At 46.8% G+C, this 70,977-nt stretch overlaps 1 protein-coding gene and 1 pseudogene across 3 annotated transcripts; one reads left to right on the top strand and one right to left on the bottom strand.

Moving 5' to 3' along the window:
* Positions 1-11,822: 11,822 nt before the first annotated feature.
* On the top strand, positions 11,823-69,747 carry ZNF618 (zinc finger protein 618). Of its 3 annotated transcripts, XM_063082467.1 has the most exons (13): positions 11,823-12,075; positions 20,771-20,866; positions 23,702-23,779; positions 24,294-24,332; positions 29,382-29,471; positions 30,385-30,420; positions 30,515-30,592; positions 38,138-38,227; positions 50,815-51,054; positions 54,650-54,733; positions 57,824-57,901; positions 67,472-67,573; positions 68,231-69,747. In XM_063082467.1, the coding sequence occupies exons 1-13, from the start codon at positions 11,907-11,909 to the stop codon at positions 69,745-69,747; spliced, it is 2,697 nt and encodes an 898-aa protein (XP_062938537.1). In that variant the 5' UTR covers positions 11,823-11,906. The 3 variants fall into 3 exon arrangements, with proteins under 3 accessions (XP_062938537.1, XP_062938539.1, XP_062938538.1); XM_063082469.1 differs by lacking the exon at positions 20,771-20,866 and having other exon boundaries at positions 54,653-54,733; XM_063082468.1 differs by lacking the exon at positions 20,771-20,866.
* Positions 64,085-64,696, bottom strand: LOC134366108 (sperm-associated antigen 7-like; annotated as a pseudogene).
* Positions 69,748-70,977: the final 1,230 nt, after the last annotated feature.

Here is a 70,977-nt window from a genome sequence, read left to right as displayed (position 1 = left end):
GGAACCTCTGCTCAGTCCACCCATCCAGCATGAGTCTCCCACTTGTGTTCCTTGAGCAAATTAAGAAAGTTCTTCTTGTGAACCTGTGCTTATTAGTTTAGAGAATTCAGAATCTTGCCTTGTCCTGAAGAAGCACAGTCTTGACAATGGTAACTAGGAGGACCTGACCTGGTTGCTTCTTGAGGCCCTTCATGACAAAAGCCCTTGATCTGAGAAGGCAACTCTGGAAATCCCACAGCTTCACTGTCTGTCTGGCTGTGCTTGCAGGAGAGAAAATCCTCACACTCAGCTTGAGCCTTCTCCAGACTCCATGCAGAGCGTGATGGTTAAAAATGTCAGTCCACCAGAAACCCACCTTTTTGATCATTCCTGCCTGCCTTTCTGCAGTGAACTTGACTGCAGTGTGTGTCGCTCAGAGTTGACCACACTTTTCACATTTTGTCTGATGAGTGTTTAGTAAGGCCATGAGAAGAGATCGAGCATTTATTGAGTTCCCACTGTGTGTGTGGCTCCATGCTGGCCATGATACATACATCTATCCTTTAATCTTCTACGCCACCTTAGTGGTTAGTATTAACATCCCAGATTACACATGATGAAAGGGAGTGTGGTCCCTGCATCTACATTATCATCCTCAAACACCTTGTGAAGAGTGGAGTGTGCGGTCAGTGTGTCCAAGGGCAGCATGCCTCCAGGCAGTGAGGAACCAGGCCTGTGCTGTCACCGTAGGGTGTTGTGGACAGAGCTGGCCATGCATTACAAACCTCAGTCTGTCACCCGCTGGTCTTAAGGACTGGTGGGTGGAGGGGAGGATGCCAGTTGTAATGGCAGGAGAGAGAGGGATAGCAAAGCTTTATTGGCAGCTGGGTGGCACGGGGCATCAGCCAGCGACATGGGAAGGACAGTGGAGAAGTTGTAGTCCTGTTGGGGAGCTTCTTTACCCTTTCATTCCTAGGAGAAAGTGGCCAGAGGAGTTGGGCCTCAGAACGAGAGAAAGGAATAGTTGCCAGGTCTCAGCCTTAGCAGAAAATCACATGGATGGATGGAAGGAGCATGGTTGTCCTGTTAACACATCCAGCTTGAGGGCTTAGGGATGGCCTCGCTGTTTACTGGTTGAGCTGCCCTCTGGCGTCTACATGGGGCTCCATGTGTGCCCTGGAGGGTCTCTGCAGGACAGTGGGCAGGGGCCCTTCTGTGGCCTCCATTCCCCACCTGCCTGTCAAGGGGATTTTGTCTGGATGAGAGTTCCTGGGCCTGCAGTGTGAGGGGAGACCAGTGAGGTGGCTCTTAAGAGCACAGTGGACCTTGCTAATGGATAAGAATTATGGCATTGACAGACCCATTGGGAAATGAAGGCCGTGTGTTGGTTTCAAATGTTGTTAGCAGGACTTCTTTTTAATGACCTGTGCCAAACTTCCAGGTGCCGCAACACCTGTGAAGGGAGTTCCCAGCTTTAACTGGAGAGCCCCACTCTGCTAAATTTTGGAATTTGTGACTTGACGGGGTTGCCCAAGACTCTTGCTTTCCCCTGTTTTAGGTTTAAATTAACCAGGGAATTTACTCTTACTGTTTAAATCTTAACGCTGTCTTTCTGAACTGCAATATTACCCAGCATTGTGGCTGACTGACACCGTACATTGAAGAAAATTAAGTGTCTAAGAATTATTTCAAACTAATGACATATTTATGCATTGTAGGTTATTTTGAATTTCTAGACTGTTAAGAGTTGTTTAATAGGTTAATAGTTTTAATCTATTAACCTCATCTTTTTACTTGACTATTTATTAAAATACATCAGTGATACATGACAGAAATGGAAGCGCACATAATTTTGAGGATTGTTAAGGAACAGGTGATGGTGTGAGGATTTGAACTTAGGTGGCATAGTTACGTGCAGACACAGCCTCGTTCCCAGTGTGCTCTTACTCCACATTCTCTCACTTGGCTCTCCCAGGCTGGTGGTGAAGCTGCAACCTTTTCCTCCCACTATGATTTCTGTCATTGTCACTAAAATCGGGGGACTCTTCATATGAAGAGGACCTGTCTGACCACAGCAGTCATTTGAGAACACCTGTAGAAGTTAACAGTGAGTGAAAAGCACAAGCACTTTTCTCCGTGGAAGAGCTGGAAGCCTTCATTCCTTTCTTTTCTTTTCTTTCTGTGTGTTAAGCATTGAGCATGTGTCCAGTTCTGTATCGATACTAAGGAGACAGCAGGAGACAAGGGACTACATCCCTGTCTCTTTGGAACTTCTGGCATTTGGTTATTTATTTATTCATTCAACAGGTATTTGTTATTATTTTTCTCTTTTTTTTTTTGAGTAGAAAAAACAAAAATCATCCAAGTGGTTAAAAGCCCAGGATTTTGAGTCAGGGAGATGTGGTGGTATCCCACTTCTGTCACTAAAAAGCTGTGAGACCATGGAAAAGTCACTGTGTTTCTCTGTTTCTCGGTTTTCTCACCTGTAAAACAAAAACAAACAGTGCCCACTGACTAAGGCATCATGCACAAGAGTGCGATAGCGTGTGCGTGGCATGAAGCACTGCCCTGCCGTGTCATGAGCCCTCGACATATCACAGTGCCCTGTCATTGTTCTCTGTGTTATTTGTGCCATTCACATCATCGCTGTTGTCACTACCAGTGTCACCGCCAACCCTCATGCTGGTTTATTTACATCTGACTGTTTTCTGTTTACGTCATTTGCAGACCTTAGCTGACACCTGTCAGAGGGACAGGCACAGGGATACAAAAAGCAGTGGGGTAGAGCCCTTGCCTCTGGAGGTCTCCCAGAATCACGCGGAATTAATCAGAGGGCAGATTCTGAGTTTGGTGCAGGAGCCCGTTAGAAATGGAGAGAAGCGTTTCTAGAACCACTGCTGTGAGAATGCGGGCTCCTGGACCATTAGAGGGGCAGCCACCCCATCCCCTGAGAGCCCAAGTCTGTGCAAATTAATGTTTACAGTAGTGACCCTGCACCCTCAAGAGAGGATGTCATAGTAACGAGGCTACTCTCTCTTGGCATTTCAGAAAGTAGAGAATTTTAAATGTTAGAAAATTTTCATTGGAAAGGATAAAGATATGACTTCGACACTCAAGAAATAATCTTCACTTATTCAGAAAATTGTCTTCTGTGAGACATCTCCAACCTGTTCTATACTGAGGGCCGGATGAATGAGACATTATTCAGTTCTGAATATTAACTGAAGCAGTGAGACCATTGACAGTTAAGGTGCTGGTGATGGACTGATTGGGGAAAAGGATTGCCTGGATCAGAGGCTACTGGTGTCTCTATGGCTGTGCTGACAGTGACCTTTCCTGGGCTCATTCGCTGGTTCACTTGGCAAACAGCCTCTTACTGATCATCTGCCACATGCCAGCTGCTGCTCTGAGTGCAGTGAACAAGTGAGATGAAGTCCTGTCCTCTTGTAGCTCACATTCTAGTTGGAGAACAGATGATAAAGTGGACAAAGAGGTAACAGTGTGTTGACAGGATTTGCTGGTAGATTCATCAGTAGGTGAGAGTGAGGGAAGAGGCAAGGATAATTCCAGAGCCTGGGTGTGAGGAGCTGGAAGGATGGAATTGCTATTAACTGAGGTGCAGAAGGCTGCAGTTCTTCGATTGCCTTGTTTTAGACTGCAGGGTTTAGTGGGAAGAGCACTGGGCTAGGAGGCAAAAGAATGGCTTTCCTGTCTTGGAGGAAGGAGTGTAGCAGCAGCTCAGTGTTGGACCTGTTACATGTAAAGTGCCTGCGAGGCAGCCAGGTGGAGGTGTGTTGGGCTGGGTCACAGAACTTTCAAACCCATCCTGTGCAGGTCCCGAGCTAGGTAGTTGAAAAAGATTCTGGGAGTTGTTGGCAAGGTTGACGTGCTTTATTCGGACACAAGCTCAGCTCCCCGGTGGATCAGAACCGTTGTCTTTTATGCTGGAGTCAGATAGCCAAGGAACACATTGTCACAAGTTAGATAACCAAGGAACACATGCGCGCACATGTGCAGTTATACCACTCCAATGTATTTACAACAGTCATGCTTAGTCATGTTCAGCCAGATATGAGGTGAGGGAGCCTGACCAGTCTGTCTCCATTTTCCTCACAAGGTGTCAAGCTGCCAGTTGTTGATACAGGTCTGGAGTTCAGGGGTGAGGTCCGAACTGGAGATATCATTTGGGATTTGTCATCATATAGTTAATATAAGTACAAGTCTTCATGACATGACATCACTCAGGACACAAGTGTGGATAGAAATACAAGAGATTCTAGAACCAGTCCTTGGGGCATGTCAGTGTGTGAGAGTTGGGGAGATGAGGATTCAGCAAAACAGAGGAGTGGCCAGAAGGTGGGGGGCCACCAGGCGAGTGCAGAGTGAAGCCAGGACAAAGTTGGAGGGAGGAGAGATGGGGGGCTCTGTCAAGGGCTGCTGATAGAGGATGATTTAGAGGGGAACTGGGAAGGGGCCACTGGGTTTAACAGCATAGTGATCATGGGAGGCCTCGAAACAGCAGCTCTGGTGGAATAGTTAAGGCAGCAACCTCAGTGGATTTATGAAGTATTGCCAGAAAGGGGCCCTACCAACATCTGTGAATAGATAAGAATCATTTGCACTGAGATAATAAGTGGGTGGGCAAATGGCCAGAGTTGGAAGACTTGGTCAGCCTCTGCAGGAGAGGAAACTCAGCCCCTGGAGTCATGCCTGGATGTGCATTAATTCACTTAACATCCCACATATCTATGCATTCATGGAGAGGGTATTTAAGCTCTGAGTATTAACCCTCATTCCTAAGGAGTGGAGTCTTTTAATGAAGTTTTATTCTAGAGGGAGTGGACCAAGTCACTATTTGCACACTACGATTAGAGGTTTCTTTCCCCACCCTTACCATTGTTTCATTGTTCCCATTACCAGAGTAAACGGTGTCCTTTGTAGGAAGTGCAGTGGTGCTCAGGCTGAGTCTTCGGGCACTGTTGGGTGCGCTGCTCCCCCTCTGGGTGAGGAGACACACACACACACACACACACACACTGCTGGGTGAAGGTCTGGCCTCTGCGGGGACCTTAGAGGTCTCAGATTCCAGCTCACTCATGGTGCAGATGGAAAAGCTAAGTCCTAGGGAGGGCAGCCCAGAGAATCAGCAGCGGAAACAGGACTGAAATCCGGGGTGCTAAGGACTTCTACCTACTGTGACTTGGTGGAACTTCAGGTGTCAGCATTTTTGGTGGAGTGATGTAGAAATTGTGCCCAAAAACAATACCGTCTGATTCCTGGATACCTGGCATCATCACCTAAGATTCTTCCTCCAGCACACCCGAAAATGGCATGTCTTTGGGCCTCAAATCCATTGATAAATTACTTGGTTGCTTTGTCTTAGGCTGCCGGGTTTAGTGGTGGCAGCCCCAGGATAGGTGCCAGAATTGTTTTCAGACTAAGTTCATCCCTGTAACTTGGGTGACCATGGCATGCTATTCATTCACCCTTGTGTACTGAGTTCCTGCTCTGTGCCAGGCACTGTGCTAAGGCTGGGGACATGGAAGTGAACGAAACAGACCTGGACCCTGTTCTGCACTTTGGTTTCCACATTTGGCTACAAGGCTTTTGTGAACACCGGGTGTGATGGGTGAGTATCAGCCCTTAAAGAACTGTCTGGTGTAACTCAGAGGAAGAGATTTGTTTCGGAAGCCTTCCCAGGCAGATTCTGCAAGCACATTGGATTGGCCAAACATGACAGCGGGCATGAGTAAGAACCAAGTGAAAGGAAACTGAGGGTAGTGGGTGGCAGTGGTTTACAAACTGCAAGGCTGTGGAGCTGTTTCTTCACCTTTAGTCTTACCTAGTGTGATAGTTTCCTGCGACTGCTGTAACAAATTACCACAAACTGCGTAGCTTAAAACAACCAACGTTTATTCTTTCATAGTTCTGAAGGTCAGAAGTCCTAATCAAGGTGTCGGTAGGGTCGCACTCCCTCTGAAGACTACAGGAGAATATCTGTTCTTTGCCTCCTCCTGCTTCTGGTGGCTGTCATTCCCATGTGCACCACGAGTGAGCTGGGATTTGATACTAAGGCCCTTGCAGGGGCCAGTCCTTCACCCAGCAGGGTGTGTGCGTCTCCTTGCACAGGTGGGGGCAGTGCATTCATGTGCCCCAGAACTTGTGGCCGTGTCACTCCAATCTCTACCTCCATGGTCATGTTGCCTCCTCCTCTTCTCGGTGTCTTCTTCTCTTCTCTCTGTCTCAAATCTCCCTTTCTCTTTTAAGAACACTTGTCATTGCATTCAGGGTCCACACAGATAATCCAGGATGAGCTCAATCTCAAGATCCTTAACTTAATTACTTCTGTAAAGACCCTGTTTCCAAATAAGGCCATATTCACAGATTCTGGGGATTAAGATGTGGGCATATCTTTTGGGGTGGCCACCATTCACCCCATTACAGGGAGGAAGCAGGCTGAATATATATAATCAAGCAAAAATCAAAGCTCTGCATGTTGAGCATGGAGGGACTAGGGGTCTTAGAGCTTTTCTCAATACCACCCTTCCCATTGCCTCAGGGGTGCTTCTGAGCCATTGCTGTGGAACCCTCAGCCATCAAGGAACACACTTTGAGAAACACTGCCTTAGAGAAAGGCCAGGACTCTTAGGGAGATCCTTGGGCAGGGACCCACTTGGTCTGGCTTCTCTCCCAGCAGACCAGTGCAGGCAATAACCAGTGACCACAGAGAGCATGTACTTACCGAAAAATATCCTTTTAATGCCTGACTTTGGATTTTATGTTGAAGTGTGACTCGGGTTAAATATAAAATTCATAGCATATCTTGAGCAACTATTTTGTAGTTATCTATATATAAATCTATTTTACAGCGACACAAATAGAATAGATTATGGAGTGTCAGCATGTAGATAGATGCCGAGTGCTTTTTCACTAATATACCTAATGATTCGTGCTGAGAATATCCAAGGGCTCCACTGTACATTTAAATGGATATAATTAAAATAATGAGCTCTATTTTAAAAAATGATATATGAAAAAAATTTTTGAAGAAGTTAGAAGGAGCTGCACCACTAATTCAAAGTGATATAAGTACTTCTGCGATTCCATTGTTATTAGGACACCTAATTAAATGCAAAGCATTCGAGAAAAGCAACATTTGGGCTTGTAAATCTAAAGCACGGAAGTCGGGGAAGAGGAAGAAGTTGCCTGTGTCCTTGGCACAGTGAGGATGCGGGGATGTCACATTTAAGGGAGCGGACGCTGGGGTAGGCGCTGTCATACCTGTGGGAAAGAGACGGTGGCCCCTGTGGCTCCCATCTTCTGGGGGTTAAGTCAGGAGTTGGGCTGGCCACCCATCTGCGGCTGTATTTGCCAGAATGGCCTCTGATTTGTTTGGGCTGTGTGGGGGGTGTATATAGAAAAACTAAGTAGAGGCTGCTTTCCTATGGGAGGAAGGCATTCTCCTGCTCCCCAACCCCCAACCCCAGGAGACCTGGGCACTCCAGGTGACCTGAGGCTGGTAGTTCAGTGGAGAGGACAAAGGATAGGGAGCCAGGAGACACGGGTTTGAGTCCTGGCTTTGCTCCACATCCTGTGCCTTCGGAGAGGACCTCTCTTGTGATGCATCTAGGCCCAGGCTGTTGCTGGTGGATGACCGCTCTGTCCCTCAGGCTCTGAGGAGTCACAGGAGGCTTAAGCCCCAGTGCCTGCTTACCAAGAGGCAAGTAGTCTTTTGGTCACTCAGCAAGTACAGCATTTGTGGAGCACCTACTATGTGCCTACTGGATTCTGGGAATACAATGGTATACAAGATCACCTGCTCTTTGAGTGTGTATGATTTGGTGAGTCATAAATGGACAAGATGTTTCCAGATAGCAGCCAGGGCTGCAAAGGAAATAAAACAAGGCACTGAGCTAGGAGCTACACTGAGAGGTAAGAGATGTGACAAGTGAGCTGAAGCGAATTCATCAGAATGCAGTAGGAGGCTGGCCATAAGAGTCACTGTGTGAGGCTGACGAGGTGTATGGAGAGGGGGTCTCACTCTGCCTCCAGCAAGCAAGGAATGAGGGTGACATTGTGAACTGATGTCTCATCATAATGGCAGCCATTGTCTATGGAAGATCACTCTGGGCCAGCTTCCTGGCTGGGCTCCTTACAGGCATCATCTCCCACCCCTGCAGTTGGCGAGGGCCATGGTCCTCCTTTAACAGACAAGGAAAGTGAGGCTCAGAGAGGAGAGTTTCTTGTCCAAGTTTGCAGGGTTGCAGGGTTGCAAGTGGGCAGATCTTAGTTATGTCCAGCCTGTCTGACTCCAGAGTTTCTTTCCTCTCTATCAGGGTGGCATGGTGCTAGTGAGGACCTTGAGGCAGGAAGGGACATTGAGTCTATTTGGATGGGATGGCCTGGTGCTCCCAGGCCAGGCTGAGCTTCAGAACATTGACAGTGAAGAAAGCTGGGTGAGGGGGTTCTGGGCAGGGGGCCTGTTCTGTCCCCTCCCCTCCTGTCTCTGTGCCTAGGGAGCTTTAGAGCGGGCAGGACTGGCTGACTGCTAGCACCCATGTGGTCTCAGCTAGGGAATGAGAATTTTAGCCACCACTTTGGCTGCTCAGCCGGAATGTCCATAAATGTGGATTCTTACCAGTTTCTATCAGCATGACTATCTCTGTTCTACAAATGGCTCTAGACAAGGTCATCACTCCCTCACAGGCCTGGGTTCATGAGCTCCATAGAGAGCCCATGCACTAAAGTCTAGGTCGTGTAAGACCCTGCCCTTGCATCCTCTGCACGCCACCTTCTCCTGCCCCCATAAAAAGAGTAGATACCAGTAGAACGTCTCCACTGGTAGCCACTGTTCTCGGTCCTTTGCAGACATTGCCTCGTCTCTGCATCACAGCATTGTGGGGTTGGTACTGTGTTTATCCCCACTGTATGGATGTAAAGACTGAGGCTTGAAGTGGTGAAGTCACTTATGTTAGGAGCCCATAGTTTGAAAGAGGCCATTCCAAGATTTGACCCTGGAATGATCTGACTTCCAAACCTGGTACTCATTCCATCTCACTCCATGACATCCTGTTTCCACCGGGCTGTCTGCCAGCCTCTGCTGCAATTCCTCCAGAGAGCTCTCAACCCCCAGGGCATCCTCTTCAGACACTGGCTGGCTGGCAGGAATGCCCTCTCTCACTAAAACCACAGCTGTTCCCCTGTGACTTTTCAGACCTTCCTGTCCTGGTTATCTCTTGGGGCCTCACAGAACTTAGAGGCTTCTCTGCCCTGTGATGATCCTGCAGCCAGGTGGGGCTGTGCTCCCCTCCCTGGGGCTCTCGCTCAAGATATTCCTCTGTGGAGGCAGCAGCCAGAAAAGCCAGGGAGCCTCCCGTCTTCCTGTGTGCCCGCGAGCACCTTGGTTTTGATTCAGTTCTGGATGCTGAAGGTTAAGAGTGGGTGACGTGGGGTTGCCCCAGCTGTGGGTGGGGAGGCTTCTCTCTGCAAGTTTCTTCCCCAGTGCAGATGTGGCATGGCTGAGAGCCAGGATGCCTGCATCAGGTCCCGGGCACACCCGCTGCCACCCATATGACTTTGGACACATTTTTCACTTCTCAGTGCCTCTGTTTCCTGAGCTGTAAAATGGAGATAATACCAGGACTCATTGGCGGGGTTGCTACTGAGGATGAAAGGAGTTAGTACATTAGGACAGTGCCTGGCACACAGGAGGCTCTAGTTAAGTGTTTCTTACATAAATAAAGATGACTTCTTTGGCAATTGAATCATCCAGCTTTATGCTTCCTGCTACAGAGAAGGGCAAAAGCTCAGACAGTGTCTGGTGGCCCTGATGTGGCAGACACAAACTGGGCCACTGGGTGCTGAAGATGCTCTAACAGCGTGTCATTATTAATAATAGTAGTGATGACCACATCTTTAGAGCAGTTATAGGCCAGACCCCATGCTGAGTGCTTTCTGCATGTTAGTTGTTTAAAATCCACAGGACAATCTGGTTAGCTCCATTTTGTAGATGGGGAAACTGAGGCTCAGAGTGAGGATGTGCTGACATGACAGCCTTTGCTCCTGACTGGTTTTTCTTTTCACTCCTGGTCTGTTCTTCTTGAGTCCTGGCCTCCTATATTACTCAACTTGGGCTGCTGTAACAGAATACCATAGCCTGGGTGGTTTAAGGAAACAACAGATATTTATTTTCTCACAGTTCTGGAGGCTAGAGGTTTGAGATCAGGTGCCAGCATGGTCGGGTCCTGGTGAGGGCCACTTCCAGCTTTGCAGGGGCTGCTTTCTTGTGGTGTGCTCATGTGGAGGAGAGAGCAGTCTTTCTCTCTTCATATAAAGCCACTAATACCATTGTGAGGGCCCCACCCATCTCTTCATTACCTCCTGAAGACCTTATCTCCGCATACAATCATCGGGGTCAGGGCTTCAACATATGATGGGGGGACACAGTTTGGTCCATAACACCTCCCAGTGGACTTTCTCTGTCCCCTCCCCATTAGCTCTGCCCCCCCTCCCACTTCTTTGCTCAGTTTCCCAACCTTTCTCCATCCTAGGAGAAAGCTGACAGCCAGGAGGGACAGCACATGTGGTGAAACCCATGCTCCTGTGATAGATGGAGCTGCTGAAGCCCAGAGAGGAGAAGAGTCTTGCCCAAGGCCACGCAGCAAGCCCACTGCAGATCCAGGATCAGGGCCCGGGTCCCCACTTCCCAGCCTGGCACCTCCACCATGCTCCAGCTGGCGGTCCTTGCCTGAATGGGCCTTGAGTCTGGGCATTGAAATTCATCGTCCAGATGCTTCTTTGGAGCAGTGAGAGGGCTGGACGTGGCCAGGGGGCATTCCTGGGCCTGGAACGTGACTTGATTTCCCAGTGTGCCTGTGCCCTACCTCAGAAACAGGAGTCATGATGAACATTTCCCTGCTAGAAGGGTGAGGGGACCCTTAGGATAACACGGGGAGTCACGCTGAAAGGAGAATAGTTCAGGAATCGATGGCTGGGACCTCACTTCATGCCATCATGTGTGTGGCCTGGGCAAATCACAACTCTGGCCTCAGTGTTCCCCTCATAATGGAGGTTCAGTAACACATGCCCTGTCCACTTCAATACTGACTTCATTACCTTGAGGATGTTTTCTGATGTTTGAAGAGCCACCTACATGCCGAAGTGTTGGCTCTGAGACATCTCAACCAAGTGAGCATTTTTGGATTGTAGTTCCCCCATCTGTAAAACAGGAACAGGGAAGAGCTTGGATGAGATCTGTAGCTCTTCTGCCAAGGAACAAAGGGAACAGTACTAGATAGTTTGCATACATCAAATCACGTAAACCCTTGCTGCTCAAAGTGCGGTTTGAGGACCAACAACACTGACCAGGCCAGGGAACTCGTTAGAAATGCAGAATCTCTGGCCCCACCCCAGACCTGCTGAACCACAATCTACATGTTTTCAAGGTCCCCAGCCAATTTGTAAACACGTTGAAGTTTGAGAAGAGCAGATTTCAGCCAACTAGAGCTGCTCTTTTAGGTTGCTTGTAACTCCAGTTGTGATAAGTACAAACAAAAAAGTAGTGGGTGAGGCAGCTGGGAACATCTGGACCTCTTTAGACCTCAGCTTCCTCAACTGTAAAATGAGTGGAATTGGAGCCATACTAGCCCAGTCGTTTTCAAACTGTGTTCCTTGGAGAGCCCCAGGGTTCCCTGGAGCCTCAGGGGCAGCCATGGGGGTGTGGAGGGAGGCTAAATGGGTAGGGGGCCCTCCTATTCACTCTGTGTGCAGCCTTGCATGTCTCTATGGTGTCATAGACTGCTGGGGTCCACCCTGAGCACATGGTCTTCTTTCTCAGGGAGCGCTTGAAGCGCAGCCAGAAGAGCACCAAGGTGGAGGGGTCAGAGCCAGTGCCAGCCGAGGCCTCGCTGAGTGCCGAGCAGGGAACGATGACAGAAGTGAAGGTGAAGACGGAGCTGCCCGACGACTACATCCAGGAGGTGATCTGGCAGGGCGAGGCCAAGGAGGAGAAGAAGGCAGTCAGCAAGGACGGGACCGGCGACGTGCCTGCCGAGATCTGCGTGGTGATCGGCGGCGTCCGCAACCAGCAGACCCTGGGTGAGTGCCCGTCCATGAGGAATGGGGCCAGGGCCAGGGCAGGAACGTGGAGCCCAGTGTCCCGGGGAGAAGGGGCCTGGCATCTCTGCCTCCTCCCTCTGCCCTCAGGGAAAGATTTAAGCTGCTTAGATTTGCCTTTACCTGTACATTTCTAGTCTGGAGAGCTCTTTTCTTTCTGCCTGATGTGGCAAAATCCTACCCATCCATCAAGACCTTGTTTAAGTCAAATGCCTGGAAACTTCTGCAGGCCCAGTGAATCCCTTATGCCTTGGGGCTCCCACATCCCGGGTGGTTCTAGCATAGCCCTTGTTGCTCTGTGTCCTAAATGCTTGTCTGCTTTTCTCCCTCCTCCGCTTGACTGGAGGTTCCTGGGGTCGCCTTCCAGCACAGGTCCTGCTTGGAGCAGATACCCAGTCTGACATCTTCCCTGCCTCTTCTGGACTGGGCCAGGCCCAGAGAAGCTCTGTGGAAACTAGTGTCTTAACAATGTTTTCTGCCCTTCAGCTTTCCAGCATGAGCCAGGGGGTTCCCCTCGGGGGCTCCCTCTACTGCTGCCAGTTTTCATGGATTCAGTCCCACAAGGCCCAGCACATATGTTTATTTAATATAAGTAGAGATGAGCCAGCAGGACAGGCAGTGAGGACTGTGTCAGCTGGGAGAACCCACACCCCACGAGCAGAGGCTGCTCCTCAGCTGCCGCGCTGATGGTTGCTAGGTGGGGATATGGCTCAGTGTTGCCGCATCTCTGGACAAATCACACACCAGCAATGAACATTTTCATGTGAATTCTTTTAGCTTTAAATGTTGGCAACTTATTCAGCTTTTGAAATCTGCCAAACGAAACATCTGTGGGTCAGGGTTGTTCTGTGGACCACAAGTGTGCAACCGCTGGTCTGTGAGATGAAGCCCATGTGCCTCTGCTTGGCACCGAGGCCTGGCCTGGTCTGGCCCTGGACTTCTGTTTACACCATGCCCTCCTATGCTTTCCGTGCTCGGTGTGTTTTTAGAAGTGCAACTGCCTCCCTCATCTCTGCTGCCTTTCCTGGTCCAGTGGGCTCACCTCCTCCCAATCTCCAAGTACCTTCGTCTTCCTGGTGCGTGTCCTGTGTGTGGCACTCGGGGCCTCAAGGAGAGGTTCCCTGTGTCTGTTTTTAAAAGTTGAACCTCAAGTCCTGTTTCCTTTTCTTCCCAATTGCTAGAGACTGACTTTGTCCTCCCTTTCCCAGCTGTTCCTCTGCTGGCTGTATCCATCATCAACCTGACCGGTCACTGTAGTGTCCCTTTCACAGCCATACTTTTGTGTCTCCCTGTCTGATGTTACCTGCCCACCACTCCAACTGCCAGGAGGTCTTGGCAAAACCAAAACACTGACTGTGTTGCTCCCCTGTTTATAAAGCTCCTTGCTGTCTCTAGAGTCAAGGCCATGACATGAAGATCCTCCATAACCTGAGCTTTCTAGCCCCATTTCTTGCTTCTGATCATTTCAGTGCCATCTGGTCTTCCTGGACTTTCCTCATGCTGTTCCGTCTCCCAGGAATGTCCCTGCCCATTTCCACATGCCAAATCCAACTCATCCTTCAAGGCCAACTCCATCGCCACCTCCTCCAAGAAGCCTTCCCTGATCTCTTCTTGTCCAAGTGGTCTGTTTCTTCCCTGCCACCCTTGTGGGGCACTTCCCACTGTCTCTTTAAATTAAAGATACCCTGTCTGTGCCTGTCTCTCTCATAAGCTTGGTAGCCCCTAGATACTGGAGTTCTAGGACCTGCCTGATTTTTGTCTCCATTCTCCCTACTCCTCCTCCACCCCCCACAATCCCTAGCAAGGTATTGGCTTCTGGTAAGCAGGGTTGATGTTGGTTCTGTAACCGTCAGGGTGGGGCTAGGTTATGCTGCAGTAACAAGATCCTAAAAATAGCAGGAGATCTTGATAGCTCACAACCACAAAGGTTTATTTCCTGTTCACACTCTATGTCCATTGTGGGTCAATAGGGGGCTCTGCTCTGATCTGGACCCAGACTAAAAGCAGCCATTATATGGGACGCTGCCAGCCAAGTGGCAAAGGGAAAGCAAGCCCTGGAGGGACTCACCCTGGCAATTGGCTTCTGCAGCCAGAAGTGAGAGCTGTTAATTCCGCTCATTTGTTGGCCAGAACTAGTCACATGGCCCCACCCAGCCTTAAGGAGGCAGAGAAATGCCATCCTCCCATGTGACAGAGTGGGGTGAGCCAGGACTACTTGGTGAGGAGCATCAGCAACTGGCCCCCAGTGCTGAATGAGAGAAGGAGCCTCTTCAGGGGCCTGTGCATTCACTCAGCATTCACTCCCTGAGCCCAGGACTGTGTTAGCCAACAGCGGATTAGGTAGTTAATGGAGGGAAGACATGCCCTTGCTCTCTTTGGAGTGTGTGTGTGTTAAGACTCATTAGACTCAGTGCTATTTATGCCTTTCACCAGGAGATGCCTAGTGAAGGGTAGTTGAATCTGAATCTTGGGGTGGAGCCAGCAGTTGGCTTTGGTGGGGAAAGCCTCAAGCAGCCAGGCCAGGGACATGTTGGGAGCCTTCCCTGGGCCAGCTGCCTGCACAGTGAGAGCCCCGGGGTCCTCACGCCTCATGCCAGCCACTGATGCTGGTTCCCAGCTCAGCTGCTGCTCTGCAGTAAGGTCCTTGGCCTCCCCATGCCTTAGTGTCCTCATCTGTTAAATGAGGCATGGTCCCTGTCCTGGCCACCTTCTGGGTGCAGAAATCCAAAGCAGCAGTGGAAGGGATCAGTGTTGACTGGGGAGAGCAAACTCAGATCCTTGGACTGGGAGTGAATCCAGGCTCTGTGACTTAATAGCTATTGTACCTTGGGCAAATTACTTGCCCTCTCTGTGTCTCAGTTCCTACAATTGCAGATTCATGGGGTTACCTGAGAATTCAATAAGATTATGTAAAGTGTTTAACGGTGTACTTAGTAAAAGATTAGCTGTTATTAGCAGTAGTACTAGTATTAATAGTATAAAAGTACCTCTTCAAGGGGAAGGTGTAGTTGCTGCTTTTTTTGCCAATCTGAGAAATAAACCAGTGTGATATAGAGAAAAAATGGGATGGGGAAGAAAGTTGGTACTGGATAAGGTATCAGAAGACATGGATTCTAATTGGGCCTTGGTTTTCTCATCTGAGGATGACCAGTGACAAGCTGCCAGTGGAGCTGCCATTTTGTCATCTGCACCAAAGCAGGGCCAGAGCACTCCCTGCTGGTCACGGCGGCTCATCTCGCATCCATATAGGCAGGCCCTCCTGCTCAAGGGTGTGGTTTCTGCTGAGGGTCTGGCTCAGAGAAAGCTGGCTTGGCCACATCACCAGGAAAAAAGGCATTTAAAAAAAAAAGAAATCAGTATTAGAATCAAGCCTTTTGAATTCATCTTATCTCAAGATGGCAAAATTGGTCTTGTGGGCAAAGTCCAAACAATTGCTACTGGCTGTCAGGGGTTCTATGCTGAGAATTCTAATGGGTAGTGTGATGGATTGTGGATGTCTGCCCTGGATGCAGAAGTGGGCAGTGGAGCTACACATGCTATCAACTTGGCATCCCAGACACCCCCTCCCCCCATTTCATAGAGGGGCAGATGAAGGCCTGCAGAAAGGAAAAGAGTGGCCTGGGGTCACACAGCAAGTTGGTGACGTTTTCTTCCACATCATGAAGGGCCTGCTCCACCTTGCAGCACCTGTCTTCCTCTGCTTCTGAAAGTAAAGCAAAGTGGGAATGCGCTTCGGGGCCTGGCTGGGGCGAGATGCTGGTTGCAGCCATGCCTTTAAGTGCGCTCATGCATTCTATGCATTCTGCACCATGGTGGCCAGGCGTGGGGGAGTTAATATATGTTCCCGAGGCACTTGGCAGAGGAATGCCAGGTTCTGCAGAGCTGAGGGCCTCTTAAGTGCTTTGCTTGTCCAGCTTGTCTCAGGGCTCAGAGATGGGCTCTGTTGCTGAATAGAATAGAGTTTCTGTTTGGTCACCCAGTGCTGCGCCATAAGGGAGCCTCCCCAAGTCTTCACTTGCTCTTTAATAGCCATCAGACAAACAATGTTCCCAGTGACACAAATATTATCCAAGGCACTTCCCATGGAGGAGCTGGGTCATGCACACGTGGATGGCATTTGGCAAATCCTCAGGCTGGGAGTGTCAGGAGGGGGCATCGGTGCTCAGGAGCTGGCTGCCAGGTTTGCACTGGCTGCTGATACTTCCCTGCCGCCCCGAGAATGCTTGTACTGAGAAGGGTGCCTCTCACTCTTAGAAAGAACATCACTGCCTTTGGAGCTGGTGTAGGGTTGAGGAGCAAGACCTGGAGCTTCCTTTTTAACAAAGAAGAGCAGAGAGAATACTGAACCTGACAGCTTTGTTGGATAAAACCAGAAGTGAAAGGAAGCAAGTTAAAAGATACCTGTGCCCACCTGACAAGGTGCCTGGACACTTCTGCACAGCAGCCCAAGAAGGAGTGGCAGGACCACACATGAGGTTTCAGGAGCATTCCTCTCTACAAGGATTGATAGACACAAGGCACTACCATTGTTACTGCCTGGTTCATGGCAGATGTCACTAATTGATCACTACACTGTCACAACAGTGTACCCTGGAATTCTTCTCAACACGGTACACCAAGAAGTCATTGCCAGTCAGCTAGTACTCAAAAATTGGAAGTGGAAACCTGCTTGCCATCCTTGTGCTGGATGAAGATGAAGCAAGCTGGGTTTACAGCTGTTGGGGCACCCAGTGCATGGACCATTTCCAGTTCTGAGAGATAAGGATGCTGGATCCTGCCATGGTGGTCAACATACTGTCAAGCAGTGGGTGCACTTCTCCTGGCTCTGAGACCATTGGTCCTTAATCCTGAGGAGGTTATAGTGAGGGAGCCCAGAGAGAGCTGCAGGTGTCCAGAGACCTGAGTGGTACTGGGCTTCCCCAGCGGTGGGGCAGGAACCTCAGATGAGAGCTGTGCAACAACCAGGTTATTTCCAGAGAATTAACTCAGTGTGGGGAGGCGTCCCATGGAGGAGCCAAGGGCTGTTTGTCCGGAGGGTGGAGGAGACTGAGGACAGTGGAGTGAAGAGGGGGAGGATGACGGAATCTAAATATTCACAACTTAGAGCAGTTTGCAGGGAAGATGGAGCAGGCACATTCCAAGTAGCCCCAACTGATACTGAGAAGTCACCAGGAAGTGATTTCAACTCAGTGAAAGGAAGGACTTTGTGACTGAGGGAACTGTTTGGTCACTGGATATAGGCTATGCAGGAGTGAGTTCTCCATTCTGGAGATTACTGACCAGAGAGCGTCACCGTATGGGGAACAGGAGGGGAACTCAAGGGTCAGATGAGAGACTGGGTTCTGCAAGTATGTTTCCAGGCAGTGAGTTTTGAGCACCAAGGGACCAGTTTCACACACTGGCCTGCCTGGGGAGGGGGAAGGATGAGGAAGGGGCTCTAGCCAGGAGGTGGCAGCTAGGTCCTGGCTCTGGAAGGACCCATAGGAGAGTTTGACAGCCATTCAGACACAGCCACATGAGTTTCAGCCTGTGACAAACCCAGGCAGTGAAGGTGCCAGGTCCTGCTTCAGAATGGTGCCAGCTGATAGTTGGTTTCCTGTTTCAATAGGTTGTTGGCAGGGCTTCGCGCCTGAGCTTGCCAGAACCAACACACAGCTCTTTGCTGCAAAAGGAGGATGTTCTGGCCCCCCTCCCAGGTGCGTCCTGTCTCTGCTACTGACTCATCTGGTTGCCCGAGATGGGAAGGGGACCTCGGTTAGAGGATTCCTGGTGCAAAGGGCCCCTTTAGGAGACACGGGGTCTACCCTGCTGTGGGGCCTTGGATAAGTCCCTTAACCTTTCGGAGCCACTGTGCCTGGAATGATCAATGGGTGTAATAAAATCTGCCCATCTTTCCAGTAGGATTGTTGGGAGCAGAGTGAAGTCATAGCTGTGAAAGTGTTTTTTTGGGGGGGAGACAAAAATGTAAAACAGATACTATTAGTATTAGCTGGACCTTGATACTTCTGGGGTTACCTCTGCAGTGATAGGAACCTAAAAGGCCAGTGGTTTCAAACATGTTTTGTTCAATGTCTCCTAAAGGAATTTTGAAAAACTGTATATTCTCTTTCACATTTTTGAATGTTAATATCTAACATTTTAAACCAAAGTTTAAGTAATTGCAAGGGATATAATTTCCAGAATATTATGTTTAAAAAAAAAAGACAGCATTTTGGAAATGAAGCTGTGAACCACTCTTCTAAATGTATCCAAACACCACTGCTATTTGATATCCATTATCATCACCTAAAAAACATATGAACAAGCCCTACAGACAGAAATTTTACATCTTTCCTTTTCCTCCTTGAACTCATATTTCCAGTCCACTTCCCCCACAAGGTTTTATCCTAATGTAATATATTTTTTGTGCTTGAAGGTCTTTTATTGATCACTGTTTCACAGTCATCTGCCACAATAAGAAGTACATAAATTGAAATTGAAATTTCTAAAAAAGTTTCCTGGGATCATAAAGCTCTATATTTTCAAACTTTCTTTTGCCAGATTGAGTTGTTATTAGCATACAATTCATCAAGAACAAATTTAGGTAAATAGTAAATGTAAATGTAAAAAATTATTGAAAATGCACCCCTTAATGAAATGGATAGGGCTTTATTTCTTTCTCAATTGGCTCACATATCTGTGAATTAATATTTCTTGCTGCTAGAAGGAGACAAGACTTAGCATTCATTTAAATCCTACTTTTTGGTTTTTGTAGGTGTAAGTGCTTAGAAAGCTTGATCACGTAAATAAGGAGCTGGCGATGGATGGAGTTTTGTTTCAGCAGTGTCACTCAATTCTTTGAACTCCTGCCAAGTCATATGCCAAAAAATCACACAGGGTCTATCATCAGACAATATTTTTAATGGTCTCTTCACTGACAACTTCATTAGATCCTCCTTCAGAAAGCAGAGAATTGGCAGTTACCCAGTTCGAGAAAGGAGTTAGATCCACGCCCTTTCTAAGCCTGACCCTGATATTTCACATCATCTCTTTGCTTAGGGCCCTGAGCTTGTCATCCCCTGGGGAAGGCACCTTGGTAGGGTGAGGGGTGGGTGAAAGGGTCATATTTCATTTGTAATGTGGGAGAAGCGTGAAGGCAAGACTGGAAAGGAGAACCAGCACGTGGAGCCTCCCCACCTGCCATGTTCCCTGGCACATTGATGTTAGAAAAGAATACGTTTGGAAGTTGTTGATTAGGGGATTGATTCTTAAAACTGTTTGTGCTCACATACCCCTTGGACAGCTTCCGCATATCCCAGCGGATTTGTGCTCCACTCGGAAGACCCTGTTCCAGAGGACATTCGATCTGAGTACACCCACGACTTCCTTCTCCAAGTCCCCTGTCTTCTGGCAAGCCCTGGGCCCAGCTCTGGTTGTGTTTTCCAGCCAAGAGGCCTGGGCGCTCCTAAGCATTTGATCTTTGAACAGCAGCTCCCAAGACACTCTGAGCTAAATACAGAACTGCCTGTTGTAAGGAACCACATCTCTGTCCCCAACCTTGTGTTTTTCTTCTCTCATTCACCTGCTGTGGATTTCTGTCTTGCTACATTGTGTGTATCCTAAAAGGTGTCCAAACTTTTCTGGAGCTAGCTGGGTGCAAGTGACAAGAACTGAGGGCTACCCCACAATCTTCATCCTCAGAAGACTGCCTCTTCTCCCACGGCTCTTCCCCACTTCTCCCTTCTGTGACCTTGGGAACTAGACACACCTGGCCTCACCTGGTCTGTCTGAGGCTCCAAGGAGGGTGCTAAGACAAAGTCCCGGCCAGGTGCTTATGGAAAGTGCTAGATATGAGCTGTTGATTAGAGCAATTTGTTGGATGGGGACTGTAGATTCCTATTGCATCACCAGTGATGCAGGAGTGGGGAGAGGAAGAGGCTTTGGCAAGCCCTGGCAGCAGGTCCTGGGGCTCTCAATAGGAGACACTTGGGAGTGTTGTGGTAGTACCAGACATAGCAGGCGGCTCTACACACCTGTGCAGTGGGGTCAGAGGCCAGTCCTGCACAGAAACATTGTGGATGCAGTTGTCATGAGCTACAGTGCCTGGCAGGCAGGTGGTGATGGTGACTACATGGGTGACAAAAGAATCAAGTGGCCGGTGGACCAGCCAAAGAGGAAGTGTGATGGGCAGGGAGTTGGTCATTGGAGTGGGGGTCTGTCTGAGCTGAGAGTCCTCAAGAAGGCCCTCCATTGCCCCACTGCACACACCCAGGGTCCGTGGTGGCCCTGGGCCAGGAGACACGAGCCCATAGCTCACATGGTGCACATCTCTATGGAGTCATTTTACTGGAAGGCTTTTGGGGAAAATTTTGTTATCCCTGTGATGAGTCCAAATACAGAGAACATATTCCAAAACTTCAGGAGGATTTCAGCCTGTTGCTGATGCTTTCTGCCATACCCCAGCCTCCCAGGGGAACACGTGGATGCCCCCAGACCACTACAAGTTCTTTAGTGAAGAGATAAACAGTGTGATCTTGTCCACCCTTCTTACCGTGCAGCTGGGAGACTGAGGCGCAGAAAGCCCAGGTGACTGGCCAGCCCTACACTCAGAGCTCCTCCCCTTGCCGACTTTGCCCTTCTCTAACTTCCACGGTGTTCTCCAACGTTAAGGCTTTTTCTGATTTCTTACGTAATTCAGATGGAAAAGCACCTGGAGGCAGCCCCCACGGTGGATCTGTGCGAAGCCGGTATTCAGGAACCTGGATTTTTGACCGAGCATTGAGATTTGCACTGGGTACGTGATGCTGAGGGGCAGGGCCTGATCAGGGCCAGCATGAGGGGGGTGTGGCTGGATGTAGCCATCAGCTACACTCAGACCCCTGAGTAAGCATCTCAGGGATGTGGGGGGGCTGCCCTCCCCAACACCCTGACCCTGCCACATGTGAGCAAATCTGAGCCTGTCCTGGAACCCCAGAAGCATGTGGCTGCTGGATGGTTGATAGAGTATTTGGAAATCTGGAAGCCTGGAATGCCTGGACCATCTCAAGAGCACTTCCTATGGGCCGCAAATCTGTGAAACAAGCCATGGAGCAACAGGGTTCCAATGCCAAGTGTGTGTGGGAGATCTTGGGTAAAACAGCAGCTGGCCTCCTTCACCGCAGGACTTCTCAGGACCAGTGTGAGCCTCGGTGCCCTTCTGCATCCTCAGCTCAGGGCTGTGCCATGAGGTCCTCTTCACTCAGGCCTGGCTGTGATCCTCTTTCTTGTGGGAAAAAACAAGCTGTGGAAAATGCTGAGAGTAACTGTAGCTGTCATTTATTGAGTACCTGCTATGTACCAGGCACTGTGCTAAGGACCCATCATCTTATCGTTCATGCACACTCCCTCCCTCCGAGGTGGGCAGTTTTTCAGAGGAAACCTGGGGTGTGGACTGTTCCACATCTTGTCTGGGGGCTCCCCCAGCTGGTATGTGGTGAGTCAGAATTTGAACTTAGGTTTGCCGACATCGCTGCACTGTGGGGCTGCCCCTCTGGTGGACTCTCCCCATGTCCCACCCACCTCTCTGCCCTCCTGGCCCCTTCCTCAGATAAGAAACCTGAATTTCAGGGTCTTAGGGTGAGTGAGGGGCAGATTCAGGTTCCTTCTGCCAGAACACAGTGTCCCCCAATTCCCTGTATGGACTGAGACCTGCAAGACAGGCTGCATGTACCCTTGGCTCTCCATGGGGTGGGGGAGAACCCATAAAGCCAGGAGGGACTCCATGGACTGTGCCCCTCCCTGCGGCTGGGCCTGGGTCCTGTCTTGTGCCTACCAGGTCCTGCACTTGCTGTCATAACACCATCACCCTGCATCGTCCTGTGCCTGGTGGCCTGTCTGCTTCCCATCAGATGGAGGGCAGGGATTACATCTTGCTCATTGTTGGGCCTCTGTGCCTGGCACGTTGCAGATGCTCAGTAAATTCTTAGTTGGTTGAAGGGGAATTGGCAGAAACTGTTGAAGAGTGGGTGGAGGCAGGAGGAAGAGAGCTGGTGTGATTATTACTCGGTGACAGATGAGGACAGCAGCCAGACTCTGTGAATTTATCGAGCCCGCTCTGTGTGCCAGTCACACAGCTAAATATGAAGAAATATGCAACCTGATCTTTGCCCTCCACATGATTCTGTTTTTCCCTGTGTGACAAGGCTGATATACTTACAGACCACTAAATAACAGACTACTAAATTCCACGCTGGTGTTAGGATGACAGCATCCCCTGGAGTGACCCTCGGTAGTAACAGTGGCACTGGCTGCTGTTCTTCAGTTCCTCCTCTGTGCCAGCTGAGTCACCCGTTGTACCTGGTTGATCCTGACCTCGGTCATGAGTTCGAGGAATCATATTCCTTTTTTACAGGTGGGGAAACTGAGTCTGGGACAGGTAAAGGGCCGTGTCTGAGATCAAGCAGCTAAGGAGTAGCAGAGCTAAGCTGACACTCAGACTCTGTGTCCAGTGAGCCTCTGGCTTAATCTGATACCTCAAGTGCACACCCAGGAAGTGAGCCTGTTTCCAGGCAGGACTGAAGAGAATAGGAGCTAATAATCTCCGCTGTTCACTGAGCTTGGGGTGTTGTGCTAAGAACACTGTTCACGCTTCATTCAGTCATCACATCAACACTCTTACATTATCCACATGGTTCCAGTGAGGAAACTGAGGCTCAGCCCATAAACGGTGGAACTGAGACTTCATCCCGTCCTATTCTAAACCAGTAGTTCCCACACCTGGATGCTCAGTACCTGAATCTCCTAAGGACCTCTTTGGAAAAGTCAGATTTCTAGGCCCCTGTCCCAGCCACTCTAGAGCACTCAGCCTGGGGCAGGTCCAGGGACTCTGTGTTTGTACAAGCTCCCTGGATGTTCCATTAGGAAGAGTCAGGCTTGGGCCCAGATGGCGTCAGGCCCTCATGAAGGCTGTGATAGGTGGGGGGTGGGCAGGACCTCTGCCCCTGGCATCCATGCCAGGCTGGGTCCGAGGGTCTCTGCCATGCCTTCTGCATGGGGGGCTCCACCTTTGACCTGTCTGAAATGCCCACTGGAAGCTCAGCCATTTCAGTCCACCTGCTCCTGGGAGAAGGGCTGGGCATGGGGCATGAGTCAGGTGTTTACACCACGTTGGTCTCTATCTGTCTGAGGGACTAAGGCTTGCTGTGTCCAAGGAAATTACCAAGGTCATGCTGCTGGTAAGTGACAGAACGGGGACCCAGATGTGTCTGACACAGAGTCCATCCTCTTAACCTCTGTCCCATTGGCAGCTAGAGATTATTACAAGGCATGTAAGTGTGATTTCCTTACGTGGATGCGACATTTTCCTTTTATCTCCTTTATCCCCTCAAAGTATGAGAGTTAGCTGAAGAGGTTACCTTCTCCATCTTACAGATTTGGAAACTGAGGCCCAGAGATAGGGATGACTTGCCCAAGGTCAGTCAGAGAGTTGGAGGCGAACCCAGACCTAGACCCCAGGCCTCCTGACTTGCGGCTCAGTGCTGCCTCCTTGCCAGAGTTAGCTGTGCCCGGAGACCTCGCCTGTGGGGCCTGGGGCCTGTGGTTGCAGACATTGCGTGCTGGCTGACCGGTTCTTTCCTCCCCTGTTTTCCAGGTTCCTATGAGTGTGGAATCTGTGGCAAGAAGTACAAGTATTACAACTGTTTCCAGACCCACGTACGGGCACATCGAGGTGAGTGGGTGTCCCTGGGGCAGCGCTGAGGGGCCTCACCTCCTTCCTGTTCTTTCCCTGTTTTCCACTCAGGCCCCTCATGGATGACCCAGGGGCCCTGAGAGCTCCAGTCTTCTCCAATCTCCTCCCTCTTTCTTCAGTAGGAAGGGGAGCCACCAGGCCTCTGCCTCAAGGGCCCTGTGGGGCTGTGCTCATGTCATCTCACGTGTTCCTCATGACAGCTTCAGGAGTGGGGCTGGCTGGGTGGCTGCTTCCAATTCTGAAGATGAGACCAGGGGGCTAGGGGTGGTGCCTGCTCCTCCTGGAGCCTGGAGGGAGGGAAGAAAGGTGCAGGGCAGGGCAGGGCCAACATCCAGGACCCAGGGGAGGACCGTGGGGCTATGTCCCTGCAGCATCCATGGGAAGAAAGAGGCTCCCGTCACTGCTGTCTGCCCACCTGCTCTTCCTCTCGCCTGGCACCGGCCCTCCCCTTGGCCCCATCAGCTGACCCCTTCCCTCCCCCTCTCTCTTACAGACACTGAAGCCACCTCGGGGGAGGGAGCCTCCCAAAGCAGTGAGTACTTTTTTGTCCTGTGGGCTCGTGGAGACTGAGGGCTGGGGTGGGAGGAAGAGGAGGTGCTTTTCCCTCCCCCAAGACTGCCCTGAGCAGCCTGGGAGAGCCACATTGCGGGGGTCCAGGCTTTGGGGCCAGAGGGTCCTCATGAAATTGGAACACAGTACCTCAGAGCAGCCCTTCCCAAAGTGTGTTCCGGGGCATGCTCATTCTGAGGCGGTTAAGAGGTGTCCTGTCAATTAAGGGTTCTCTGGTGAAATAACTTTGGGAAACCTTGAGTTATACTAAGATGAACAGGTGCTGTAGACGCATATTGGCAGACATGCCTGTGTGTCCCCGAGAGGAGCCCGTGTGTTCAGAGTTTCCTGTGTTCTTTTGTGTCTGACACACAGGTCTGGGCCTCCAGAGCTGACCTTTGGAAATGCTGTTCAGAGTGTTCGCTCATGAGAACCCACAACCACAGGCACTGATTGCTTACTGGTGATTGGCCCTGGGATGCTATATGCCAGCGCCTGGGGTGGCACAGGACCTGGACATCTGGGGACAGTGCTCTGCTTTGCTGCCCCTGCTTGTCCTTCCTCCCACTCTGAACCCCGCAGGCCTGGTCAGTGACCCACCAGGTGGAGGTAGACTAGGGCAGAATCTCTCCCCACCCAATAGCACTGAGCTTCAAAAGCCAGCAGTTCCACCCCCAGGTGTACAGCCAACAGAAATGTGTGCGCTCGTCCTCCAGACATTGCAAACGAGAATGCTCTAAGTGCACTCTTCTTACAGCTCCAAACCAGAAGCCACCCAAACGCCCAGTGCTTGCTGAATGGATGAATAGGTATATTCACATGAAGGGCTACTGTATGGTAGTAAGAATGAACAGCTTCTAGCCACTCACAGCAATGTAGACGAGTCACATAATTTGGACAGAAGAAGTTGGACACAAAAGAGTTCATGCTTTAAGATTCTGTGTTAGAAAGTACAAAAGCAGGTAAAACCAACTGAGGCTGGTGGAAGTCAGAAGAGTGGCCACCCTTGGGGAAGGGTGCTCTGTTTCTTGAGCTGGGTGTTGGTTACACAGGTGTTGCAAAAATTAAACTTATGATTTGGATACTTTTCTACATTAGGGGTCAGAAACTTTTTCTGTAGAGGGCCTGATGGAGAGTATTTTAGACCGTATAAGCCAGATGTGTCCATCAAACTACTCAACCCTGCTGTTGTAGCAGGAACATGGCCAGAGACAGTATGTAAATGAATGCCTTACCAAAACTCACGGTGGGCAGGATTTGGCTCATGGACCATCGTGGGCCAACCCCTATTCTACATATTTGTTGCACTACTATAAAAAGTTTTTGAGATAGTAAATAAACATCATTTTTTTAAAAAAAAAAGTGGTTTGAGGAGGTGCCTAAGGCTAAAGAAGGGCCTTATTGGCCTGGGTCCTAATAGCATTTCTTCTAAGCCACTGTCTCATCCACTCTGGTTTGGACCTTTATACCACAAGAGAGGCCGGCAGGGCTGAGATGATTCCTCCATGTTCTGGAGGGGAATCTGAGGTTCAGGTTGGCTGGACACCTGCCATAGGGCTGGCAGCTGGGAGGAGGTGAAGCCTGTGCCTCCTTCTGCCCCAGCCCCGCCCTGCCCCAGCCTGGCTCTTGACTCCCTTCTCCCTCAATAGCTCCCTTCTTTTCTGGCTCCCATTGCCTGCCTGTGGTCAGCCACACATTTAAAGAACTTCCCTATTTATCTTTCCTTCCTTGGCTATTCTGGGCCCTTCAGCAGCCCCTCAATGGTCCCTTGTGTTCTGTCTGGTTTCCGTTGTGCACGGGCTCCCTGGTTGCTGAGGGCTTGGTAGCTGGGGGTATTTTTAGCCCTTCCATCACTTTTCCCTTCTTCCCTGTGGAGTTTTCTCCCCTTGGCCAGTGTGCTCTATTTTATTCTCAGTCCTGCACCCCAACCCTGACCCAGGCGAACAGTGCCTGCTCAGATTACCCGGCATCATGCTCCAACCTCGTTACAGGAACCTGGCCATGGAGTAGCCAGAAGAGTCCTATTGAGAACATTGAGTCCTGCCTACCCATTCTGCAGATAAGGACACTAAGTCTCAGAGAGGAAAGTCACACAGCTTGTTAGTAGTGGGGGTGGGCCTATAAACGAGGTCTCACACATTCTAGTCCAGGGACCTTTTGTTTATTTATTAGAAAAATAGTAGGGTCATACATAGAGGCATAAAACATACCCACTTACCCATCTCTCACCTAAGAAAAAAGATTAGCCTCAACGGAGTTCTCTTGCTACTATCGTGTTGCTTCTCTTTGTAAAACAGTATTAGGTACCATTTACCATTATGCTCATTTATTGTTTATTATAACTCATTATTTTATTATTATATAGATACCTAATTTTTTATTACAACTCTGGGAGGTAAAGGAGCTATCATTATTCCCATTTTACAGATGAGAAAACCAAGGTATAGAGGTTAGGGAGCGTGGCTGAGGTCAGTTGAGTAAGTGGTGGAGTTGAGTTTGAACCCAGGCGGCCTGACTCCAGAGCCTGCCTCCCAAAATGGATTTGCAGTGGCCTTCTTGGAGACACTGAGCTCTTTTGGGGTTCAAAAAAATCATTTGCCCTCCTCCTTTGGGTATAACTCTCTTGCCTTAGGAGTTGCGTATGAGGTTGCCAACCACACTGAGGAGGTGGTTTGTGATTCTACAGAGCAGGGTGGGGGGTGCTTCTCAGGGGCACAAAGCTGGGGATTCACATTTTATTGCAGGTGGCAGATGTGGCCACGTAGTGAGAGGGACAGGCCCAGCTGGCAGGGGAGGCCATGTGGGCAGAGACAAGGCAGGGGTTGGGGTGGTGGGGCAGCTGCAGGGCGACCAGGATTGTGAGTATAGGAGAGGAATTTCAGGGGCGGATCCCTATCCAGGACCAGACCCAGCTGGCCTTGACTTCTTCATCTCTCATTTCCCCAGGTGTTCAGCACTGAAGGTGAGGGGAAGCTGGGGGTGATGGTCTGGATGGGACATAATGGGGGAGGTCATTGTCTAATCTGGATTGCTGTCCCTGAGCGAGGCTTAGAATCCTGGAACCAGCACGGAGAATCAGCTCATCTGCAGCCTCTTCCCATTCTCCAAATTAGGGGACAAGAGTGTCAAACTGGGACCAGGCCTCTCCTCCTCTACACCCCGTACCTTCACCCTCCTCTATACCCACTGCCCTCAGAATGTCCAGAGGTGTCAAGGCTGTGTGCTCCTCATTCAGGGACCAGTTTGTCTCTGTGGCCCTGGCATCTACTAAGGCATTTTCAGAGACTACCTTTGTAATAAAAGAGGTGAGGGCAGGGGTTGGAGGAGAGATGGCTAATGCCATCTGTGTCCCTAACTCCAGCTAAGAGGGGGCCAGAAGCCCCTACCACAGAAATGTCGGGCAGTGCATCCTTGGGATGCAGGATCTTATCAGATCTGTACTGGGGTGCTGAGGAGCAAGAGAGGAGCCAAGATAGAGGTGTCTCAGCCAGGACTGAAGGGTGGCTTATCTGGACAGAGCAGGGCCATGTGTCCTGATTCTTTCTCGGCCTGCAGTTAAGTGAGTGTTTGAATCCTCACTGTCCCCTTCCCCTCCATATAGCCTCAAGCAGGCCACCAAGCCTATCTGTGCCTGGGGATGCTCAGGGAGATGGTATTGCTGGTCTTTGTCCTATCAGCCAGAGGAATCCACACACAAGGTCCACACCAGTACAGACGTTAGAGATTGTTGCCAGCATGGAGAGCGAAACTCCTGTGCGATTCCAGCCTCAGACTTCATCATATAGACCTCGGAGAATCATGCAAACTCAGGCCCTGTTAGGTATCTATTGCTGTATAAAAACGTCCCCCAAACTTAATGACTTAAAGCAACAAACACTGATTATCCCCCAGTTTCTGTGGTTAGTTTTTGGGAATGGCTTTGCTGGGTCCTCTGAGGCTCTCATAGGCTGCATTAAGGTGTTGGCCAGGGCTGTGGTCTCATCTCACGTCTCAACCTGAGACAAGCATCTTCCAAGCTCACAAACGCTGTTGTTAGCAGGATTTGGTCCTTCCCAAGCTTTTGGACTAAGGACCTTAGCCCTTCACTGGCTATTCTCAGAGGCTGCCCTCAGACCCTTGCCACCTGATCTCTCCAGGAGGCAGCTTATGGCATGGCACCTAGCAAGAGTAAGCACAAGAGAGAAGTTGCCCTTGTCAAAATTCAGGCTTTTGTAACCTAATCTCAGATGTTACACTCAGTCATTTTACTGCATTCTCTGCATTAGAAGCAAGTCACTAGGTCCAGCCCAGACCAGGCTCACAGGGAATGGGTTACACAGGGTGTGAGCACCAGGAGGCGAAGATCATTGGGCACCATCTCCGAAACTGCTTTCCACAGGCCTCTCAGCTGTGGGACATGGGGCAGGTCCCTCTGACCGTCAGTTCCTTGTGTGTAAGGTGGGAGACTCCTCTCCCCACCCCATTGCAAGGACTGACTGAGGAAATGCAGAAGAGACTGGCCTGGGGTCTTGCCCTGGTAGCTGCAGTGATTGTCATTCTTCTCATGCAACTTCTGTGCAGGGCAGTGGCACCAGTTGTGAACCTGCCCCTAGGAACTCAGCTCACACAGGGCGGATTTGAGGGTTGGTTTGGGAGTCACTTCCAGGCTCCTTGGTCACCTTGTGTGGTCTGGATCTTTGCGGGGGACCCCTAAGCACTGTGGACCCAGGAAGCAATACAGGATGGCTGAAGCAGAGGGTTGGGGCCAGCACTGAGGTCAGACCCTCTTCTCTCGCAGCCCTGGCTGCACGTGGGGGTAGGGAAGCTGAGCATTCAGGGAGTGGGCTGGGCTGTGGCCCTCCAAGGTCCAGAAGAGTTGGGCAGTGTCAAAGTGCAGACTGGCTCAGGAACCAAATCTCCATGTGGCCATCCAGGTGTGGCCATCCTGGGCTAGTCACATCTTTGGTTTCTGAGGCAGATAAGCTGGCCAGAAAAACTCCACCCCAAATGACTGGAGCCCTAGTGACCGCATGTGTGTTTTCATCCCTTGCAGACAACTTCAGGTACACATGTGACATCTGCGGGAAGAAGTACAAATACTACAGCTGTTTCCAAGAGCACCGAGACCTGCATGCAGTGGATGGTGAGTCAGGCCCCTCACTCCTCAGAGCTGCACAAAGAGCAGCCCTTCCTCATGGACACTGGCTCCCACCCAGTCCCGCTCCTACCCAGAGAAGGGTCGGGCAGCAGCCAGAACCACAAGGAGAGTGACCGGCTCCAGACGTCTCTGGGGGAGGGAAGTCCCTATCATACTCCATATATGCTTCTATTTAGGTTAACCCAAGGGAAATTGCCATTTTTGTAGGTCAGAATCAGTCACATATTGGCAATTTCACATCTAGTCATTTCACAGTTTCATATTGAGTATTCACATGCTCTGGTGAAATTAAACCAATTTTTTAAAATAAATGATGGCATCTTAACATCTTAGATCGTAGAGTTAGAAATTAGAACAATAAATTTAGATAATACATTTGTAGAGTCTTAGGAATCCTAGAAAGAGGGTCTTGGGCTGGGAAAGGACCTGAGGGGCTCTCTAGCTCCCCACGACAGCCCACCTTGAGCCATGACAGCCGGGCCTACCACCTGTGGCTGATGGCTTCTCCTTCCTCTCACCTCCTCTTTTTCTCTCCTCCCCATCTCTTCCTCTTTCCTCCTGCCCTGGCCCCTCCAGTGCATGCTGGTGATACTGAAACAGGTCCAGGCAGAAAGCGTCTGCCTGCATTTGGGTGGGGGGGAGGTGGGGATGGTGGTATCTGTCTGTAGTTTGGATAAGGAATAGAGATCCGGGCTTTGTCCTGGTTGGGACATGCCCAAACGTGACCCCTGGTTTTCTGGGGCTTCCATGCTAGCCCAGGCAGCCCTCCTGGGTCCCAAAGGCCAACTCCCTGCGATAGAGGCTGGGAGCAGTGGGCAGAGGCAGCGATGGGCAGGGACTAACGGGGCTCCTGTTTGCTTCTTTCCTTCTGCGGCTGCTGCCTCCCGCCTGGGCGCAGTGTTTAGTGTGGAAGGGGCCCCGGAGAATCGGGCAGGTAAGTCCTTGGTGGCTGCCCACCTCTCCTGTCCCTGGCTGGGCTCCTGACCCCTGGGTTTTCAGGGCACTAAGGGCCATGTGTTCTCTCATAGACCCCTTCGAGCAAGGTGTTGTGGCTACTGACGAGGTGAAGGAGGAGCCCCCGGAACCATTCCAGAAAATTGGGCCAAGTATGCGGGACTCTCTTGGGGCCCAGGGCTGGGGAGCTGGTGGAGCGGGGCAGGGGAGTCCCACTGCTGAAAGGTGGGATGGCATCATTCATCCTGTCCACCTGTCAGTTGAGCTGGTCAGCTGTAGAAGGCAAACAGGACAGCACAGGGTCAAGGTCAGGGCCACGAAGACTGCTGGGTCTGGGGCTGTGTCCCGGCTCTCCTGCTGTGTGCTGGTGCCCTCGTGGTCTGTTAGCCAGCCTGAAACTCAGTCTCCCCACCCGTGGAGTAAGGATACCCCCCACAGGTTTGTTGGGGGATTAAATGAGATTATGGATGTAAATCACTTATTAGCACAGTGCCTGGTACATAGTAGGGGCTCGGAAAATAACTGTTGTTATAGTTACTGGAAGGGGTTTATCAGCCAGTGAAGCTGTCTGAGGCAGCCACGTGCAGACAACCCCTTGAGGGCAGGTGCCACACATGTGACTTGCTTGCCTGTTTTTGGCAAACTTGTATTGAGTGTTGTGGGAACACAACAGGGAGTGGGATAGAGGTGGCCTTGCCCTTGGATAACTTACACAGGGCCTGGGGATGGGGACAGTAGATAAGTGAGCAGGTAGTTAAAACAGACAGTCCTGGAGGGAGCTGTGGGGGAGGGGGAATCCAGCCTTGGGAGCACAGGGAGCTTTCAGGGTGGGGCCGAGGGTGGGCCATAAGCTCCTGCCTCATATGCAAAGTCAGAAGAGCAGCGTGAGTTCTGAGGACTGGAAGGAGAATCAGTGGCTCGGGTCTCAGAGAACCTTGAAGGCTGGAAGGTGGCATCTAGACTTCATCCTGAGGGTAAAGAACCAGAGCTTTACTAAGTGGGCAAGGGACCTGATCAGATTTGCATTTTTGGAAGAGCGCTTTGGCTGCTGGGAGGAAAATGGATTGGGAAGGGCTGGGTGGCCAGCCTAGGACAGGTGCAGTGAGACCACAGGGGAGGTAGACTCGTTCCTTCCCGCGCTTCAGGATTTTACATGCTCGCTTATTCACCTCTTTATTTCCCACGCCTCACATACTACTCAGCAAGAACACACCTTTACTGTCTCTGCTTCATTGTGACAAGGATCTAAGGCAGTTTGCAAAAGTATATGCTAAAACACAGAACAGGTGTAGCAGGAAATCTGAGTGAAGGAAAATCAGAGGAGCTGAAACACTGAAGTCGGGTCTGCTCCTTAGAGGGCGGAGCTCGGTCCCAGCCTTGGAAGGTGTTGGATGGGTCCCCCGCCAAACGCTTTTTCTTCCTTCTCCCTCTTCTGTGGTCAGGAGGTCATTCTTTGCTTTCTTCTTAAAGCATTCAGGAAACTGAGGATGAGATCATGTCTGTAAAGTGTTTGTCACGTGTGTCATAAACACTCGAGAAACGGGAACATTAAAATGAAGATGAAGAAAATGATGAAATCCTCAGCACTGTAACTGCTAGAAGTTAGACTCTGCTGGGGAAACATAGACGTGAATCAGACCATTCCCCAGCATTCAAAGAATTCATAGTCTAGTGGTAAAGACAGACTTTTGCAGTCACAGGACAGGGACAGAGGGATCTGTGACCTCCTGCTTCAGTATCTATCCACCATCTATCAGCAGCCCCAGTGAGGTATTGCCCTTCAAACTGTGGCTTTATCATTATGAAGATAGGTTCTGGAGTCAGACAGGCCTGGGTTAACGTTGGCATCACCAATTTGCTAGCTACTTACCCCTTCTGAGTGTCCCTTGTCTCATCTCTAAATTGGGACAACAACATCAGTCTGTTCTCCAGGGTTGTTGGAGTGCATGTATAAAGTGTCTAGCCCAGCACCTGGCTCATATTCAGGGTGTAAAAATAAATGAGAGATGTTACTGAGAAATAGTCAAAGGCACGATTTTTAGAGCCAGCCCAAATATGCGTCTCAGCTTTACACTTAGTAGCGGTGAGATATCCTACAAGTTTTCTAATCTGTCTAATCCACAGTTTCTTTAACTCTAAAGTGGGATGATGACAGTAAGACTCTCTTTTCAGGATTGTCATGGGGATTAGATGAGATTATATTTGTAAAGGGATTAACATAGTCCTTGACACATACATGGAAGGCATTAAATAAGTGGTACCTGTTAATTACCCAGGAAGATCAGAATGAGATGAAACTTGTTCTGTATGTCTTTAACCAGGTGTGACAGACAGCCAATGCTAGGACCTGGGAGGAATTATCACAAATTATAATGAGTGTGGGATTGCCTTGAGAAAACCAAACTGGGTCTGGCTGCCAGCGTTCTCCCAGCTTGACTTAATGGAGTTGAGATTGCTGGAGCAGTATAAGGCTGTCTCTTGGTACTCAGGAGCCACCTTGTGAGATAAAATGCTGTTTCTGGGGCTTCTACCACTTCTTGTAAGCAGGCCAATGCCACAGAACCCTGAAAAAGACTAGGCATAGAATAAGGGGAGGCAGTAGAGGCATCACCATGCATTGCAAAGGGAATAGTTGACCCAAGTAAAACTCTGTAGTTTGGGGGTAGAGAAGGAAAATCCAGGTAGCAATGCATGCTGGGAAGTACACTTTCCACATTGGCATCAGCTTAGCAAATTAGAGAAGGAGGTACTCAGGGAGGAGGAAGCTGGAGCCATGACTGAGCAGAGGGGTACTGCTAGAAGGAGGGAGTTGGTCTGAGGAGTCTCATGTCAACTTGCCCTTCAGCTGCAGATCTGAGAATTACTACCATGGTAATGGGCAGAGGGAGCATCAAGGACAATTCATTCATATTGTCTATTGAAAGAGAATCAAACTGGATTCATTTCTAGGTTACTTGGTTTTTATACCTGGGTAAAGAAGAGTAACTTGAAAACCAAAACATGAGAAATGTGAAAATTCCACATAACAAGAATAAGAGAATTTAGAAGACTCCAGGGAAGAGCTTACCTCTGAAAATGATCTACTACAAAATCTAAAAGAAAATTATTTGACAGCCTCAGTAGCATATGAGAAAACATGATCTGTTTTAATCCATTTGGGCTGCCACAACAAAATACCACAGACTGGGTGGCTTAAACAACAGAAACTTACTTGTCATAGCTCTGGAGTCTGGGCAGTCAAGGTCAAGGTGCCAACACAGTTGGTTCTGGTGAGGGCTCTCTTACCAGGCTTGCAGACAGCCACCTTCTCATTGATGGTGGTGAGAGAGAGTAAGCTCTCTGGTGTCTCTTCTTAAAAGGGCATTAAACATAATTACCTCCCAAAGACCCTGTCTACAAATGCTGTCACATTGTGGGGTAGGGTTCAACAGACAAATTTGATTGGGGGTAGGGGGAGAGAGTGGTGGTACAAATTCAGTACATAACGTGACCTCTGTGAAAAAGGAGCCTGAAGCTTTATGGTGAAAAAAAGCAACATGATAAGATAAAAAGGCAAAGAGGAGTGAGATGAGGAAGGATTACAGGAAGCAGAAAACATAAGAACAGAGTTAAAATCTACATTGTAGGTGGTAAGGAGCAGAGTTGATCTACAGAAATGGAATTAGTGGTGTGAAGGACAAACTTGAACAAATGAAAGTTAATGAGAGGAAAACATGATAAATACAGAGAATAGGGAACCAATTCCAGATAGTTGGTAGTATAGTGCCAATGGGATAAAAGCAGTACTCAAAGATCTAACAGAAGAAAAATTTGCTCAGCTAAAGGAAGATCTGTGTGTACAGATTTAATGGGCTTGTCATGTGCCAGGTAGAATCAATATGAAGAGACCCATACCTACATAGATCTCAGTGACTTTTTAAAACTGTAAATATAAAGGAAAAAAACTACAGGCATCTAGGCATAAAAAAGCAAGTTACATACACATGAAATGGAGGTGGACTTGCCTCAGACGTCCCTGCAGCACTAAATCCCAAAAGATAATGATTAAGTTTTAAAGGGAAAAGGATGTAATCTAAGACAAATCTAGACAAATTGTGGTTTATTTGTAAAGAAAAAAGTGAGGTCTCAAAACATACTGTTTTTCCTATATGTACTCATCTTCACAAAATTATTTAAAGATATATTTCAATGAATTGAGTGGTAGAGCACATTTAAGGGCTCAATCACAAGGAATTTGTAGTATAAGAAGACTTATGAATACTAAAGCCAGATAAATTAGAAGTAAGTTTAAAGTGTTGTAAATCTGATTATAAAATTGAATGCAGGAAACAAAGATTTTTCTAAAATGTGAAAAATGAGTTTAAAAAGAAAAAAAAGGAAGGAATTGGTGAGGGATACAGTAAAGTAGATTAAACCAGACTCACAGTGTGGTTCCAGACCAGCAAGATCAGCATCTTCTGAAAGCTTATTAGAAATGTAAATTCTTAGTCCCTACCCCACACGGACGGGATCAGAATCTCTGGGGTGGAGCAGCTCAGTATCTGTTGTAACAGTCTTTCTAGGTGATTCTTACACCTAGTAAAAAGTTCGAGAGGCTTTAGGTTAAACTACCTTTCTTAATGGAGATAGACTTAAAAATGTCATTTCCCACTTGACTATTAACAATTAGAGAAATGTATACTGTCTAAACAACAGAGAATTTTGGGAAATAATGAAATATTGGAGAATAACAGAAAAAAAGAGTTCATGGATCAAATAACCAAAAACTAAGGGAACAAACCAGAAAGGGTGGAACATGAAAAAAAACCAGAATCTTAAAACCAGATCAGTTATAGCAATAAAAGCAAATGGCATAATCTCCTTTATTAGAAGACAAAGGTTGTTAGGTTAATTTAAAATAATCCAATTATTAGTGGTTTATCAGGGACATATCTAGTTAATTCTTTGTCTTTTACTCTGAGTGTGAGCTTCTCTTTTCTAATTCGTTAACTACATTAAATTCTCTATCAGGGGTTTCATAGCACCTATCCTGGTTGTAGTTTTAAATTTGTTTGTGTGATTTTTTGATTCTTCTGTCTCCTTTTCTAGACTGTAAGTTCCTTGAACAGAAACCCTTCTTGTTTTTGCTCAGCATTTTGTGCCAACACTTAGCACAGTACCTCTTTAATGAATGAAAGTACAATAAAATTTAGGGAAGTGTCTTTAGGCACATGCAAACAAATAGAAAGCAGGATGTGACAAAATAATTATTAAGAAATTAATAATATTAATGCCAGATGAACTAATGAAACAGTATAATTAAGTGTTAGAGCATTGATTCTTAAACTTTCTATGCATCAGAATTTTCTGGAGGGCTTGTTAAAACACAGATTGCTGGATCCCATCCCTAAATTTTCTTTCAGGAGGTCTTAGGGAAGTCCTGACAATTTGCATTTCTAACAGGTTCCCAGGTGATGCTGATGTTGCTGGTCCAAGGACCATACTTTGAGAAGTACTGTGTTGGAAAATAGTTTCAAAACAAAACAAAACAAGAACAGTTCACAGTGAAGATTTTGGATCCCATAAGCCTTTATGCATCGAACAACATTGTATCTAAATAATACAAAATAAATTGAGAAATACAGTGCAATGGCAGGATTTATTACAACATTTAGTCTTTGACAGAGCAAGTAGACAGACAAGGCTTTGTAGGATTTAAATAATATAATTAACCTAGTTGACCTAAACTTTGAAGCCTACAAACAGCAAATAACACACCTTTTCCAGTATTTATGAATCATACAAAGATTATTTAACTACCAAGAATTCTAAAGCTTCTATATTGGGAGAGAAAAACATAAACAGACTAAGAAACCAATGAAGAAAATAATAATTGTAATATATAACAAAATGTTGATATCCTTAATCTATAGAGTTATAGTGGTTTTAAAAAAGGTAAATATACTTGTTCCTTGGTATCCATGGGGGATTGGTTCCAGGACCCCCATGGATATTAAAATCTGAGGATGCTCAAGTCCCTGGTATAAAATGGCCTAGTATTTGCATATATAACCTATGCACATCTTGCTGTATACTTAAATCATCTCTAGATTACTTATAATACCAAATATGATATAAATGCTGTATAAAGAGTTGTCATACTGTATTGTTTAGGAATAATGACAAGAAAAAAAATGTCTGTACATCTTCAGTATAGGCACAATTTTTTAAAAAATATTTTCAGTCCACGGTTGAATCCACAAAGGCAGAACCCATGGATATGGAGAGCCGATTGTACACATATAGAAACACTGCTGTAAACACAAAAGGAAAGTCACAAAAGAAAAATTATAGCTAATTAAACATGAAAAATAGTCAGTTTCCTTAGAAATCAAATAAATGGACAATAAAACCAGCAGTGCAATATAGTTCTTCCCATCAGGCAAAATTTTAGGAAGATGATTAATACTTGATGCTGGCTGCAGTGTACAGAAACAGCCATTTCCACACCTTTGTGGTTGCAGTGACGGTGCTATGGTTATCAAAAGCCTTAAAAATGCATACCTTTTCCCACCTCTTGGAATTTATCTTGAGAAAATAATGTGCGAAGATGATGTGCAATAATCTTTATTTTGTAATAATGTGCAAAACTAATGAGCAAATGAGCAAAAAATTCTACAAGGATGTGGATCACAGCATTTTTCTAATAAGGGAAAAAATTTTGAAACAATCTAAATGTCTCTTGGTATAGGGGACTGGCTCAGCACATTACAAAGTCCAGTGGGGACTTTGCAGCCAATAAATGCAGTAGTGATCGATTTTTATTGATTGGGCAAGATGTCCACAAAGTATTGTCAATTGAATACACCAGGTTACAAAGAGGATATTGATCAGGGCTGACTGATCAGAGGCCCACAGGAGCCAGACAAATGATGTCGGGGAGAGAAGCATGTCCAGATGATAAGGGAGTGAAGGGTGGGGACTGGGGCAGATGATGGGGGGCATACTCTACCCCAAGAGGTAGATGCTACTCTTTGTGTGGGGATTACAGATGATTGAAATTTCTCTTTATTTTTTAAATTTTGTACTTGTATTTATCAGTATTTTATAATCTTCCCCCAGTGAACAATATTACATCAGACTTTTTTAAGAAGAAAGAAGTTAGGCAGTACCCAAAGAGAGGTAAAGATAAAGTCTGGTGGGACCTGAGAGGAAGAAGTGACCCCTGCTGCTGGTGGGTGGGGGGTGCTTGTGGGTAGGGAAGGTCCTGGAGGCGAGGGGACCCAGGTGTGGCCCTGGCAGAGGGCAGGGCTTGCAAAGGGGTTAATGGAGAGCTTGGCATTGGAGGTCAACTCGGGTCACCTGCCCAGTTCTTGAGCACTGGGGTTGGGGGTGGAGTGATGAGGGAGGACAGCATGTGCCAGGTACTGTTCTAAGCACTTAACACAGAAATTTAATCCTCATAGCAATCCTATAAGGTGGTCCTAGGTGCTATTATTACCTCTGTTTTACAGATAGGAAAACTGAGGCACAGAGAGGCTACCCAGCTCGAAATGGCCAAGCTGGCATTTGAACTGAAGCAGTCTGGCCCTGGAGTCAGTTGATTCTAGTTGGTGGTCCCAGAGTGAGGAGGAGTTTGTTTGGGGGGTGGGAGCACGCTGATGCTTAAGGTGGGGGCCAGGTGCGTGTCCTTACATGTTCTTCTCCTTCTTGGACAGAAACTGGCAATTACACTTGTGAGTTCTGCGGGAAGCAGTACAAGTACTACACGCCCTACCAGGAGCACGTGGCCTTACACGCCCCCATCAGTGAGTACCTCCTCCAACTGGGGCATGGAGGGATGTGGAGAGTTGGGGGAAGGGTGGGCTAGCCATTGGCCAACCCTCTGGAGCTGTGCCAGGGCAAGGTGGAAGCAAAGTGGGCTCGGTTCTGAGGCAGTCTCCATGTGTCTAGGTCTGACCTGGGGTAGTGGTTAGAACAGCTGGGAAGGCCCCTCTCTTAAGCCAGTAGAGTCAGGGTCCTCCCTTAGTAGACTCCAAGGTCTGGGGCCCACAGGGATGTGGGGTTAGAAGGGCAGGAGTCAGTTGTCCAAGTCCTTTGGTGGCTCTGTCCTCACCTGTGAATGCCTACCCCCAAAGCCAGTGCCCTGTGATGCAACTTGAGTCTGAACTAATACAAGGAGTGACCCAGGCCAGGAGCGTGGGAAAGCTGGGGAAGCAGAAGGAGCACCAGGCTGGGAGTTGGAAGCCCTGGGTATTAATCCCGGCTGGGTCACAGTCTCGCTGTATCCTGTGTCTGGCCCACGACCTCTCGCTGGCAGGGCAGGGAAAGGACTGTAAGGGCCCTTCCCACGGGAACATTGTGGCCTTCCATTGTCATGATGCCTGTGGTTGTGCCCACTGATTTTCCACCTCCCTTTCTGGGTATCAGAGGAGTCTCCATCCTTAAATCTCCAAGTGTATGTGCTAGGAGGGTCCTCAGTCCTCCACCCCTCCCTGTACAGGTGGAGAAACCACAGTTCTGACAGGGGCAGGACTTACACAGAGTCTCAGGGCAGTAGGGCTGCATGTTGAGGAGCCTATTCAGGAGTATTACTGCTTTTGTTTTTTATAGCAGAGGTGTGGGGATTCCACTTCCCGTTCCATGGAGGGGAAGACTTAAGTCTGGAGAGAGAGGGTGATTTACACTAGGTCACTAGGGGTTCAAAGCCACTCACAGTCTAGGGAGGCTCATGACCTTCCTGGAGCCCTGACAGAAGCGGTGCAGACATATGGTTCCCCCGAGAGTATTCTAGTGGGGAGGCAGAGGTGTTCAGAGCTTGCAGGGCAGTGTAGGCAGCTTCCCCAGAATTCCTTTCTGCTGGAGAGAGTGGCAGGGCCTGAGGAATCTCCCTGTGGGCAAGAGCTCCAGTCTTGAGGTCAAGCACTGGGCTCAAATTTCCCATCTGTGAGAGCTTTTGGGGTCTTTCCAACGCAAGATCTGGATTCCAGACATCTCTGACATGAGGTGACCCTCAGGCAGGCACCTGCAGTGGTCCAGCTAGAAGAAGCCATTCTGCCACTCAGGCTGGGAATGTATGAGTCATCCAATGCCTCCCGCAGTGCCAGATCCTGCATGGGAAGAGAGGATTCAGAGGTTCCACAGGGTGGGCACCGACCTGTCCATTTGACCCACTTGGTGCTGGTGCCCAGGCATCAGAGCTATGGCTGGACTTGAACTACATGGCCTGGCTGCCTCTGGGATCCAGCTTTCCATGGGCAACTAGATGTGGGCATCTGCCCATCTGTGCTCTCCAGTGAAGCATTGACTGCCCTGGTGCCTGGTACCCAGGGAGGAACCTACCCAGGATGCACTTAACAGTCAGGGGTTAGTTACAAGGCGAGCCTTCAACCTTGTCTTCAGCCTTTGGGGGATATCTTCAATGCTGCTTCTGCTCTTACTGGCATAAGTTAGTAAGGTTATAGAGTTACTAAGAGGGGGAACTTGGCTTTGAACTCTGGCAAGCAGGTTCTGCGTGACATGTCAGATGGTACAGCAGGAAGGGGTACCTTGCTTGTACCTTAATTTTTTCCCTAACATCCTGGTGCTTCTCTCTTGAAGAGCTGCCTGCTTCTCTTTCTCTTTCCTTATTTTCTTTTTCTCTCTGTGATGGACTTTCTTTCTTGGTCTTTCTGCATCTGTTGCATGAATCTCTCTATTAACCACTGAAGTCTGGGGATTCCAGGACCATCTCTGTTTAAAATACAGCATGCGAGATAAGGCTAGATCCAACAGAGGACTGATTATCCGGGGTTGACCAAGAGACAGCCCCTCCCGTAGCCTCTGGATCTAGAGATTTTTATGCTGATAGGTTCTGCATGGAGGCAGGGGCTGGACTTAACGGCTTTATCAGGTGGTATCTAGGGCTGAGGCTTGAGACCCTGGGTCTGGTGAGGGTATCCAGAAGGACATAGGCTGAGTTCAGAAGCTTTTAGAATGGAGTCTTGTGTGTCTGGCTTCTTTCACACAAAATGTTTTTAAGACTCATCATGTTGTGTGTATCAGTTCATTCTTTTTTACTTCTGAGCAATATTCCATTTTATGAAAATACCACAGCTTGTTTAGCCATATACCTGTTCATTTGAGTTGTTCGCAGTTTTAGGTTGTTATAAGTAAAGCTGCTGTGAAAATGCTTGTATGAGACTTTTTGTGGACACCTGTTTATTTCTCTTGGATAAATACTGAGGAGTAGAATTACTTGGTCGTCGGGGATGGGATGTTTAACTTTTTAATAACTAACACACCATTTTCCAAAATGGCTGTAACATCTTACACTCCCACCAGCCATGTCTGGGAGTTGCACATGCTCCATGTTCTTGCCAACGTTTGGTGGCATGGGGCTATTTAATTTTAGCTATTCCAGTGAGTGGGCCATGGTATCTCATTGTGGTGTGAATTTGTTTTTTCCTGGTGACTTATGATGTAGAACATCTTTGCATTTGCTTATTGGCCATTGTATATTTTACATTGGAAAATGTCTGTTTAAACCTTTTGCCTATTTTTTTGGTTGGGTTGTTTGTCGTTTTATTACTGAGTTGTAGGAGTTCTTTATATATTCTAATAAATTCTAATAAGGAGTTCTTTATATATTCCTTTGTCAGATATGTGTATTGTGGATATTTCGCCTCTGGCATGCCTGTTGATTTTCATGTAGTATCATTTGATGAGCAGGTGTTTTTCATTTTGATGAAGTCCAGTTTATCAATTTTTTCTATAGTTAGTACTTTCTGGGTGCAACCTCAAGGACATCCTTGCCTATCTCAAAATGGTGAAGATATCCTCCTTTATTATCTTTTGGAAGCTTTCTAAGTTTAGATTTTGTGATTAGGTCTGTGATCTATTTCAGGTTAACTTTTGTGAATGATGTGAGGTATGGGGTGAGATTCATTTTATTCCATACATATTTCTGGTTGTTCCAACACCATTTGTTGAAAAAATTATCTTTTTTTATATTGCATTGGTACCTTTGTTAAAAATCAGTTGAATGTATAATTGTGAGTTTCTCTTCCATTGGTCTCTTTATCCTTATATCAATTCCATGTGGTCTTATTTAAATCACTACTCTTAGTTTTTCAACTTTGTTCTTCTTTTTTAAGAATATGTAGAATAAATGTTAAAATAAGTATTTTTAAAATATATTTTTCGATATGAATGTTAGTCTCTTGACAATTTCTATGAAAAGGAATCCAACTGGGATTTTTTGGGGATTACATCAAATCCATAGACCAGTTTGGGTAGAATGGATATTGCAGTAATATTGGGTCTTCTGATTTGTGAACATGGTCTCTCTTTGCGAGTATTTAAGACATGTTTAGTTCTCTGAGCAGCAAGAGTCTCCTTTCAGAGGAGAGGTCTTGCACATATTTCATCAAATGATCTCCAAGTATTGTATGTTTTTTGATGCTACTGTGATTTTTAAATTTAATTTTCTAATTGTTTATTGCCATTGCATACAAACAATTGATTTTTGTAAGTTAAATTTGTATCCCGCAATTTTGCTAAATTCACTTATTAGTTCTAATAGATTTTTTGTAGATTTCTTAGGATTTTCCTTATACATGATGATGTCATCTGCTAATAAAGACAGCTTCTTTCTTTCCAATCCGTATTCTTTTTATAATTTTTTTCTTCTTAACTATTTTGGTTAGGATTCTGTAGTACAATGTTGAATAGAAGAAACGAGTGGATATTTTCTGCCTTGTTCCCAGTTCTAGGTTCAGTTTTTAATCTTGAAGTGTCATCATTTTCAGGCTTAAGTATTGTGTTAGCTGAAGTAGGTTTTATAGGTGCCCTTTATCATTTGAGGAAGTTACTACCTTCTGTTCATAATTTACTGAAAATTTTTATTATTAATTGATGTTACATGATCTTTTCCTACATCTGTTGAGATGATTCTTTGGATTTTTTTCTTTTATTAGTGTAGTGAACTACATGGATTTTTAAAAAAACAAGTCATCATGCCTACACTTAATTAAAATCCATTAAGAATATCAGAAAGTCAAACTGTGAAACGAACTGAAGAAAGTTATGACATTGGGATGTTTCTTCTTTGACAGAAGAATGACTTCCTTCTTTGAAGTTTTTTTTTTAACAATATATATTAAGGTGTACAACTTGATTTGCTCTCTCTGTATAAATTGTGAAATAATCACCATGATCAAGTTCTTACATAGGCATCTAAATTACTTGAAGAGCCAGGGTAGTCTGAACAGTTAGTTTGCTTTCAAGAACATGTGTTCTGCTCACTTCTCTCTAAAATTCCCCAGGATATTACCCAGCTTTTAATATCATTCCCAAAACTGTCCCCACAAGGACAGGGAGCTACAATCCTAGGATTAGCAGAGTACCCCATATAAATTAGTAGTGTGTTAATGATGGTCATAATCAAGAAAATAAATATTTCTGGTGAAGTTTTCTTTAAAAAACATGTCTATTGAGGTATATTATCATACAATAAAATGCCTGTTATTTAAGTGTACAATTTGATAAGTTTTGACCTATGTATGCACCCATGAAACTAACACCACAATCAAGATAATGAACATACACAACCTCCCCCCCACACAGTTTCCTCATGCTGTTTTGTATTTCCTTGCTCACCACTTCCCCATCACCAGGCAAACACTGATCTCTTTCCGATTACTGTAGATTAGTTTGCATTTCGTAGAATTTTACACATATGGAATCTTATAGTATGTATTTTGGGGTGGGGGGCACTGAAGGGTCTAACATCTTTCATTCAGCATAATTGTTTCAAGATTTGTCTATATTTGCATGTTTCAGTAGTTCATTCCTTTTAATTGATGAACAGTAGTAGTCCATTGTCTAGATAAACATACCACAATTCCTTTATCTGTTTACTTATGGATGGACATTTGGGTTGTTTCCAGTTTGGACCTAATGCAAATAAAGCTTCTATGAACATTTGTGTACAAGTCTTCATATGGACAAATGCTTTCATTTCTCCTGGGTAAATACCTAGGAGTAAAATGGCTGGATCGTATTGTAGGTGTATGTTTAACTTTGAAGAAACAGCCAAACGGTTTTCCAAAGTGATTGTGCCGTTTTGCATCCTAACCAGCAGTATATTTTTCTTTTCTCGTAATGTCCTTGTTTACATTGGGTATCGGAGTGATGCCGACCTCATAGAATGAGTTGGGAAGAGTATTCCCTTCTCTTCAATTTTCTGAAGAGTTTGTGTAGAATTGTTATTATTTTCCATAAATGTTCTGTAGAGTTCAACAGTGAAGCCATCAAGCCTGGAATTTTCTTTGTAGGAAGGATTATTTAGAAGTATTTCATTTCCAAATATTTAGTAATCTTCAAGTGTTTTTTGTTATGGATTTCTAATTCCATGGTGACCAGAGAACATATTCTACATGAATTCTAATCTTTGAAATTTATTCAGATATGTTTTATGATGTACCATGTGTTCTCTTGCTGCATGTTCCATGCTCACTTAACAACAAAAAGTGTATCCTGTAGTGTCAGTTAAAGTTGCTTTTTTAAATCTCTATACCCTTTCTTGCTTTTTTTTTTTTTTTTTTTAATTTGTCCTATCAAGTACTGAGAGAGAAGCATCAGAATCCTCAACTATAATTGTGGATTTGTCTGTTTCCCCTTTTAGGTCTGTTTGTTTCAGGTTCATGTAATTTGAAACTCTGTTATTAGGTGCACAACTTAGGATCATTATGTCTTGATGAAGTTACTCTTTAAATTGTGCAATGCCCTTCTTTATCTCTGATAATACCTGTTTTACTGATATCTACTTTATCTGTAATTATAGCCATTACTACTTCCTTAGGATTAGTGTTTGCATGGTGTATCTCTTTTCGTCTTTTTCTTTTAATCTGTCTGTACCTTTATATTTGAAGTGTGTACATGTACAGTTTTGTGCCATAGAACAATGTTTTGGTCAACAACAGACAGAATATACAAAGGTGGTCCCATAAGATTATAATGGAGCTGAAAAGTTTCTATCATTTACTTATGTCATAACCATCATAACATCGTAATGCAATGCATTACTCAAATAGGAGCAATAGGGTATACCATATAGCTTAGGTGTATGGTAGGTATTCCCTTTAGGTTTGTGTAAGTATACTCCGATATTTACAAAATGAGGAAATCACCTAACAACTCATTTCTCAGAATGTATCCTCATCATTAAGCGACAAATGATTGTAGTTGGTTCTTGCTCTTTTATCCCATCTGACAATCCCTGCCTTTTAATTGAAGTGTTTAATCCATTTACATTTAATGTAATTTATTGATATGGTTACATTTAAGTTTACCATCTTGTATTTTTTTCTGTTTGTACCATTTGTTCTTATTGTTCATTTTTTCTTATTTTCTTGCCTTCTTAAGTATTAATTTTTTTTATTTCCTCTGTTAGCTTTCTGGCTATAACTCTTTTTCTTCAGTGGTTAGTCTGTGGTTTATAATGTACATCTTCAATACGTTACAGTCTACCATGAATTTATATCATAACGCATAACATATAATATTAAAACCTTACAACAGTATACTTCCCATTTACCACTCTCCTTTGTGCTTTTTTTTTTTTATCATACATGTACACTTATATATGTGATAAACTCAGCAATACTCTTTTGGCTTTAAACAATTATTTGTTTAATTATTTGTATAAGTAGCTACAAAATGTGAAAATGCCTTTTATTTACCCACATACTCATATTTATGATTTTTGGTGCTTTGCTTTGTGTAAATCTGAATTCCACCTATTATTCTTTTTCTTTATTCCTGAAGAACTTAAGATTAAAACTTCTATTGTGGGTCTGTTGGTTGAAAGTATTTCAACTTAAATTGTTTTTATTTCACCTTCTCATAGTCTCTGGATATGGAACTGTAGGTTGAAAAGATTTTTTTTCAGCATTTAAAAAATGTTATTTCCTTATCTTCTAGCTTATGTTGTATCTGGTGAGAAGTCAAATTATTCTGATAATTGCTCTTCTATATTAACATATTTTTATTTGGATGCTTTAAATATTTCTTTGTATTACTGGTTTTTTGCAATTTTATTATGATATGTAGTTTCCTTTGTGTTTGTCCTGTTTGAGGTTCATTGAGCATCTTGGATCAGTGCATTTATATTTTTCATCAAATTTGGAAAAATTTCAGCTAATATTTCTTCAAATATTTTTCTTCCCTAATTTCTCTTTCATCTCCTGCTGAGACTTTAATTACACCTATGTTAGTTGTTTGATAATGTTTACTGATTAACTGAAGCTCTGTTCATTTTTCCAGCCTTGTTTTCCCTCTGTTCTGTTTGCTTCTATTGCCCTGTCTTCGAATTCACTGACCTTTCCTTCTGTGGTATCTAATCTGCTTTATTAGAAAAATTCATCAAGAGAAGTTTTTATTTCAGCCATTGTATTTTCCATTTCTATAAGTTCCATTTGGTTCCTTTTTATAGCTTTTATTTCTCTGTTCATTATGTTCATGTTCTCCTTTAAATCTTTGAGCATATTTATAGTAGCTATTTTAAGGTCCTTGTCTACTAATTCCATCATTCCTGCCATTTCTGTGTGTTTCTGGTGACTGGTTTTTCCCTTGATTATTAATCACATTTCCTGTTTCACCTGAAAAAGAAGTGTTTGTCCCATGCTGCACATTACAGATGCTGTGTTTCGACTGACTGGATTTTGTTGTCTTCCTTTGGATAGTGTTGAGTTTTGTTCTGGCAGTCAGTTAACTTACTTACAGATCAACTTGATACCTCAAAGGCCTGAATAGAATAGAATAGAATAGTTCTAATCTAGGGTTAGAGTATCTCCTCTAAGAAATGGCCTTTCTGGGTCTCAACTGAATGCATGAAGTATTCAGCAAGGTCTCTCCTCCTTGGCAGGTGAGAACTCATACATCTCCTAGCCTTGTGTGATCTCTGAGTCTTCACTCAGCTTATAGCCCTTCGTTAGCTATTTTCTGCTGCTAGGCTTTGCAGAGACTCACCCTACACAAATGCAGCTTGGTATTCAGCCAGATACTTCAAGGGGCCCCCTCTGCACATTTCTGGAATTCTTTTTTGTATGAGTGTTTCCTCTTTGTTATTCTGACCCACAAATTCCAGCCACCTCAGAATTCCTGAACTTTGATCACTGTCTTCTCAGTTCAACAAGATGGCATGTTTGGGCTCTACCTCTCTGTGCCCTGGTTTAGAAGGTCTCTTGAGTCAGAGAGCTGGAGTAACCATGGGGATTACATCATGTTTTCTCTCGTAAGTCACAGTTCTGCACTGCCTGTTGCTCAAGGTCTGAAAACTTATTTTGTGTATTTTGTCCAGCTTTACAGTTGAATGTGGCAGGAGGGCTGCTTCTATACCAGTTATTCTATCATGGCTAGAAGTGTAAGTTCTCTGGTTCTGTTTTTAAGACAAAAATCCGTCAGGAGGATTTCCCCAGTTGACTCCTCTTGCAGCACGTCTCCCATCCATTCCCAGCTCCAGCCTTTCAGCACATGAATCCACTTGCCTTGAAGGCAGTTTCACCCTCCTCTACTTCGTGGAGGTTTCAGGCATACTGCCTGGTCTCTCCTCTCTCTCAGATATATGGTTACTTTTCTCAAATCCTTCTATTCTCTCATTTTTTTTTTCCTGCAGTTAAATTTACAGCTTTCCAGAAAGGAGAGAGCACAGTGCTCTGTTATTTTTTAGGTATCTCTCTCTTTTTTTTAATTGGTTATAAATATTCATGGGGTACAAAGCTGATTGTCACCACTCATTCCCAAGATGTGATGGCCAGATCCATGCTGGCAGCATGCCCATTACCATAAATTGCAATTATACCCTGTGTCCCCCACCCAGTTATACCCGACCTCCCTCCCTATCCCTCTTTCCCCACTCCACTTTGTATCCCTAGGTATGTTCTCTCCCTCTGCAAGTCCAATGCACCACTGTGGTCTTTCTTTCCTTCTTTCTTTCTCTCTTAGCTCCCACTTATGAGTGAGTACATGTGGTATTTATTCCTCTGTGCTTTGCTTGTTTCACTCGACATAAGTTTCTCCAAGCTCATCCATGTTGTTGTGAATAGGAGAAGTGTATTCTTTTTTATGGCAGAGCAATATTCTATGGTGTATATTTACATTTTCCTTATCCACTCATCTATTGATGGACATTTAGGTTGGTTCCAGATCTTGGCTAGGTATCTCTTATGTGTAAATATCTCGTATGTGTTTCCTTCAAGGGAAGTCAGCCAGCCTGAGGTTCTTTCATCCTTTCTCAGTGACAGCTTAGGCAGGAGTTTTAGCATGACAGCATTCCATGTGAGGTCAACGGATGGAGCAAACTGTTAATTGAAATGAGTCCTGAGCCTGGGAATTTGATCCTGATTCAGCCCTGACCCACTCTGTGACCCTGAAGTGGTGCTCGTACCTTTCTGAGCCTCAGTGGCCCCATCTGCCTTTTGTATCCTTGGGGTCAATGGGAGGATGACATGTGAGGTAGCTTCATGGCACAATTACGTCCTGTCGCTGAGCATCCCATCTTTGATGTGCTCTACTTCAGCAGTTCTGAGTTTTACATTTCTGGCCATTCGTGCATTGGTTCACAGATTCGACAACACCTGCTGAGTACTAACTGTGTTTCAGGAAATATGCCATTCAATATATGGGTGGGCCACACTGGCAGAGTTCCTGCCCTCGCAGAGCGTACAAGCCAATAAGGAAAGAGCCATCGATCAAAGGTCTCCCCGTGTGTCATTACCGACAGCAATCAGTTGTTGGAAGGGAACAGGAGAAGAGACTGACAGATAAATGGCCAGATGGGGAGGTATCAGGCAGGACTCCCTGAGGAAGTGATGTTTGGTTGTAGTGTTACAGGACCAGCAGTCAAGAATTGGATGGAAGAACGTTCCAGGCAAAGGGAATAGCATGTGCAAAGGCCCTGAGCTTGAAAGAGACAGGGTATTGTAGGATGTGAGAAGGTGAGGAGGTGAGTGGCCTGGGGGGAAGCTGGAGCAAGTCCCAGGGGGGGTGGTTGAAGCAAACATGTGATACCCCCAGGTTTATTCTGTCATGTACTTCATGAGTGTCTCTGAGCTTCCTGCCCCAGGGACAGAGCCTGTCTCCCACCAAATGCCGGGATTTATACAGCAGGTCCACTGTGAAAAGGTCTAATCTGGAGGGGCTCCTAGAAAGAATTCTGCAGGGATGGAGACTGAGGCCTCAGAGGGAAAACAGCTTGCTCAGGCTATTGCTTAGGAGCTCTGTCCTTGTGCCAGGCTCCCTGGAATATGTCAGTTAGTGCCATAAGGTGGGGGTGGTGCGTTTGGGGCACATGGCCTTATGCAAAGGCCTCATTGAGTAGCTGGCAGACTTGAGCCCTTGTCTCAGGCCAGCACTGACTTTCTGTGTGGCCACAAACAAACTTATTCACCCTTCAGGGCTTTGGTTTTCTTATCTCTGAAATACACCAGCAATAGCCACTTACATATGAAGCACAGTTTACCATTCAGTATGTTTCTGTGACTTCTCGGATCTCACAAAATCCCCATGAGGCTGGTAGCACAGAGATGGTCACCCAGCGATTATCAGTGGAGGTGAGGTGGGGGAAACAAAGCCCCAGAGAGGGAAAGTAAAGAGTCTTTGATTGCGGAGGCCAAAGGTCATGGAGCTGGGATTCAGAGGTGGGACCACAGCTGCTGCTATGCCTCACGCAGGGAAGCAGTGGAAAAATCAGAGACGGACTCTGGATACCTACACAGTGCTGAAGGTGGAAGTTTAGTCTGTGGCTAAAAACTACTGGAAACTATTAGAAAAGCCATCCCTCTGGTTGGGCTCAGGGGACTCTGAGATCCCTGGCTCAGAAAGAGAGGGAGGGAGTGCGGGAGGGAATATGTAGAAGTGTCCTTCTCCACCCAGACCTTCCCAGTTCCTGTCTCAGAAAGTGAGAGTCCAGAGCGGGAGTTCATGTAGCAAGGGACACCTGCAGTCTATGCAGACTAAGGCCTTGGGGGTTTCCTTGTGGGGCAGATGAAGGCTTGTTTAAGGGGGCCATGACTGAAAAACTCGACTCCTGGCATCTGGTCACCACGGTCGGTGGAGGAGTGGGTGACCCTTCAAAGGGCAGGAGGGCAGCCAGAGTCCTCAGAGCTCACCTCAGTGCTGCAGGGTAGTGAACAGAGGACGGTAGAGTGGCTTCCTGTTGCTGTCACTCACTTCCTGTGTGATCTTGGGCAGGGCCCCACGTCCTGCTTCTCTGGGCTCTGAAAGCAGTGGGTGGTGTCTCCGATGCCCAGGACGGAAGCTGTCCTGGGAGCAGGGATATGGTAAGGCCCCACCTCCACCCCCAGAGGCAGGAAGCAGCAGCCAGGTCCTGTCTGGGCTGGTCAGTGCTGGGGCCAGGCACTGAGTCAAGATTGTGCTCTCAGGATGTTATTAATTCCTGAGGTTTCTGCCAGCCCCTGGTCAGGACCAGAGGGGTCCCTTCCCCTCTCTGCCTAGTCCCCTTCCTGCCTTCAGAGGAGAGAGTTACAGATTTTGCATGATCTCTGAATGAGGACCACCGCCCCCTCCTCTTGTGTCTTTAATGTGGGAGCGTGGCCAGGTTCAGGGGCCTGCCACCACTGGTGGTGACTCAGTGCCTGTGGAGGAGGCAGACTGCTGCTCACCCAAGACCACTGGAGGCGAGAACCGCTTGAGAGTCAGACCCTGGTTCTCAACGACCCCAGCTTCTGCAGAGAATTCAGGTGAGGGAGGCAGGGGCCTGGATGACACAAGCTTCCCCGAACGACCTCAGGGGACTGAGGCACTTATTTCAATCAAGGCCTTAGGCTTTGGGTGAAGCACTATCCCCCGAGAGCAGCAATTCCCAGTCAGTGCCCACAGGGAACTACAGAGCCCCTTCCCCTGAAACTTTGGGGACAATGGCAGCCCCTCCATCTTCCCCCACCCCCACCAGTCAACCCCAGCATGTCCCTGCCGATTTGCTTGCTATCATTACTTCCAAGCCAGCCTTCCTTTGAAGGAGAAAGGACTTAGAAGCCAACATTCTAGAAAATGCGCTTGGGCCTGGGTTAACTAATTCAAATGCCCTAAGCCTGGGTCACAGGCTGAGTTCTCAGATACTCAGAGACTGGGCTGATCAAGGGTTATGGTCGACCTGCACGGTGGGCTAAGCATGAGCTGGCAGTCAGGCTTCCCTCGAGGAGAATCTGGGGAAGGTTCTAGACTCCCAGACTTTCTCAGGCTCTGGGTGGGAGTGAGAGTCCTTGCTCTCTGTGGAATGAGAAGAGGCTGAGCAGAGACAGTCCCAACTCTGATCACGGGGGCCTGTGGGTGAAAGGCCACTCACTGCACTGGCCCCGCGGGCCCTCCGGGACTGAGAGCGTGACCCTCTCAGGTACCGCCCCCGGGTGGGAGCCGCCGGACGATCCAGACACGGGCTCTGAGTGTTCGCATCCGGAGGTCTCGCCGTCTCCACGCTTCGTGGCAGCAAAGACCCAGACGAACCAGTCGGGGAAAAAAGCTCCGGCCTCCGTGGTCCGATGCGCCACCCTCTTACACCGCACCCCTCCGGCCACTCAAACCCAGACGTTCCGCACTCCAAATTCGGGATCTCCAGCAAGCAAGGCAACCGCAGGTACCAATGGCCTATGTCACCCCCACACTTCCTCCACTCCCCACCCTTCTTTCTACCTGCCACAGCTGTGCCAGGGTCGTTGTTCCCTTGCAAGAGCGAGAGTGAGGGTCCCATCGTGCTATGGGACAAATGTGGGTCCCAGCTGTGTCTCTGGCTGGCTGTGTGACAGTGGCAAGCCACCCAACCTCTCTGAGTCAGGTTTTCTCACCCTAAATCAGAGGGTTGTACAAGGAGGTTTGCAAACATTTCTTTTTAAGTAGTAGAAGATTTTTTCTCAAATCATGGCCTAAGAGGGCCTGTTTTTATTTGGTCTTCACAAGGTTTAAAAAAATTTTTAATTAATTACTCATATTTGAACATTAGGAGATTTAGTTAAAACTTTTATTTCTATCTGACATTGAAAAGTCAGATCTGGCAGTCCTGGGCCCACTTTCCTGCAGGGCAGCAGTTGGCTGCCTCATTTAACAGGGAGTGGGCTCTCCGGTTTTACACAGTCCCCACCACTCCCTATCGCCTCTCCAACACAGTGGCCACATGGCAGGTGTCATTTCTCATTGTGATCCCACTGTTGTCTGTCTTATATCAAGCCCAGTTCATCTGTTTATGTCACTTGCCTGGACCTTGTTGGCATGATTTGCATCTCCCACCTTTCAGAAAACTCCATCTTAAAAACTCATCTCAATAAGGAACTGCTCCCCGTGCAGCAGGATGGTTGACCTGGAGCTCTATTCTCTTGACTCCCTGTACCTAGCACTACCTGTGAAGCCCCTCCATGAGATACAGGCCCTGCAGGTGGGAGCCAGCTCCAGCATTTCCCGAGTCTGTGAAGAAAAGGGCTGTGGCTCCAGAAGGGTGAACAGGCAGTAAAAAGTTCCCAACAAGGCTGGCCGGTTAGCTCAGTCAGTTAGAGCGTGGTGCAGATAACACAAAGGTCCAGGTTCAATCCCTGTAGTGGCCAGCTGCCAAAATAATTTTTTTACTGCAGTCATTTCTTCCAGGAAAACCAGTAAGACACACTGTGTGCTGAGCACCAGCTGTCAGGAATCCTTAGTTTCATACTTGGGTGGGACAAGCCTTAGGCCACCTGCCTGGATTTGCTAGGCATGCAGGAGAGTGAGGACGTGGTGCTTCTGGGACCGCAGGCCTCTCAGTTGCCCTCAGAAGGCCAAAGCCATCCATTCAATATAAAAGCAATCAAGTTGAGAACTCAGGTAAATGAACCTCTAGGTTCATGGGGTGACTGATGACCTTGCCTAGTGATTAGCTGTGCTTGCCTTTGCTCTTTGGTTCAGGAGGCTAATTTTAAGCAAGGGTGTGGTTCTTCGAAGATGTGTTTATGGTGCTTAGATCTCCCAAAAGGAGAGTAGTTACTCAACCTTGAAGGTAATGGTTTTTCAGGTACCATGTTGAAAAAAGCCAGTAACTGTTGTGTTTTTACAACAGTAGTCATAAATTAGTTAGAAACAGACTACCCGGTCATCACAGTCTCATTGGTAGTAGATATTGGTTCCACTAAATAATGGAATCATGGCTTTCAAATTTTGATTTTCCTCTTGAGCTTTGTGGCTGGGAGTTTTTACGGTGGCAGTTTCTGCAGAGAACTGCCTGCAGGGGCTGGTGTGGTACGTGGCAGTTTTTGAACCTCGGTGTCTTCCAGTGAGCACCTGCCTTGAGTTGCTTTTATGGGATGTGGAAGACTTGTGATGGGGGTCACATCTGGATTTTCCAGATGGGCAGGTCAGAGGGCACCAGGGTGGGAGCAGGAACCTGCAGGGGCTGTGATACGGTGCATGTTAGAGGTAGAAATTGTCACCACCCTCATTGTTCTGGATTAAGTGGCTCTTCATGTGTGTGAGCATGCCTGTGCATGGGACTTCACCTCGTGCCACTCATGTGTTCAAAATTCGTATTACCAGCTGAACGACAGGAGACTAATTGTAAGAGTTTGTAACCTCAGTTGTGTTAAGTTCTACCGATGTGTTGGTCAGAACAAAAAATCCTTCACAGATGAGTACCAATCCCCCTGCAATACACAAGGATTAAGGTGGAAAAGGGAATCACTTTCCTACCCCAGACCTGAGGAAGCACCTGCCCCAAGAATGAAGTCTTGTTCTGCCGGCTCAGAGGTTTAGGAGCACATGCAGCCCCAGGAAGCTTGATAATCTCACTCTTTCCTGTTTCTCACCTGTAAAATGGGAATGTCAGTGTAGCCCTCATAGGGCTATTGGGAGGTTTTAAGGGAGAGCATGGATGTAAGTTGTCTGAACCAGTGCCTGGTACATAGTAGGTGCTCAATAAATGAGAGCTCCCTCCCCTGTCCCTAGGCAGAGAACTGAGGGGCCTTCTTTGCCTATTTGCAGATGCTGTCTTCAGGCTCCCAGTAGAGGCACATTTTGAAGGGAGGCTCGTCCTTGTGTTAGCAGTAGTCTCTGCAGGAAGGAGGCTGTATCAGGAGGTGTTGTGGGGTGGGAAGATGGAGAGGAGTTGAGCCAGGCTTGTGGGAGCTGCCCCTGGCCTCCTTTTCTATCATCCCCACGATCATCTGGAGCCCCAGTGCGTACCATCTAAGCACTGGGCCTTCTAGAGTAGGGTGGACCAGATGAGAGTGACATTTCCCAGAGTGGGTTCCCAGGATCACCGTTTTGGGGGGAACCTAATATTTTTTAAATGGGGTTCTGTGGGAACCCTCAATATGTCTGGGAAAGGCTAGGTTAAATAAAGCTAAATGAGTCTTTTTGTGGTTGAGCTTCTCAGAGCCTTTGATATGCTCAGGGAAGTTGTTTCTCCTTAAGAAAGAGACTGGGCCCGCTGCACATCCCCCACTGACTTGTTCCTGAAGCCTTTGTCTCCTGGATCATTTCGTGCCCACTGTGCCAAGAGCACCTTGGAAAAGCTGGGTTATCTTCCAACTCGGATATCGTGTTTCAGTGACTTCTGCAGGTGGGAGTGGGGGAGACATTCATGGTTTTCCACTTGGTTAGACCTTCTCAGCCTTACGGGGTTTCCCAAGACCACCTGGGAAAGGGAGAGCCACTTAGGAAGGTGCCCCCTTGTAAGCAGAGATGCCCCAGAAATCACTCAGGGGGAGCCTGGCTCTCCCAGTCATGCCTTGGGTCCCAGGACGCCCTCCCTGCCACCCAGGGCCACCTGGCTCACAGGGCTGGAATCAGCCTTCTGATCCTCCTATTCTGCCAGAGCCACTAGCAGGAATCAGGCCATTGTCCTCCTTGCTCCTCTGTGGGGGGTGTGGCAGCAGTCTGACAGAGGGAGTGGTGAGTGGTAGGTCCAAATGACGGTGTTGCAGATGTGGCTCCCAGGAGCCAAAGATGGGAGACCCAGACCTGTTTGCCATCTGCTCACTGGCTCCACTTCTTCTGTGTGCTCTTGGGCAGGCTCTGCCCCCCATGCCTGGGCCACCTGGGCCTGAGGAGCTGGGAAGGTATGGTGTGGGGTCCTGGAGCCCCTTGCTCCAGGCTCCCCCAGTGTAGAGTCCTGGGCATTCACCCAGCCCCAGGGGCCCCATCCACATGTCCCCACAACCTAGTGCTGACCGATTGTCATTGTTTTCTCTTTCTCTCTCCTGTCCCCCACCCAGCAGAAAGTGCTTTTAGTCGGAGAGTAGAAGGCAAAGCACAAAACCATTTTGAAGAGACGAATAGCAGTTCACAGAACTCCAACGGTGAGTGTGGCCCACGACAGCCCTCTGGTGCTGCAGCTGCCACCTGCATCCGCTCCTCCCTGGCAGTGGCTGCTGGCACTCCAAGGGCTGCGTTATTTGTGGTGCATGCTGGATTTCATTGGGAGGGGACTGGGGACAGGGAATTAGAGGGAGACCAGGGCCAGGCAAAAGCAGGAGGGGCTTTTCTTCCAGGGACATCTCTCTGGGCCCCACTTTGTCTCTTCCCCATGGAGGGAGGAACACCCCCTCCCCATGACCTGCAGCATCAGCTCCGCCAGGTGGTGCGGCCTAAGAGAGCCATTGCTGTGTTTTTAAGGTAAACGCCACAGTTGGTTTCTTTCCAGAAGAGGTAAAAGGGGTGCAGTAGAGGGAGCTCTAAGATCCAGAGGCCCCGCGTTCTGGCCCCACTTTGGACCTGGGACCATCTGAGCAAAGTTCCCTTCAAGCTCGTCTGTTTGCCTGAGGTTCCTGGTGGTGTTTGGTGCCCCCTGATGGCTGCCTGGTGCAGGACCTGGGCAGCCTCTAGAATAGCCGCAAAGAACCGCTCTCCCCACCAGACCCAGGGTCAGCCTGGCAGGGCCCTGAATGGTCACGAGCAGCTTCTGCCTGAGAAAGGCACAGCAAACCAGTTTGTACAGTGACAGCCAAAGCAGGAGGGGAAGGAATTCTGACATTATGGTTTCATTAGGGTAAGGTACCCACTCACTTTCTTGTGCAATTGAAGTTGAATTCACCAAATACTAGGTGTTGGGCTTGTGCTGGGCACTGCTTGGGTGTAGACAGGTGATGCACAGAGCTCAACCATCCGGGACTCTTTCAAGTAGCCAGGGGCACAGACGTTAGCGTGGGGGCTTCTGCCTAGTGATAGGAACTGCAGCTCTGGTCACCAGGCTAGGTTGGAACCCCAGCTCCACCACTTACTAGCTGGTGACTTAGGCTGGTCTCTTCATTTCTCCTCCACTGTGAAGTGGCTTGAACAGCACACATAGCCCCGTGGTGGTTGTGAACATTCAGCGAGTGCCTGGCACAGATTACGCACTCAGATGTTTGGGTCTTTTGATGGTGCTTGTTGGTTCTGTTTGTTTTTTAAGTAAGCCAAGTGACTTGATGAGTGCCCTGCTGAACAGGGTGAGGTTTTGAACGGTGTAACCCGCACAGCCTCTCCAAGAGGCAGGCCTAAAGGTGATGGAGTGACTTGCCCAAGGTCATGCAGGAATAGGTCACAGCACCGGGACTGGAACCGAGGTCTGCTGGTGTGCACCATGCTCTCGGCCACACTGTGCTGCACCCCTTGTGCCTCTCCTGCCACCAGAGCTGTTATTCATGATCGGTAGTGATGGTATCAAGTACTGCTGCTAGCAGCCACCATTTATTGAGCGTTTACTGTGTGCCTGGCATGTGTTCAGAGCTTTATGTGTCTTACCTGTTTTCATTCTTACCACAACCCCATGGAGGTCAGTGTTATTGCTATCCCCACTTTTCGGATGAGGAAACTGAGGCTCAGGAGAGGTTGATTGTTGCCCCTGGTCCTCCAGGCTGTAAGTGGTGGAGCCAGGATTCCCCATTTGGTCCACGTGGCCCCGCTTTGCTTCCCGCTGTGTGTGAGTCACCAGCCGTGCCTCTGCAATGCCAGGAGGTGGGGGAGATGCCAGCAAGCAGAAGCCCTCCATGCACAGCCCCTCTCTGTGGCTGCTCTGGTGTTTGGTACCAAACATTCCCATTCTGGTGCCAGAGCCTGGAAGCAGCTTCCAGCTCCCTGTCCTGCAGTAGGCAGTGGCCACACAGGGACATTTTCTCATTGCTCCTCACGTGGCCTGGCTCTTTCAGAGTTGAGGGTGCCCTAGAAGGATGGTCCTGCCTTATTGCCCTGACCAGTGGCCCCAGCACCCACAGGAAACCCAGATTTTCTAAAGGGAGTGGCCTTGTGTCCGGCCTCCCCCTGGCCCCCCAGCCCCCTGACTGTGAGCCTGGCTCTCAGGTGCTCCCTCTCCTCCGAGAGCCCTATCTGGCTCACAGGTCATTAAGAATAGAAATAACGATCATCACAGAACTGCAGAACTGGAAGAGACTTAGCTAAACTGTTTCTCTTTTGCAGAAACTGCAAGTCCCCTGATTTCCAATCCTTTCCCTCTCCTGCAGAGTAAGTGAGGGCCCGGTGGGGGGCTGGAGAGGGCGAGGCAGGGCAGGGAATGAAGTCAGCCGGCCACAGGCTCTCAGCCCTCTCGGGCAGACCAGCAGCTGCCAGAGGCAGACGGAGGGCCCAGCCCCAGGTGGGTGGAGGAGTTTGGATGCTGGCAGGAACACAGGCCTTCCCATTCCCGGTCATGGGGCAGCCTCAGGACCCCTCTTCCGAGTGCCATCTCAGCCTCTTCCCTCTCTCTTCCTTGCTCTTCTTTCCACCCGCTTCCTTTCCCTTCTTCCTTCCTCTCCTCCCCCTCTCTGCCGGGCACTGACGTGAGTGCTGGGAACACAGAGCTGAAGAGAAAGGCCATTCATACCCACGGTCCCACTCCTGTCATCCTTCCTCCCTCCGTCTTCCCTTTCCCCATCTTATCCCTGAATCCTCTTGCTTTTCTTTGGCTTTCTCCACTTCTTACCCTTTTCTCTTCTTTTCCCCTCCCTTTGCTGTGCTTTTGGTGTTCTTGTTTTTGGTTCGTGCATACATTCATTCATTTGTTCACTCGGCAAACAGTGACCTCTGTGTGGCTGCACAGGTGGGGAGCTGGCGGGGAGCAGCTGAGGCACAGCCTCTGCCCTAAGAGAGCTCTTGGTCCACTGATGTTCTCCCCCCGTGCCCATCCCAGGTGCCCAGTACAGCGCCTGGCACACAGTAAGCACTCAATAAATATCTGCTCGATTGAATCAGATGGTCTCTATCCACATGTCTTCTTCTCACCGTCGCTCCTTCCTCCCCGCAGTCTTTCCCTTACTGGTTTAGTGACAGGGGAGTCAGGCTAGACCCAGAGCCCCAAGTGTGTACAAAGACCCAGTGCGTGTTTGGGTTCCCACTTTCAAAGCTGCCTGCAGCCCAGCAGAAAGGCGTCCGGGTTTCTTCTGCCCCTCACACGGCGTCCCCCTCTCTCCCCACAGAACCCTACACCTGTGGCGCCTGTGGGATCCAGTTCCAGTTCTACAACAACCTGTTGGAGCACATGCAGTCCCACGCAGGTAAGGGGCCCAGTGGCCCGTAGGGGATGCAGCTCTTCTCCCCTCTCCCCTTCCAGAGCCACTGCCTGGGGACAGGTGGACACTGCAAAGGGAAACAGGAATTTGGGGGAAGCAGCTAGCTGTCCCTCCACCCCCTCCCTCAGAGTAATCCTCTAGAGGCATAGAAATGATGTGTGGAAAGTGCCTGACACATAAGGGTGGTTCAGTGATTGGTAGCTGCTGTTATTTCTACGGTTGTTGTTTTTAGTATTATTATTTGTATTCCTCTCAGGCTCACAAATCTTTCATATACTCCAGGTCTGGCCCAACTAGGGCAGAGCATTACAGGACTAGAATCTCTTTGAGGCTGGGCACTGTTCTGTTAGCCTACTCTCCATTCATTCACTCATTCACTCATTCATTCACTCATTCACTCATTCATTCACTCAATTTCAGCATATATAATATGCATTAAGGGTCTGCTGTACAGCAGTCACTAATTCACATGATCTTTGGGGGGGACAGTCTATTATTTATTTCTAATGACTTCTTTAAAATCAGGACAGAGCTCTGGAGTAGCAGCCAAGACACTTGAGTTCCAGTCCTGCTCTAACTGGTGTGCCTTGGTGCTGTGTGGCCTCAGGCAGGAAGCTGTCTTTATCTCTGAAACAAGGGCACGTGAACCCCAAATCTCCAGCTGATATCCTCGCGCCAAGCTTCTGTGACAGGTGCATCCCGCTTGTCTTTGCCATCAACATTCCTCACCAGGGAAGGCCTTGAATGCCAGCTCAAGGCATTTAGACTCAACCTGTGGGGAACCAGGAGCCCCATGCTAGTGACAGCAGTTGGAAGGCTGCGTAGTCGGGAGACTCCCACAACCTGGCACTCCACCTGCCCCCTGCTAGCTTCTGGAAGCCGAGCAGTAATTAGGGAAGAGTCTGGGTGCTGAAGCTTTCCCATCTCTGGGCAGCTGGAGGACGAGGCTATTAAAATGCAAATGGATGCGAGCCTTGAGTCAGCCCCACTTCTCCCAAGCACCTTGACTTGTTTTCCGGGGAGGAGCTGTGGGCTGCTTTGTTCTGGTCCAGTGCTGCCAGAGAATACCTCGCTGGCAATCCAGTGCAAAGCCAGGCTGAATCCCAGCCAGGCTGAATTGGGATTAAAGGATTGGCTCCATAGAGAGAAATTAAGCGTCGTGAGCTGCGCAGTTCACAGTGCCACTGATAAGGAGGATCAGCCTCGAATCACACCAATCTCATTAAGAGACTGCTGAATGGCACAGGGTAATTTGCACTAATAAACTTCCTTTTCTGTGCTGAAGGAAAATCCATCTTGCCCTGGTGACAGTTCAGGAGTGTGCTTAGGTGTTAATAATACTAAAGATGGCTAACATTTAGTGAGTTCTTACTGTGTGTCTTTGAGCTTTACATAGGTTATTTCATCACATCTTCCTGAATGAACCTATTAGGTAGTTGACATTTTCATCCTCATCATACAGATGAAGAAACTGAGGCTCGGAGAACATAATCATTGGCCCAAAGTTGCATAGCTCTTAAAAACTACCTAACATCCTTTGGTGTTAGGTAGTTTTACTTGGTGCCGGGCCTTGTTCTCAGAGTTTTACCACATAATCACTGATTTAATCTTCAGAACAACCCTGTGAGTTAAGTGCTTATATTAGCCCCACTTTACAGAAGAGGAAACTGAGGCACAAGTGGTTAAGTATATTGCCCAAGGCTATGCAATCAGAGCGGCAGACCAAGATTCCAGCCTTGCAAGTGAACTCCAGATCCTGTACGTGCAACCTCCACCCTGTGCAGCCGCAGGTGGACCTTCCTGGAAGATCAGTGGAGATGACTCCCTCAGAGGTCACACCTTCCAGGCCCCTTCTTAAAGTACAGTCAGAAGGGCTGCAGCTAGGAGGGGTGTGGGGACTTTCCAGGTGGCAAACAAATTGGCAGCTCGCGGTGTTAGGGTTTTGGTGGTGTGCACACCTGGTTTCTAATCCCTTTGAACCACTTCGCCCCTCTGGGCTTCGTTGTGAAGTGGGTTTATCGATATTCTCCACAGCATTGGGTGAGGGTTCCAGAGATGACATGTAAAGTATTGAAGGCTGTGGTGCGTTCTAAGACCCAATAGCAGCAGGTGCATCTTCCTCTGCCTCCTGTCCAAAATACCTGCTTTCTCCTCCCTGCGGTGGTCTCTCTGGGAAACAGCCTTTACTCTAGCTTTGTATCCAGCCCTTTAGATGTACAAGGGTACTTCACAAAGCTCATGGAAAGATTCGAGTTATCTTCTAATTCTTCTTTTCCACGAACTTTTTGGAGTGCCCGTGTGTGTGTGTGTGTAAGGGCACACAGGGATAGCCACATGAAGTAAGCCTTATTTTCATCTCAATCTATAAATCACCTTTTCACAGAGCTTTTACTGAGTATCTCACTTGTATCAAGAGCAGGATCTGTGGGTACGGACAAAACTAATGTCTAAATCAACCAATACTAGACATTGTTGTCTAATGCTAGGTTGAATAATCACAATTCCAAGTCTTGTGGAAGGGCAGAGAGTAAGAGAATTACTCTGCAGCTTATCCAGCCCCAGCATTTTGGATGGGGGAGGGGAAACTGATGCCCAGAGAGTTGAAGTGACTAACTCAGTGTCACACCCCACAGAGTTGGGTTCACATTAAGCAAGGGCTTTCAGATCTCTGTATTCTGGTGGATAAAGTCCACAGTAAGGCTGCGTTTTATTGTAAAATTTGTTTCCCCTTTGTAAATGTAATGTCTGTCTGGTAAAGGAAATGCATTCTCTGTGCTGGAAAAATGCAGAAAAGTTAGAAAATGAAGAATCAGTCATAATCTCACTATTCAAAGCTAATCACTGTTACCAATTTAATGGGTTTCTTTACAGTCTATATTAAAATCAGATTATTAAGACAATTTACATAAACAGATTATTAAGACAATTTACATAAATAAAATGTACCAGTTTTAAGAGTACAGTTTGATGGGTTTTGACAAATGTATAGTTATTTAACTACCATCACAATCAGCATATGTAACATAACCATTAACCTGAAACATTCCCTAATGCCCCTTTGCAACCAATCACTTTCACCAACTCCTGGCAACCTCTGTCTTCTTTCCTTCACTATAGTTTTGCCTGTACTGGAATTTTATATATGTGGAGTTATGCAGTATTTAGTCTTTTATGTCTCACTTATTTCACTTAGTGTACTTTTGATATTCGTCCATGTTCTGTGTTATCAGTAATTCTTTTATATTGCTGGGTAGTGTTCCTTTGTTTACATATATCACAGTTTGTTTATCCATTTACCAATTGGACATTTGGATCTCCAGTTTGGGGCTATTAAGAATAAAGCTTCTGTGAACATTCATGTACAAGTCCTTGTGTGGACATGTCTTTAACTCTCTTGGGTATGTACCTAGGAGTGGAGATGCTGGGTCATATGGTAACTCTATGTTGAATCACTTGGGGAACTGACAGATTGTTTCCTAAAGTGGCTGTGCCATTTTTATATTCCCGCCAACAACTTATGAGGTTCTGATTTCTCCATCATCTTTGCCAACATTTTTTATCATCTTACTTTTTGGTTATGGCCATTCTAGTACATGTGAAATGGTATCTCATTGTACTTTTGATTTGCATTTCTCTGATCATTAATGATGTCAAGCATCTTTTTATGTACTTACTGGCCATTTGCACATCTTCTTTGGAGAAATGTCTATTCAGATCCTTTGCCCATTTTTAATTTTTATTTATTTTATCTTTTTATTATTGAGTTGTAAAAGTTCTTTGTATGTTCTAGATATAAGACCCCTGTATATATGATTTGCAAATATTTTTTCCCATTCTGTGGGTTCTTTTCACTTTCTTTTCGCTGTTTTTTGAAGAATGAAAGTTTTTAATTTTGATGAAGCTCACTTATCTAATTTTTCTTTCATCATTTATTCTTTTGGTGTTACGTCTAAGAAACCACTGCTAGCCCAATCTCACAAAGATTTAATTGACTCGTATATTTTCTTATAAGAGTTTTATAGTTTTAGCTCTTGCATTTAGGTCTATATTCCATTTTGAGTTAATTTTTATATCTGGTGTGAGGAAGGAATCCAACTTCACTTTTTTACATGTGGGTCCAGTTGTCTGAGCACCATTTGTTGAAGACTGCTCTTTCCCTCATTGAATTGTCCTGGTACCCTTGTCAGAAATCGGTTGACGGTAAATGTGAGTATTTATTTCTGTATTCTCAGTTTTCTTTCATTGACCTGTGTGTCTGTACTTGAGCCAGTACCATACTGTCTTTATTACTATAGCTTTGTAGTAGTTTTGAAATCAGGAAGTGTGAGTCCTCCAACTTTGTTCTTTTTCAAGATTGTTTTGACTATTCTGCATCTTTTGCATTTGCACATGAATTTTAGGATGAGCTTGTCAATTTTGGCAAAAAACAAAAACAAAAACAACCAAAAAACAAAAATAGGAACTTGCATAAGTATTGTGTTAAATCAAGATCAGTTTGGGGAGATGTTGCCATTTTAACAATAGTAAGTCTTCAACCTGTGGATGTAGAATATCTTTCCATTTATTTAGGTCTTTTGAGTTCTTTCAACAATCTTTTTAGTTTTTAGTGTACAAGTCTTGCACATCTTTTGTTAATGTTATCCTAAGTATTTTATGGCTTTGAAAGCTAATATAAAAGGAATTATTTTCTCAATTTAATTTTTGGAGTGATAAACACATCACTACGGTAGAAAAAATACTATTGATTTTTTCTATATTGATCTTGTATACTCCAACCTTGCTGAACTTGTTTATTAGTTCTAATAGTCTTGTGCATGTGGGTGGATTCCATAGGATTTTCTATATGCACAATCATGTCATCTGCAAATAGAGATAATTTTACTTCTGTTCCAATCTAGATGCCTTCCCCCTCTCCCCACTAATTGCTCTGCTATAACTTCTAATACATGTTGAATAGAAGAGATGAGAGGTAGACATTCTTATCTTGTTCCTGATCGTAGGGGGGATGTTTTCAGTGTTTCACCATTAAGTATATTAGCTATTGGTTTTTTGTAGATGCCCTTTATCAGAATGAAAAAGTTCCCTTCAATTTCTAGTTTTCTGAGAGTTTTTATCAAAGAATGTTAGATTTTGTTAAATGCTTTTTCTGTATTTATTGAGGTTATCATGCGATTTTTGTTCTATATTGTTTATATGGTATATTTCATTGATTTTTTTGCGTTAAATTAATGCTGTAGTCTGGATTAAATCCCACTTGGTCATGGTGTAGATATCCTTTATATATGTTGCTTAATTTGCTTGCTATATTTTATTGAGGATGTTTGTTTCTGTATTCTTAAGGGTTATTATGAGGCTGTAGTTCTCTTTTCTTGTGATTTCTTTGTCTGATTTTGATATCAGAATAAAACATGCTTTTAAAAATGAATTTGGAAGTTGTTTCCTCCTCTTCTATTTTCTGGAAGTTTGTGAAGAGTTCTTTTAACATGTGATAGAATTCACCAGTGAAACCATCAGGGATGGGGCCTTTTTGTTTGTTTGTTTGTGGGAAGTTTTTGATCACTAATTCAGTCTTTTTCTATAGGTCTATCTAGCTTTTCTATTACTTGAATCAGTTTTCTTGGCTTATGTTTCTAGGAATTAGTCTTTTTCATCCAGGTTATTTAATTTGTTACTATTTAATGTAATACTATTGTTCATAGTAGTTCCTTACAATTCTTTTTATTTTTCTGAAGTCAGTAAACTTGTTTTTTTTTTAAGATGCCCTTTGTCAGGTTGAGGAAATTTCCTTCTCTTTGTAATTTGCTGAGAATTTGTATTATAAATGGGTGTTGAATTTTGTCAATTTTAATGTGTATTATTAATATGTATTAAGATTATTTTTCTTCTTTTTCTCTCAGTATAGGAATTATACTGATTGTTCTTCAATTATTAACCCCAACTTGCATTTCTGGGATAAACTCCACTTATTATGCTGGGTTTTTAAAATATATTGGTATGTTTAATTGGTATATTTAAATATATTGGTATATTTGGTATTTTGTTAAGGATTTTTACATGTATGTTTATGGAGGGATATTGGTCTATAGTTTCTTTTTTTGTAATGATTTTCTCTAGTTTTAGGTCATTTTATGAGGCTGGCATTATCCTGACCTAAAGCTAGGGAAAACATTACAAAAAAAAAGAGCTTGTGTCCTTCTTGCTGGCCACTGCCACACAACCATAGATCTTGTTGGCCTGTAGCATGTGGGCCACATCCTTGACTGCTCCCTTGCTGGAAAAGTGGCTGTACTTGTCCTTGTAGTCGCTGGTGGGCTTACCACCACAGTCCCTGCTGGGCTACATCCTACCGCTGGGCCAGCTCCTTCAGCTTCCATTTCCCTTCAGCCTTCTGGGGGTCCCTCTCATCTCCACGATGGTAGGTGTTGAGCTCTTCACCTGAGGGTGCAAACTCCTTTTTGAAGATCATGACATAGCAACACTTAGGTTCTTCCCCAAAGGAGAAGGAAGGAGGTCAGACCAGCTCCTTCCACCCTGTTGTGTAGTTTGCTCCTCACTGTCTTGTTCATCTGCTAAAACGTTTTCCTGATCTGTCCACTGTCTTGGATGAAATTTGACGTTCTTTCTCCATCCTTTTCCGAAACTCCACTTTCTGTTGTTTCTCCTGCTCTGTAGTTTCTTCTGACGTGCAGTCTGCTCTCCGGCTTTGCACCAAGTTTCCAGGTAACCATGGCTGAGCGACTTCTCCATAGAGCTCAGGATGGATCCCAGTAGGTCCGTCATCTTGGGAGTGAGCCCCAGCTTTTAAAAAATTTACTCCTCACGTGATCTATCTTTATTCAGACTTTTACTTCTAATCTGTCTTTGCCTTTATCTTTAAATAGGCTTCTTATAGATAGTGTATTATTGAGTCTTGTTTTTTATTAAGTATGAGAATGTCTGAGTTTTCTTTGGAATGTTGAGACCATTTGGATTTATATAATTGCAGTATTGTTGGATGTAAATCTGACATCTTTCTATTTGTTTGCTGTTCATCTCTTTGTTCTTTGTTCCTTGGGTTTTGATTGAAAATTTTTTATGATTTCATTTTTATCTCCACAGTTGATTTATTAGGTTTTTTTATGGTTTATTTGGGTTTTAAACTATATATTTTTAATTTATCATGGTCCACCCTCAAATAATATTAGCCTACTTTTCATATCACGTGAGAACCTTTCAACAGTGTCTTCTATTTCACCATCCTGGCCTTTGTGCTGTTGTTGTCATACAGTTTGCTTTTATATACAGTTGCTGTAATTCGTTGTTATTATTTTCCACTGAGTATCTTTTACAGAGGTTAAAAATAAGGAGAAACATTTTAAAAATTTACCCACAGGTGTAGTTTCTAGTACCCTTCATTTCTTTTTGTAGATCCAGATTCATATTTGATGTCATTTTTTTCTTAGACCTGAAGAACTTCCTTTAGTATTTTTATAAAGCTGGTCTGATTTTTTTTTTAGAAGTCTTTATTTTATCTTCCTTTGTGAAGGATATTATCACTGGGTTTAGAATTTTAGGTTGACAATTTTTTTAGTACTTTATTCTATTGCCATGTGGATTGCATAATTTCTGGGGCAGAGTCTGTTGTCATTCTTATTTTTGTTTGTCTGTACATAATCCCCCCTCCCCAGCTACTTTTAAGATTTTCTCTTTTCATTGGTTTTCGGCAATTGATTATGATGCTGTGCGTAAGTGATTTTTTTATATATTTATTCTGCTTGGGGTACATTGAGCTTTTTGAATCTAGGTTTATAGTATTCATCCAATCTGAAAAAATGTCAGCCATTTCTTTGAAATTTTCTGCCCCATTCCCTTTTTCTAGGACTTCCAGTTTGTGTGTGTGTGTATTAAACTGTTTGACATTGTTCATGTTCTGTTCATTTATTTTAAGCCTTTTAGATGTTTAACTCAATTCTGACACTGTCTTTCTGGAGATAGCATCAGATCCTCAAGTTAAGGGCCCATCCCACAAGACTGCCCCTACATCAGATGCCAGTCAAAAGTCTAGGTTGTCATCTGTGCATCTGACTGACCAGCTATAAATCCGAGGTTCACACAACCTCCTCTTCAGATTTGATCATTTGCTGAAATGGCTCACAGAACTCAGGAAAGCCATTTTCTTACTAGACGACCACTATGTTATTAAAAGGATACAACTAAGAAACAGCCAAAGGAAGAGATGCATAGGGCATGGGATATGGGAAGTGGCACAGAGCTCCTATGCCCTTTCTGGCATGCCATCCTTCTAGCACCTCCACTGGTGTTCACCAGCCCAGAAGCTCTCCAAACTCCATCCTTTTGGGTTTTTATGGAGACTTCATTACATGGGCACAATTGATTAAAACGTTGTCCATTGGTGATCAACTCAATGTGTAGTCCCTCCCCTCCCCAGAAGTCAGGGGGTGGAGTATGAAAGTTCAATCACTTGGGAAATTACAAACGTTTTAGTAGCTTTGTGCCAGGAACCAGGGACAAAGACCAAAATGTGTATGAGGGTACTTCAAAAAGTTTGTGGAAAAATAGAATCGAAAGATAATATGAATCTTTCCATGAACTTTTTGAAGAACCCTCGTTTTTGCACAATATCATAATTAGGCAGCTAGGTTCATAGCAAATTGCAGTGCTGGAAACAGCAGAGACCAGAAACCTAGCACTTGAAGTATGGTTAGCAAGCTGTGGTATATTGTATAATAGAAGTCTGTGTGGGCATTTGTAATGACAGGAATGTGACTCAGACCATTTCTATTCAGAAGTGATTCTATGAAAAGGTCAAGGAGTAGCCATGCATAGAGGAGAATAGGCATATGGCACTTATTTATAACTGGATACAATTGCTTATATGCAAATTAACAAAAACTAGAGAAATATATGGAGGAAGCATCCAGCAGCCAGGGACCTGATATTATGTCCCAACCCTGCCACCATTTTCTGTTTGATCTTGGGCAAATCCTTTCTTCTATCTGGACTTCTGTTTCTGTATCTTACAGTGAGTGGTTTGAAAATTTAGGATTTCATATCATGTGGGGCTTTGGCTTTGTTTTGTTCATTTAATTAAATTTCTAGTAAATATACTGAGAAGACAAAAAAGCACACTTTAAAGAAGGGAGTGTGAGGTGCTTTTGGCCACTTGGGGTATAACTGGCACTCCCTTCCCCCCATTTCAGAGCAAGGACTTTGCAGTTGTGTGTAGGCACGGGGTCCCCAGCCAGGCTCAGGACATGTGACTCCCATTTTCTGAGCACTTACTCTGTACCAGGCACTGTGGTCTCAGTCTTGCCTGCACTGTCTCTTGTTAGTTCTTCCAGCAGTTGTGCAATGTCCGTGGGGTTATCTTCATTTTTTCAAATGATGGAAAGAGGCTTTGCAAGCATAGACAGTTGTCTAAGGAGGAGCCAGGATTTTAACCCAGGCCTGAGCCCCAGAGGCCACGCTGCACTTTTACCCACTACACTCTAGTACTTGTCTGTCAACCGTCCTCTTATCCTTCAAGGTGACACACTGTCCCCATTGTGCCCACAGCTGACAATGAAAACAACATCACCTCCAACCAGTCCCGCTCACCACCTGCTGTTGTGGAAGAGAAGTGGAAACCTCAGGCCCAGAGGAACAGCGCCAACAACAGTAGGTCTTCTCAACCAGGGCTGGAGCCAGGGGGGTTGTGGAGATCCTGCCAGCCCCCTCTCCGGTTGTTCCCCTCTGTCCCCACTCCTATCACCTGTGCTTCCTGTGATGATGCAAGATGAGGCATAACAGTTTCCAGAGCACTTTTACACCTAAGACCTTGTTTGCAGGAATTCTTAACTCAAGATGGGCAGGAGTCAGACCAGGGAGAGGAGGTGATATTTTTATGGTCAGAAAGCACCGATTAGTGCCAGAATCACCAATTAATGCTAGAACTCACCTCTCCACAATTTCTGTTGGCTGCTCTTTCCTGACTCTGTGGCCTCACATATTTTAGTCATTGAAGATCTGTATGTTATAGAGAAGGTTAGGCTAGTTGGTGTCACAGGTCTAGGTGAATGACACGTACAGCAAGTATGTTACACACATACCACTATATTCTGTTTCCATGCCCATGGCAGCCATTACATATCAATCATAGAAAGTTATTACTGTGATCCCATCACACGTTAAAAGCAGCCAGCACCACCAATTTGTGTGCAAGATGAAATCTATTTGTCATTCCCAATACTGGATGCTTAGAGTATTTCACTGCTGCCAGACCAAACAGCCTTGAATGCTGGAATTAATCACATCTCTCTTTGTGTCTCTGGCCAGCCGCGACCAGTGGTTTACCACCCAACAGCATGATCCCCGAGAAGGAGCGGCAAAACATTGCAGAGCGGCTGCTGCGGGTCATGTGCGCTGACCTGGGTGCACTGAGTGTGGTCAGCGGGAAGGAGTTCCTGAAGTTGGCCCAGACCTTGGTAGACAGTGGTGCCCGCTACGGGGCCTTCTCGGTCACTGAGATCCTGGGCAACTTCAACACACTGGCTCTGAAGCACCTGCCGCGCATGTACAACCAGGTAAAGGTGAAGGTGACCTGTGCCTTGGGCAGCAACGCCTGCCTAGGCATTGGTGTCACATGCCACTCGCAGAGTGTCGGCCCCGATTCCTGCTACATCCTCACAGCCTACCAAGCTGAGGGCAACCACATCAAAAGCTACGTGCTGGGCGTGAAGGGCGCAGACATTCGTGACAGTGGTGACCTGGTGCACCACTGGGTGCAGAACGTGCTGTCAGAGTTTGTGATGTCGGAGATCAGGACAGTGTACGTGACGGATTGCCGAGTGAGTGCATCCGCCTTCTCCAAGGCCGGCATGTGCCTTCGCTGCTCAGCCTGTGCCTTGAACTCGGTGGTGCAGAGTGTGCTGAGCAAGCGGACACTGCAGGCCCGCAGCATGCATGAGGTCATCGAGCTGCTCAACGTGTGCGAGGACCTGGCTGGCTCCACGGGCCTCGCCAAGGAGACTTTTGGGTCGCTAGAGGAAACATCACCTCCGCCCTGCTGGAACTCAGTGACGGACTCGCTGCTGCTGGTGCATGAGCGCTATGAACAGATCTGTGAATTCTACAGCCGGGCCAAGAAGATGAACCTCATCCAGAGCCTCAACAAGCATCTGCTCAGCAACCTGGCAGCCATCCTGACACCAGTGAAGCAGGCAGTCATCGAGCTGAGCAACGAGAGCCAGCCCACCCTGCAGCTGGTGCTGCCCACTTACGTCAGGCTGGAGAAGCTGTTCACGGCCAAGGCCAACGACGCAGGCACTGTCAGTAAGCTGTGCCACCTCTTCCTGGAGGCCCTCAAGGAGAATTTCAAAGTGCACCCAGCCCACAAGGTGGCCATGATCCTGGACCCACAGCAGAAACTGCGTCCTGTGCCTCCCTACCAGCACGAGGAGATCATTGGCAAGGTCTGCGAGCTCATCAACGAGGTCAAGGAGTCCTGGACCGAGGAAGCCGACTTCGAGCCCACTGCCAAGAAGCCCCGTTCTGCCACAGGTGAGAACCCCACAGCTCAGGAAGACGATCGGCTGGGGAAAAATGAAGTGTATGATTACCTGCAGGAGCCCCTCTTCCAGGCTACCCCTGATCTCTTCCAGTACTGGTCGTGCGTGACCCAAAAGCACACAAAACTTGCCAAACTCGCCTTCTGGCTCCTGGCTGTTCCAGCCGTGGGGGCCCGGAGCGGGTGTGTAAATATGTGTGAACAAGCACTTCTCATCAAAAGGAGGCGACTGCTCAGTCCAGAAGATATGAACAAACTCATGTTTCTGAAATCGAACATGCTTTAAGACTTTACTTTGAGGGAAAAAAAGAAAAAACAAAAAGAGAAGAGAACATTAGAAAAAAAAAAAACACACACACACAACACTGTCACAAACGAAAAAAAAGGAATTTAAGTTCTAAACACTGTGGACCTCATTATAAATGCCCCCTGGGAACTTAAGTGCTTTTTTTCAGTGTGTGTGTGCATGTGTGTACACACCCACACACGTGTGTGCGTGTCTGAACATGCGTGCCGTGGATGTGGGGGCTCTGTGTTCATCTGCATGGCCAGAGAAGCTTTGCACACGCGTGCACACACATACGACCCTGGTGCATGTATGCACGCCTGCTCACGGGTGAGTGTGCATTGAACTGGGTGTGTCAGGAAAGCTGAGCGATTGGGAAGGAGGGAGATGTTTCACCTCCTTTTCTTGGTAAGGGGGCTTTAAAAGACTCCATTTTCAGGTGTGCAGATTGGTAGAAAGCTGATGTTATGAAATGTTCAGGCAGCTGAGATCTGAAGTGACTTGACGCTCTCTGTCCTTCACCCCCTACTCCCCTTTCCCTCCCTCCCCCTTACCCCCCCCATCCCATCGTGCCAGTCCCTGCCCCCGGCTGCTCTGCCATGGATTCTCCAGACTGCATCAGATGGACAGTTTCTGCACTGGACTTTTGTTTCTCGTTCACCTTCAGGGCATTGAGCTGCTGCCTTCGTGATACCCCTTGGGTGTCCCAGGGTGGCCGCCTTAGAAACACACCTATCTATCTCCCCAAATCAGGAAAGGAGACTTTAAGAATATAAAGCTGACTTTTTTGCTTTTTAATATAAGAGAGAAAAAAAATTTCTTCATTTTTTCAGAGAAGTATAGATACTGTCTCCACCCCTTAATTTTTTCCCCTAACATTTTTGCAGTTTTTTAACTTTTTGTTGAGGGTTTGTTTTGTTTTGTTCAAATTTGATTTACACCCTGCTGGGAGGCACTGAATGTCTATAACTTATGTTTTGGAGTTTTGTTTTTTACTTGCCCTTTTTGCTCCTTAAGTCACACTGTAAACTAGCTCATCTCAGTGGTGTATTCAGTATCCTAAGGTTTTTCTTGGCCTCCCCTGTACAGTCCAGTTTTCATATATTTCGGCAGCCAAGACCTAGAGCTTGGCTGTGCTGTTTGGAGACCGGGGTGGGGGAGGAGTCGCACAGATACGGGGTTTGGTGGAAGCCATAGGGGGCCCATGTGGCTGGGGAGTTCTCCTGAATG

Source organism: Cynocephalus volans, chromosome 17, assembly GCF_027409185.1.
Source record: "Cynocephalus volans isolate mCynVol1 chromosome 17, mCynVol1.pri, whole genome shotgun sequence".
In the NCBI taxonomy this organism is placed as follows: Eukaryota; Metazoa; Chordata; class Mammalia; order Dermoptera; family Cynocephalidae; genus Cynocephalus; species Cynocephalus volans.
Note: the sequence above shows the minus strand (reverse complement) of the source record. Positions and strands in the feature narration are given on the sequence as shown.

Excerpts from the sequence above, each read along its gene's own strand:
- ZNF618 (XM_063082467.1), top strand. The coding sequence starts at position 11,907 with ATGACAGAAGTGAAGGTGAAGACGGAGCTGCCCGACGACTACATCCAG. Across the intron at positions 38,228-50,814 it reads GGCCTTACACGCCCCCATCA|GTACCGCCCCCGGGTGGGAG; the intron begins GTGAGTACCTCC and ends TGACCCTCTCAG. Across the intron at positions 51,055-54,649 it reads AGCAAGCAAGGCAACCGCAG|CAGAAAGTGCTTTTAGTCGG; the intron begins GTACCAATGGCC and ends TCCCCCACCCAG.